General features: G+C 33.3%; 1 protein-coding gene across 2 annotated transcripts; it reads left to right on the top strand.

Annotated features, from left to right (window-relative positions):
- Positions 1-25,553: 25,553 nt before the first annotated feature.
- LOC120178968 (phospholipase A(1) LCAT3-like) lies at positions 25,554-70,107 on the top strand. Of its 2 annotated transcripts, XM_039184714.1 has the most exons (8): positions 25,554-25,844; positions 27,167-27,247; positions 32,014-32,024; positions 32,192-32,319; positions 32,495-32,630; positions 32,779-32,830; positions 63,919-64,098; positions 68,129-68,282. In XM_039184714.1, the coding sequence occupies exons 1-7, from the start codon at positions 25,619-25,621 to the stop codon at positions 63,942-63,944; spliced, it is 660 nt and encodes a 219-aa protein (XP_039040645.1). In that variant the 5' UTR covers positions 25,554-25,618; the 3' UTR covers positions 63,945-64,098; positions 68,129-68,282. The 2 variants fall into 2 exon arrangements, with proteins under 2 accessions (XP_039040645.1, XP_039040648.1); XM_039184717.1 differs by lacking the exons at positions 25,554-25,844; positions 27,167-27,247; positions 32,014-32,024; ... (1 more) ...; positions 32,495-32,630; positions 32,779-32,830 and adding exons at positions 69,360-69,414; positions 69,526-69,579; positions 69,843-70,107 and having other exon boundaries at positions 63,960-64,098; positions 68,129-68,286.
- The last annotated feature ends 1,982 nt before the right edge of the window (positions 70,108-72,089 follow it).

Below are 72,089 nucleotides of genomic sequence, written 5' to 3'. Positions count from 1 at the left end.
TAAAGAAGAATATAGGACTTACCTAGAAATTTTCTAACTTTGTTAAGCATAAAATGGATACAATCAGGCACTCATACATACAAATGATCTTATTCTAATAAAATTTTCTTGATATCTTGACTCATCTAGCATGTTAAAGCCAAACAATATTTTATGTTGATTATTATCCATTTCTTGAGGATTAGCAACAACTTAAGTTTGGGGGTATGATAACCCCGTAAAAAGGTTTTATTTTATGCCCTTTTCCTTAGGTTATTGGTTGTCTAAAAGCACATGTCATAGCATTTAATGGCATTTAGGTCATATAATTGAATGTGGTGAAAATGTTTTGCTGCAACATATGTTTAATGTCAAAATTGATGCTTCTAAAGGGAAAGATCTTGTTTTGATGGTATTGTGTAGGCGAAAAAAGCTTAGGAAGAAGTTATGGTTGTTGTAGCACTCTGGACAAGGAGATCTGAAGGACAATTGAGCTTATAAAGATAAAAAAAATGTCACGGCAATTTTGGATAGTAAGTATGGGAAGAGAAAAAAGGCAAAATAGCAAAAATATCAAGCTTTCATGTTGTTCACCCTCATGTGACACACTGCCATGGTGTCACTTTTGGGACTACTTGCCAGCCTACCCATTCTATTCACGTTAAAATTATGAACCCTAGTGTACAAAGGGAGTTTTTGGGCCCAAAACCCTAAAAAATCCCTACTATAAATACCTAAATGTACCCTACATTTATGAGAGCTTTAGGACAGGTAACCTAAGAGAGAATAGTGAAAGGCAACTGCACTAAGCTTCCTTTTTTCTTCCTTTTTCATCTTTTTCGTGGTGTCCCCCATAGTCGAGCTTCAAAGGGGTAGTAGCTAGGACCTTAAGAGGTTCTCCTTGTGTTTTAATTTCTTTATTTTATATGGGTTTTTACTTAATATTGATGATGGATGAACTTAGCCCCGCCGTGAACTAATTTATTTGGTGTTAGGTTTGCTTAGAATTTTTATTTTGTGTTAATGAATGGTTGAATATTTTTATGTTTAAATGTTTTTTGGTCATTTTTTATGCTTTAAATGCTTAGTATTGTAAGATCCTTCGAGTGTTCATTGTTTACTAAGTATGAATGTTTAATATCGAGAGAGTTAGGCTAGATCAATGTGAGCAAGAGAGCTAAACCAGGATGGTGATGTTCTAATCCACCTTAGAGATGAGGAGAAGGTTTCAAATGACTAAAAGGGGTAAGATGTAATCGATAGGACTATGTTTCAGTTTACATTGAGAGGTATTACTGTAGCATTTTCCTGTCAGGTTCCTTACTAGAGATAGCCTAGGAGCACTATTGGCAAATTTTTAGGCAGCATACTCATAGGAAGCATAGAGCATTCTAAACACAGAATATTAATTGCCATAGCAAATCCATCCATTTACCCTATAGAAGCTTGATTGTGTGAGGTTGTCAAGTCTTATTATTTCACTCTCTAGAGTTCAATGTTATTTTTCCATAACATTATTTACTTGTTTGTCAAAGCATTATTTTTCACTTGAATACTTGCCACAACATTTCCATACTCCTTATACATACCATTTACCACAGTTTTCTTTATCAATTGTCCATACCATCTATACTTATATTAAAATAGTGCCCTAGCTTTGCTAAAAAAATCCTACAAATCCCTATGGAGATGATATACACTCACTACCATATTACTTGTTCGATTGTGTATGCTTGCACATATTTGTGTCATAGCACAGTACATCACACACGCAACAACAATAGATGAAGAAATTACAAGTATAAGACAAGTTAAAAAATATAAGGTGTGTCGGCTAAAGGTTATAAGCATAAGTTTGGGGTGGATTACAAATAAGGCTTTGCTCCTATTACAAGGCATGATACAATCATATTGGTAATTTCACTTGTAACTCATTACTCTTGTCCTATCTTCCAATTAGATGATAAATTTTGGTATTTTTGCATAGTGAGCATTAAGAATAAATATTTGTTAAACAACCTATTGATTATGTCAAACAATGAGAGTGAAAATAAATTTTATAAACTGAAAAAGACTTTATATAGGTTGAAACAAGCCACACATACTTGGTATAGTCGAACTGAAGCTTACTCCTTGAAAGTTGATTTTACCAAGTGTTTTTATTAGTCTACTCTTTTCATCATATCTAGTATAAAGGGAGAACTTTTATTGTGAGTTTATATATTGAAGATCTTATTTTTCACTAAAAAAATAGTTTCATGTTTAAAGAATTCAAAAAGACAACGTGGTTGAGTTTAAAATGATAGATATAGATATGATGCATTATTTTCTAGGCATAGAAGTTTCAATACCCCCAACCCTGAATCAAGGATTGGGAGAATTATTGAGATCAATAATCAAGTACAAGATCATTAAACGTTGAATCATACATACATAACGAATATTACAATTGAAGATCCTTTTGTTACAAGATTAATCAAATCTCAATCAATTTATTTATTAGTTAATTTGATTAAGCCGTGAATCCTAACTTATCACGTGTAATTTCATTTAATTTGTATTCTTAATACATTAAATCGAATACTAGAATTTAAACCACATACATTCAATAAGAGTTTAATGAACTTAACATAATATGACATTTATACATAACCCATATTTATATATATATATATATATATATATACCAAAAAAGAACCCTTAATGGCTTACACAAAAGAACATACTTGTAAGCTATATGCAAACCAAAAGAGCCATTGACATTATATATATTCGGGGTCCATTAACTCCATAGACTATACTATTTCATTAGGTTCTTAGGTACATTTCATAAACAACTTAATTACCCACCATATGCATGAGATTTGAACCAATGTACTCAATGCTAAGCCACCAACTAGGAGTATAAGGATAATGAAACAAGCCATACTTGAAATATTCCTTTGGGTTGATTAGCTATGGAGACTGAGCTTCAAATACTACAGAACTTGTGGTTTGGGAAGGAAAGGAACAAGAGTGGAAAGTACTTAAAGTACTTAGTGAGGTAACACTTAGTTTCATTGATTCATTTCCATTTAACGATTTCCACAATCAACTAATATTTTGATTTCATGCAACTACTATATACTCTAATTAGATAACATTCAATTTAAAAAAAAATCTACCTGATCTAGCTTCAAATTCGAACATGGAAATAGTACACAATCATATACATTAATTTAAAAATTAACTAAATCAACCAATTAAACATTTCAATTCTTCTTCTATTCGATCAAGGCATAAATTACCATATGTGCAACACAGAATCTACATAGCATTTTGAATTAAGCAATTCAATATATGCAGCAATTCGATTTGAATAATTCATGCGTATACAGGGGCTCTTATGATTTAATCTTGTCAATTAATTTAACCCTTGGTTTCTAGTTCAGTCTAGATAAGCATGTCTCCAAGCAACTATCGACATACACTTTAATTGCATCGTAGTGCTGCACTATAGTGCTGGTCAACCCTCCTACTATCGCCAAAGACCACATAACGTACCCTCCATCTGTTACCAATAAGTACCATAGTGCTGACCGTAGTCCCCCATACACAATTGAGCTCTAGACTCTAAGGCAAGCCCATATATCTTGGACCAACTATTAACCAAGGAAATTGAATTTTATTTTCCAAGAAATCATTTTTTCCATAACATAGCCATTAAGGATTCTTCCATGTCAAGATTATACATTCAGTTCCAAATTGATCATGGTAGAAAGTAACAATTTGTTCATTCAAGATTTCAATTCAATTAAATTCGATCATGGCAGCATGCAATAATTCACAATTCGATTCAATTCAATCATGGCATCATGCAATAATTCACCATTCGATTCAATTCATGGCAGCATGCAATAATTCACAATTCAACTTAATTCGATCATGGCAGCATGCAATAATCCCTAATTCAATTCAGTCATGGCAACATGCATTTATTCACAAACCAAATTAATTATATCATGGTAACATGTATTAATTCACAATCCAATTCAATTTAAATAAAGGCAACAAGCAATAACTAATTTACCAATTAATTTCATATGGCGGTCAATAACTTATAGTCTTTAATTAATCTTTCTTTCCCTTAATTTAAGTTCCAATATGACTTAATTTCATTGTTAGCATAATGATTTCATGGTCAATTAAACACATCAATAAAAATAAAGTGTGTTGGGACCTAATTCCAACCCTAGTATAGTTACACTCACAATACTCCAAGTTAGCCTTGAATTACTATTCCTTTTTTCCTATCTTTGGTGGATCCTCCCTTAGTTCCTTCAGTCACTTCCTCAATTCCTTGCTCTATCAATTTATACACAACATAAGGAATTTATTAGAATCAATACAATAGTAATTCAAGCTCAATTAATCTATTTGTCACTAAATAGATTTTGTTCTGGCAAATTGTACACCTTAGAGTAATTTGTCCATAACTTTTAATTTACTCATTGGATTTTTGATTTATTTATAGCCTTAGAAATATAATTCAATTATCAATATAATTCAATTATCTTTCCAACCATGTATGGCTTGTATTTTAATTTCTTATATACAATTACAGTTTTGCATTTGAATTTAGACGATTTTCCAGTGACCAATCTGTCACTCTTGTAATTACATGTATTTTGGTGAACTAATTCACCTAAAATTCTTATCAATTTGTTTTAGATCTTCTTAAAATTGTTTAATTAGTCTCACCTCTATATTTTCATTTCAACTTTAGCCTTTAATATTCCAATTAATTCTTCCAAATAATAAATTTTCCAGAAGAGTCCAGTTTTACCTATTTTACTAACTACCAATTCCTCTCTAAATTAAGCCTTACAATTTATTTACATTCTTTACAGTTTCTACCCTGATTTTTTCTAGCATTACCGATCTTTAATTCTGTACAATTTTATCCCGAATTTCCTTAACTTGTTCAAAACATTCCTTAATCGATCTATTGCAACCATTGTGACTAGTTTCACTCTAAAGTGAAATTCATAAAATTTTACAGCATTTTCTCTTGTTTAAAGCTTAAATCTTCAGTAAATTTCAATTTTCAACAACTTTATCCTACATATATTTTTTCAATTTAGAACACAACCTTTCAAATTTCTTAATTTGGTCACATGCATGAACAATTATTTCGGTTATCACCCTCAAGGTGATAACCCATAGTTTACCCAACTTAACAAGGTTCTTAATCACTTAAAATTTAACTCAACATGATCACCATAATCTCTAGTATCATGCAAGCCAATAATTTGAGCTTATCAATTTCTCAAGAATTAACTCAATTAAAACCTTAGAATTTTGAATGGAAATAGAGGGAAAGACTTACTTGCTATGCTATGTAATTTTAACTAGTTAATTCAAGCTTGAACTAAGCTTGCATGGCCGGTCTCCTTCTTTGCATTCTCTCCATATTTTTTCTTTCCTTTCCAATTTTCTTCTCTTAATTTCGGTCATCAAATGCTAGGAAGAGTATGATGTTATTTCCTCCTTAATGGAGATGAAAATGTCCAATTTAGCCTTTCTTAATGCTTAAGTAATAGATTATTCAAGGGTAAATTTAGGAATTCAAGTATTTGATATTCAGTCTTGTTATTTGTTACTTATTTCAATTGGATCACTCTAATTTGGTTAGCACTTCATCAATCATTTCGATTAGGTCCTTGTTTGATTCAACTAATTTAATTTCATTTTAACTTGGTGGTTATCCTAGGCAATTCGATTGGGTTTTTTTTCAATTCAATTAATTTAAATTTTCAATTCAATTAGATCTTTATTTAATTCCATTAATTTAAATCTCTATTCAATTTGGTTTTTATCCTATGCAATGTAACTTAATTCTCCTAGGCTAGGATTTTAGAGCGTTACAGAAGTAGTGCAATCATATATTTATTTCTCATAAGAAATATATTCAAGATATTGTAAGTATATTTGATATGAAGGATGGCAATTCAGAAAACACTCATTGAGTTTGGTTTGAAGCTGAATATAGAAGAAAAGGAAGTGGACAACACTCTTTACAAGCATATAGTTGGCTTGGCGCACATTTGCTTGAGAATATAGTACAAGATCATGCGAAAAAAAATAAGTGGGATACATGTAACCCATATCTTCGAAAACGGAAGGGCTCCCAATAATCCTCATCAATCGTCTTAGAAATCCGATGATCTAGTCCCTCCATTGCTAGGACGAAGAGATACGGGGAAAGTAGATATCCTTGGCGAACACCACGTTGAGGGTAAAAGATTTCTGAAAAGGATCTATTTCATTGAATTTGAAGCGACGAAGAAGTAATACAATGCATATTAGTTGTGTGAAGTTTGTAGGAAACCCAACATCAACAATAATGTTTCTAATAAAGTCCCAATAGAATATGTCGAATGATTTTTCAAGATCGACTTTCGCTGCCATCCAAACATTTTTGTTTTTATTCAGACGCATAGAGTGAATGACTTCTTAGTTGATGTTGATATTTTCGGTAATCAAACGCCAAGGGATAAAACTTGTTTGGTTAGGCGCAATGAGAAGAGGCATGACGTGCTTCAGTTTGCGAACAATAATTTTGGTGATCAACTTGTAGAAAATGGTAGAGTCTAATTGGTCTGAAGTCGGCAAAAGATTATGGAGCTTCTTTTTTGGGATAATAACAAGCATTGTTTTATTGATGTCTAACCCAGTCTTACCCCCGACAAACACTGATTTGGACCATGTTATAGAATGTAGCGCCCACAATCAGCCATTGCGATTGAAAAAATTCTGCATGAAGTCCATAGTGCCTAGGCACTTTCAAAGGCGCCATGTCAAGGAGGGCGGCATCAATTTCGTTAGGATGAGTCTTACCCTTAATTTTCTTAAAATCACTTTTAATTGAGGTTCTTGATTTTTTTATTTTAATTTTTTACTTTTATAATTGAAATTTTTAGTTTTTGTAATTTTACTTTTTATCTTTGTAATTGATGTCTTAAATTTTTTTAATCTCACTTTTTATCTTTATAATTGAGACTCTTAATTTTTTCAATCTCACTTTTTACCTTTATAATTGATACTCTTAATTTTTTCAATCTCACTTTTTACCTTTATAATTGAGGCTCTTAATTTTTTCAATCTCACTTTTTACATTTATAATTGAGTCTCCTAATTTTTAATACTACTTTTTGCATTTATATTGAGATCTAAAAATTTTCAATCCCGCTTTTTACCTTTATAATTGAGGCCCCTAATTTTTTTTCATTGTCACTTTTTACCTTTATAATTTAGACCCCTATTTTTTTCAATTTTATAAATTCTCAATTTCTCATCCCTTTCTTCATCCCTCTCATTAATTCATTTAATTTCAAATTAAACATAATCATATTTTCTCTCATTTTTTCAAATTGCATTCTTCAATTTATCAAATATTCTTTAACCCTTAGTGTCCATTTTCTTCCATGTAATTGATTTTCCAAGAAATATTTTCCTCATTTTCCAGTGTTTTGTTGGCAGAAAATAAATGATCAATGTAATTCATTTTTCTAGTCAACTGAATTTCCTTTTTATTTTCTAAAAAATAACTTAGAATCTGATTTTCAATAAGTCATTTTATGAACTTTTGACTTCAAAGCTTAAACACTCAAAATATTATTATTTTATATATCTAATATTTATAAATTATTTTAGTAGTATTTTCATAAAATATTAATTATTGAATTACATTTATTTATAATTTGAATAATATAATATAATATTTTTATTGTTATAATTATATTATTATATTATATAATTTTAAATATACTTTTATTTCAATAATATATAATAAATTATTAATAAAATTAATAATATTTATTAATTTCATAAAAATAATATTATTGAATTTTCTAATATTTAAAATATATTCTAAAAATATAATATAATATTTTTATTTTAATATTTATAATTTTTAATATTTTAATAATCTTATTATTTTAATAAGTATTTAGTATAATTAATAATATATTATTCTTATTTTAATAAATAATTTATAATAATTTTATTTTAATAAAATATAATAATTTAATTTTTTTTATTTATAAAAGTGTAGATATAATATTTTAATAATAATATTGACATAAATAATATTAAATAAGTTATTCTAATGTTTAAAAAATATTATTATTATTTTGTTAGTAAATAATATTATTTATTGTATTTGATGTTTATAATAAAGAATTTTTTTAAAAATCAAATTACAAACTAGTGGAAAATGAATTACACAACATCATCCAAATACCGTAAAATGATTTTTAGAAAATATTTTCTAAGAAATGTAATTCATTTTCTGAAATCCATTTTCTATGAAAGAAACAGACCCTTAGTGTTCTTCAATCTCAATGTAACAATAAAGCAATACACTATCTTTATTTTTTATTTATTGTTCAAAATAAAGATCCATATCATACCCAAATTCAATTTTTTATTTATTATCTAGTTGTATTTTAAGGTATTTTTCAACAAAACAACAAAAATAATGTTTAATAAAATTTAATATTTTTATGATTTTCTAATCTAATGTCACCCTGATTTAGGGGCTAATTTTTAATAATTTTAAGTATCGAATTGAAGTCGAAAAAACAAAAAATTGAGGACCAAATCATAAATTTTTAAAAGTTACAACTTGGTTTTGGAACTTGTGAGTAGTTTGAGGACTTAACCCTGAATTAGACCATTTTTCTGGTCAGAGAGAAATAAACTCCCCGTGATACTCAAAAATTCCCGAGAACCCAAGCCCCAAATCAAGCCTGTTGCCCCTCCCAATCGAAGCATTGGTGTTATCTAACCAAAACCCCTCGGTTAATTTGTCGAAAACCACCGTCATTTAGCTAAATCGAGAGGAGAAGTCGACGCCAAAAACCCCCGCCCGATCGCCTCGATTATCTGCAAAATCCGATCGATCCAGAAACCGTCTTGTCGTACTGCCGTCACCAATGGGTTCAATGGCCTGTTCTGAGTAAAATTCGACCAGATTTGTCATCCACCGTCATCGTTCTCATTGTCCGCCATTGAGGGTAAGTCTCGAATGATTTTTGATTAATTTAACGCAGTTTTGTTTGATTATTTGGCTTGTTGTGAGTTATAATTAGTGTTTGGAAGTAGCTAGAGAAATCGTCCGATCGATCCTCTCCTTGTTGTCATCTCATGTACCGCCACGCACTGTCGCGTACGCGTGGGGCTTCCTTCCCAGCCGAGAATTCTAAAAAGTTAAGTAAACTCGGTCAATTTAACTGAGTCAACCAAGTCAACCCATTGAGTCAACTTGGACAGAGTCAACCCGACCTGTTGATTTGACTCGGCCTGTTAACTTTGGCCAGAGTTGACCTTTGACTGGTCAGACCATTGACTTTGATCGAAAAAGTTAAATTTTTTTTGAAATGTCATATTTTATAATTTTCGACATCCTAAGTCTGAATTCAAAGTCTGTTTTTTTCCAAATTCGCACTCGATAAGCCGTTTTTCAGTGTTTTATATTCGGATTCAAGTTGGTTTCTCATTTAAGTTTAATTTCTGACGTAAATTCAGTTGCTATGTATCCGAGGAATTATGGGGCATTGAAGTCAAGTTCGAGAGTGGTCGAATGGAGTTTAAATGTTTGATCGGTGGAGCACGGAAATTGAGGTAATACTCTACTACCTTTTGTATGCTTTCCGGAACACAATGATAATTGGTAAAGGCATAAATGGAAATAATTGGTCCATCAAGTATATTTAATTATCATTGACCTCAAACTGAATTTGGATTAAAGACGAAACATTGTATAAGATTCAGACGGCTCGTAAAAGAAATTGGCAGACCGGTCGGAAACAAATCTAGCTCAGTGGTTTAATAAGTAAATCAATCAATCTCAGAACACGTAAATTCTTATTAATCGTGTTAAATGTTAATTGTTGGGAATATTTGGATAATAAATTACAATAAATAGCACCATGAGGTAAAATTACGAAAATGACCTTGTATTGAAAAAGAACCAAGACTTCCCCTAGTGGTGAAATCAACCTCGAATACCAACATGATTATATTATATGACCAAGTTAAACTGAATCAAAGTGTTGTATGTATTTAAATTTCAGAAATGATAGAATTACTCTGGAAACTCCAAAGTGTCCGGATATACTTGACTGCTAAATGACCTTAGTACCCTCAATGACTTAGGATTAAATGAGTGACTTGGATAGGTCTGGAAACGTTGATGAACTTACATGATGTATCGTCTTTAAGAATTATGAACCACAAATCAAGTACATCGACATCTGATATCGTTGCAATGTGGAAATTAAATAAATATCATTGGAATAACTGATGGATTTTTCAACTATCAAACCCTTTTATGGGGATCTAGTTTTTGAATTTAATCAGATTACAAAATTTCATGACTCTCTATCTGATAAATACCAATCACCTACGAATAATATCTGGAACCTCTAGTGTGTTCCCTGATCACACAGATGTTTTCTTTGATTTTAAAAGTATATCTTTGTTATCTGAAATACAGTCTGATCTCTGATTTATGTTCTGGTCTCTTATCTCTACTCTAATTTCTGATATCTCTATTTACTGATTGAAATTATTTTTTTTATGAGGTACTCTGGGACTCTGGTATGACTGAAGACTCTGGCAAGTTCAGTCGCATTCCATGTATAGGTTCAGCATCGACTGGTAATTCCTTATGGACCTAAGGCGACCCTTGTGTAGGCTCTGAGGCCCCGAGAACTTTCTTCGGCAAGCTCTCAGGCCCCAAGGTGTTCCCTTAGGTTATTCAGTTCTGGGGAACTGCATATGGAATTCGGTTGGAGGGTTTTTCTATGGTTTTTGAAAAATACCTTTTAAGCTGCTACTGTTTTAAAAAGATCTGGACATTTTCACTGGTTTTGTGGGAATACACTAGATAATTATTCTGATCTCCTAAGCCCAGTCCTCCGAAATATTTCCTCTAAAATGAAAGCTTCAAGTCTTTTACTACCTAAAATATCAGTGGGACCTCCACTCCTAATAAAATATGTAGATGTCTGAATCGTTAAGGAAACTAATGCTTGTCTATTATTTGCATGTCCTTTAGCATCACTTAGTAGTTCTGTATTACTGAGCTTTCCAAAGCTCACTCTATTACTCACTATTTCTGGTTAAAATGTTTGAACCAGTGGAACTATCAACATCAATAAAGGAGTTCCACCGGCGTTACTTGTAGAGTACGGTGTATATATTTAGGGGGAATATAGGCGGTATTCTATTTTATATCCAAGTTTGAAACGTGTATGATTTTAGTCATGTTTGTAATATATGAATGGTTTTTCGAACTTGTATTTTAAATTATAAATTGTTTTATGATTTTACACGTTTTAAAAGAAATTTTAAAAATTTCTGGGATTTTTATCGTGGGTCACTCCGGTGACCCTAATGTGACACCCTAGATCGGATCAGGTCACCTGCATTGGTCTGTGGGTGTTACATTTAGTGGTATCAAAGGTTTAGTCAAGTTTTCTGGGTAGACCAGCTGGTCGAATGTCATAGGATGTCTAGTTAGTACATGCACCTAAATACAAGCGTATTTCTCTAAGCCGGACACCAAGTCGAGCTCTTCTCTATAATAAACTAACATAAGTTTTCTATTTGTTAAGACTCGACCTATGAATAAAATAATACCAGTAACGTTTGTCCAAATTTGTAAAATGTCTCACGAGTAATGTGAGAGTTACTCATCCAAGAAATTCTAACCTGACTCCATAAATGAAATTGGGCTATGTTACCGCCCTATGAACCTAACCTCGTAACCAAGGTCGAATTGATTCGACAAGGATAATTTCATTCATATTATTTTATTGGGAATAGGGGAGAGTTTTGACAAGATTGTACATTTAGTTGGTTAAAGATTTGTAGAGGACCCGTACTTCTGTAAAAGCTACCTGAAGATATTGAAGAACTGATATAAGCTTCATTTATGCATTTCTATGACTAAGTTAATTTCGAGGACGAAATTCTTTTAAGGGGTGGAAAATTTTCCGTCCCTAATTTAGGGCTAAATTTTAATAATTTTAAGTACCGAATTGAAATCGTAAAAAAGGAAAATTGAGGACCAAATCCTAAATTTTTAAAAGTTATAGTTGGTTTTAGAACTTGTGGGAAGTTCAGTGACTTAACCCTAAATTATACCTTTTTCTGGTCAAAGAGAAATAAACCCCCTTGGTGATGCCCAAAAATTCCTGAAAACCCAAGCCTCCTGTCTCCCTTCCGATCTACCCTGCTCTGGCTGGCTTTGGACGTCACCGCTCGTCCCAATCAAAGCGTCGGTGCTGTCTGACCAAAACTCCTTAGTTAATTTGTCAAAAACCACCGTAGTTTAGCCGAATCGAGAGGAAAAGCTGACGCCAAAACCGTCTCCCGATCGGCTCGATTAGCTGTAAAATTCTATCGATCCGACGACCGTCTCAGTGCACTGCCATCACCAACGGATTCACCGGCCTGTTAAGCGTAAAACCCGATTGGATTTGTCATCCACCGTCGCCATTCTCTTTGTTCATAATTGAGGGTAAGTCTTAAATGATTTTCGCTTCATTTAATGTGGTTTTGGTTGATTATTTGGCTTGATGTGAGTTGTAATTGGTGTTTGGAAGAAAATGGAGAAATCGGTTGATCGATCAGCCCCTTGTCGCCGTCTCACGCACCGCCGCGTGCGCGTGGGGCTTCCTTCCAACCGAGAATTCTGAAAAGTTGAGTAAACTCGGTCGAGTTAACCGAGTCACCCATTGAGTCAACTTGGACAGAGTCAACCCAACCGTTAACTTTGACCCGACCTGTTGACTTTGGCCAAAGTTTACCGTTGACTGGTCAGACCGTTGACTTTGACCGGTCTAATCGATGACTGTTGACTTTGACCGAAAAAGTTAAATTTTTTGAAATGTCATATTTTATGTTTTTCGATGTCCTGAGTCTAAATTTGAGGTCTGTTTTTTCCAAATTTGTACTCAGTAAGCCGTTTTTCAATGTTTTATCTTCGGATTCAAGTTGGTTTCTTATAAGTTTAGTTTCTGATGTAAATTTGGTTTCTATGGATTCGAGGGATTATTAGGCATTGCAGTCAAGTTTGAGAGTGGTCGAATGGAGTTTAATTGTTCGATCGATGGAGTACGGAAATTGAGGTAAAACTCTACTACCTTTTCTATACTTTCCGGAACACGTTGATAATTGGTAAATGCATAAGTGGAAATAATTGGTTCATGAACTATATTTAATTATCATTGGACTCAAATTGAATTTGTATTGAAGGCGGAACACTATATAAGATTCAAACGGCTCGTAAAACAAATTGGTAGACCGATGGGAAACAAATCTAAGATCATTGGTTTAATCAGTAAATCAATCAATCTCAGAATGTGTAAATTTTGATAATCCAGTTAAAGGTTTATTGTTGGGAATATTTGGATAATAAATTACAAAAAATAGCACCATGGGGTAAAATTACAAAAATACTCTTAAACTGAAAAAGGTCCAAGGCTTCCCCTAGTGGTGAAATCAACCTCGAATACCAATATGAGTATATTATATGACAAAGTTAAACTAAATGGAAGTATTGTATTTATTCGAATTTCAGAAACGATAGAATTACTTTGGAAATTCCGAAGTGATCAGGATAAACTTAACTACTAAATTACCTTAGTACCCTCAATGACTTAGGATTAAATGAGTGACTTGGATAAGTATGGAAACGCCAATAACCATACATGATGTACTGTCCCTAAGGATTATGAACAACGAATCAAGTACATCGACATTTCCTGATATCGTTACAATGTGGAAATGAAATAGTGACCATTGGAATAACTGATAAATCTATCAACTATCAAACCCTTTTATGGGGATCTAGTTTTTGAATTTAATCAGTTTACAGAAGTTCATGACTCTCTATCTGATAAATACCAATCACCTCCGAATAATATATGGAACCTCTTGTGTGTTCCCTGATCACACATATTTTTTTTTTGATTTTAAAAGTATGTCTATGTTATCTGAAATAAAGTCTGATCTCTTATTTCTGTTCTGGTCTTTGATCTCTAATCTGATTTTTGATATCTCCATTTACTGACTAAAATTGTTTTATACGGGGTACTCTGAGACTCTGGCATGACTAAAGACTTTGGCAGGTTTAGTCGGTGCTGGTAATTCCTTGTAAAGGTTCAGCACGACTAGTAATTCCTTATGGACCTAAGGCGACCCTTGGGCAGGCTCTGAGGCCCTGAGAACTTTCTTGGGTAGACTCTCAGGCCTCAAGGTGCTCACTTAGGTTATGCAGTTTTGGGGAACTCCATATGGCGTTCGGATGGAGGGTTTTTTTTATGGTTTTTAAAAAATACATTTTTAGTTTCTATTTTAAAAAGATATGAACAATTTCACTGGTTTTGTGGGATTACAATAGACAACCTATTCTGATCTCCTGAACCTGGTCCTCCAAAACATTTCCTTTGAACTGAAAGCTCCCTTCTTTTACTACCTAAAATATCAGTGGGACCTCCGTTCCTAATAAAAAACTGTAGATGTCTGAATCGTTAAGGAAACTTATGCTTGCCTATTATTTGCATGTCCTTTAGCATCATTTGGTAGTTCTGTATTACTGAGCTTTCCAAAACTGACTGTTACTCACTATTTCAAGTTAAAAGGTTTGAATCAGTGCAACTATCAACATCAGTAAAGGAGTTCCACTAGTGTTACTTACAAAGTACGGTGTATGTGTTTAGGGGGCATGTAGGCGGTATTCTAATTTATATCCAAGTTTGAAACGTGTATGATTTTAGTCATGTCTGTAATATATGAATGGTTTTCCGAACTTGTATTTTAAATTATAAATTGTTTTATGATTTTACACGTTTTAAAAGAAATTTAAAAAAAATCAGGGATTTTTTTTGTGGGTCACTCCGATGGCCCAAATGTGACACCCCGAATCGAATCGGGTCACCCGCATCGGTCTGTGGGTGTTACATATAATATTAAATTAGTTAGTCAAAGTAATAAAATATGCTTTCGTTTTATAAGGATCTATTTTTTAGTTTCACTCAGGAACCAAAAAAATATTTGAGATGATTGTTATCAATATTCATTCAATCAACGTTAAGTCTAAAGTGGAAACATGATATTATACATATTTTTTAACTATTATTATTTAATTTCTTGATTGATTAATATGAATCGAATATTATATAAACTTAGCATATACAACTCTTTCAATATAATTTATTTCATATTATGTGCACTTTAATGAAACAAGTAATAGATTAAATATTTTTAAAATATAAATATTACAGCTCATAAATTTGATAAACATCAAGAACTATATGTGATACGCGAGTCAGTAAATGAGTGTGCGCGCTACATGCATTTTATAGCCAGTAACAGATAGCACTTTTAGTGCCAAACAGAAGTATAGGTAATGTAAAACACATCATCACTATACAAAATCAGAATTAGATATGATAATTCACGATGTCAAAACATCATGAAATTTATAATACACATATAGTGCTAGACAGATATGCACAAATGTACCAGATTAGTAATCAATAAACGCTTTACCTTATGACATGCCATATGTACCACTAACTATTAATCTTATACGATGGGCTTTATTCCAAATCATATACTAATTTACTTATAAATCATTCATAAAATTGAATATAAAATAAATCTCATAAAACCAGTATTGGGTAGTTCATACCCAAAAGCATTTAAATGCTATGAAATAAAATAATAATAAAATGTATATTTTTAAAATATGATTTGAAAACATTTTCTTTTCAGATCAATTGAGATTGATGCATCACAAGTCTTCCTTAAATTATCTTTGGGGAACTTGTAGAAACCGTAAACAATATTCCTTTAAAACGAGTTGAAACCTTAGTTTATGGTTGTCTACTAAGTAACATGTTCATCAAAGAAGGTCTTAAGGTAGACCTAGACATATTCATCCCTTTGACAACAGAAATTAATCTCAAATCCTTACGAAAATCGAGATGGACTGGAGACAATGAAAATTGGGTTCGCTTAACAAAGAAAACCCCCAGTGCTAGCTCTTCACGAGCTGCTCCAGCTCCAGCTCCGGCTCAAGAGCTTGAAGACCTCTTACGGATATCGACGATAACATAAACCAGACCGATGACGAGCTAGCCAGGCAAGAGAGTCCGATGCCTTCATACTTTCGATCTTTCATGGAGACATTTGACTTGAGGTTTACATTCTTAGAGTCCTAACTCATAGCTCAACATTTAGAGCAACAAAGGGAAACTCGAGCTTGCTTTGACAAACTCAATGCTAGGGTCGATGAGCTTACATGAGATGTGGCTTATATGCAAGCACATTTCTCTCCTCCTAATCCTCTGATGGATGACTGACCTTTTCTTGCTAGTTTCTTTGGTTAAATTATGTCTTTTGAACCTAAACATTGTCTTAACATTTTGATGTATTTATGTGTTTTGGATTTTGGTTGTTTGGATATTTTGTGTTTTGAATGTTTGATTTTGAATGATTAGTAATTTGAACTCACTTGAATGTTTATTAGTTTATGCATCTTTCACTTCTTAGTTCAATTATGACCAATTCCCAATTACATATTGTTTATAAATATTGATTATATGGACTAATGGCTAATATTTCTCTTAGCAACTATATATATACATATAATCAATTGGATATCTTGTTTAAAACATATAGAGTCTTTTTTATTTAACGAAAAGGGGGAGAATATAGTAAGGGGGAGTAATAAATTTTTCAAAGTGATTTTTCAAAAGAAAATATTAAAATTTCTAAAATGTTTTGTTATATCAAAAAGGGGAGATTGTTGAAAACATTTTGATATTTCGATATAACAAATAAATATGTTAATGAATACAGTTTTTCAACTCCAAATCCTGCTAGTATTATTAAAATTGTGCAATCAATAACACATCCCACTCAATCTCGATTTTTTCAAGGTAATTTTTCTAAACCACTGTTTTATTGATTTTTGAACATAGGACTAGTTCTAGTTAGTTCTAGTTCAAATTAGTGATGGGGCATTACATATATTATAGTTTTACACTAGAATTTACAAGTAATTTTGTCAAAAACACTATTTTTCAGAATTTTTTAAATTTAAAAATAAAAAAATTGATTTAATTGTTGTTTTTTATTTAATTATATTGTTTTAATGAAAACTATACATATTATAATTTTTAAACTTAGTTTTCAAATTTTCCCAATAGATACTAGTGTTAGAGAACCTTGAATATTGAGGACTCATATTGAGTTTTGGGATTAATTATATTGCATACATATGTTGTTTAATTGCAGGTTTACCATTCCGATTTCCTAAATCACGTCAAAACATCCTAGATCCTCAACTAGTCGATCAAGCCAACAACAAAACCCACCTCCAATTCCACCTCCAAATCCAAACGAACCCGAAATAACTATCCTCAACTCATGTTTTAACGAACCTAACCGTAGGGGTCTCTACACTAGGTACGTTAACCATTTCGAGTCATATAATATTAGGGAAGAACGTATCCTATCTATTCAAGCCATGGTTGACATGAACTTCAAATACCTTTCGATCCTCAAATCTTGGAGATTTGATAACCTTTTTAAGGTAAAACCAGTTGTTTATTAGCAACTTGTTCGTTTTTTCTATTCCAATGTCGTGAGTGTACAAAATGAGTCCCAAACCGTGACCGAAAGTATTCACTCATATCTCTTGGGGCAATACATTAATATACTCGGACTATATAGCTAATGTATTTGGACTAGATAACCAAGGTTTAGATAATGAGAGAGATTTAGTGCCTTCACAATATGAAGTCAATTCGAGCGCAAGCGTTCTAGACTATCAAGAACGTTTCCCACACTTCATGATCTCTTGGTGGTTTAGACCATCCGGAGGTAAATACTCTAGGATTAGAGCTCTTGACTTATGTTAGATGCATTGTATCCAACATAAAAAGAAAATAAATCTCCCTCAAATTATCTTTGGGGAACTTGTAGAAACCATAAACAATATTCCTTTAAAATGAGTTGAAACCTTAGTTTATGGTTGTCTACTAAGTAACATGTTCATCAAAGAAGGTCTTAAGGTATACCTAGACATATCCATCCCTTTGACCACCGAAATTAATCTCAAATCCTTACGAAAATCGGGATGGACTGGAGACAAGGAAAATTGGGTTCGCTCAACAAAGAAAACCCCCGGTGCTAGCTCTTCACAAGCTGCTCCAGCTCCGTCTCCAGCTCAAGAGCTTGAAGACCTCTTACGGGATGTCGACGATCCCGTAAACCAGACCGATGATGAGCCAGCCAGGCAAGAGAGTCTGATGCCTTCATACTTTCGATCTTTAATGGAGACATTTGACTTGAGGTTTGCATCCTTAGAGTCCCAACTCACAGCTCAACATTTAGAGCAACAAAGGGAAACTCGAGCTCGCTTTGACTAATTCAATGCTAGGGTCGATGCACTTACACGAGATGTGGTTTCTATGCGAGTACATTTCTCTCCTCCCAATCCTCCGATGGATGACTGACCTTTTCTTGCTAGTTTTCTTTGGTTAAATTATGTCTTTTGAACCTAAACATTGTCTTAACATTTTGATGTATTTATGTGTTTTAGATATTTGGTTGTTTGGATATTTTTTGTTTTAAATGTTTGATTTTGAATGATTAGTAATTTGAACTCACTTGAATGTTTATTACTTTATGCATCTTTCACATCTTAGTTCAATTATGGCCAATTCCCAATTACATATTGTTTATGAATATTGATTATATGGACTAATGGCTAATATTTCGCTTAGCAACTATATATATACATATAATCAATTGGTTATCTTGTTTAAAACATTTAGAGTCTTTTTGATTTAACAAAAAGGGGGAGAATATAGTAAGGGGGAGTAATAAATTTTTCAAAGTGATTTTTCAAAAGAAAATCTTAAAATTTCTAAAATGTTTTGTTATATCAAAAAGGGGGAGATTGTTGAAAACATTTTGATATTTCGATATAACAAATAAATATGTTAATGAATTTTAAGATTTTATATTCGATTCAAATTTTATATTCGATTCAATTATTCGAATATTAAAAATATTACTCCAAGTTTTCAAATATCAATTTTTACTTCTTACTAAATGAAAATTTGTGATTTATATTTTAAATATATTTGAAATAATTTTTACAAAGTATTTTGAACCACAATCGAGTCAAAATTGAGATTTCACAGGGGTAGTACCGAGATTGCCTTAACAGTATCGATACCCCCAAACATCGAAGCTAATTTGGGTATCGATACCTTACACGGTACCGATACCCTTATATATAGTAGTACCGATACCATAACCAATGGTACCGATACCATAACCAATGGTACCGATACTACCTCTTTGTTTTTTACTCCTAAAAATAACATAATGCAAAATGGGTACCGATATCATGACCGATATCGATACTACTTTACATAGTAGTATCGATACCGTTGGTTTTGTAACGGTCGAAATATTTGAATTTTATACAGGTAGTATCGATACCCCTATGAAGGAGTGTCAATACACATATGCTCCCAGCATACCACTCAAGTGAATTTCACACCACAATGGCTCTATTGACTCCATGATCATCCCCAACGTCTAGAATTGATATGAGGTGTATTTAAACAGGTCTTGAAGCCATTGGTGATTAAGAATTGAGAAAACAAACAAGAGAGAAAGCCTTAAACAAGTCTTTAGTGTGGATAGCTAAGGTAGTTGACGTAGACTTTGGTTGAGAAAGTCAAACCACTCTAAATCGTTGTGCAAATCTTTTCAATTTTCTGTCAAAGCTTCCACCAAAATTTTAATTGTCAATTCACCCCCTCTTGGCTATTTCATCCGATCGATTAACTCAACACCAACATTTTCAAAAATGTCCAAGATAGTCCCTTAGTATTCACTTTGATCAATGTTACTCATCATACTCAACTACTTTCACAATACTTTCAAATTAGTACACTACCATTGCACTTTTGCAATTTCATCACCAACTTTCCAAAGCTTTTGAATGAATCCCAAAAAATTATTCAACTTTCCAAATAAACCCAATTCAACATTCTATCATTCTAACAATAAATTTTAGCATAGTATACTAACTTTCTAACATTTGAATATCAATTCTTCAACTTTTCAAGTAATGCAAGAAGGCCCTCAATAATTCAACCATAATTCAGTTTGATCCAAAACACAATTCCATGCATACAAATATAAAAATTCTATATATTGATTTCCATCTTTTTCTCTTTCAATTTTCCAAAAATTCAATTTAGTCATTAAAATTCCACTATTCCATTTTAAAATGAAAAATCCACTTAATTCCAATGATCTACATCAAATTCTATTGATTAAAAATATCAGAATAATATTTCTAACCTCAAACTACCTTTCTTCATTTTTTTGTAAACTTTTGATTCGATCTATTTATTCGAATGATTTATAGAATTTTTCGTTTAATAGGCTTTTATACAAATCTCATTTCAAAAAATATATAACTTTTGAAAATTACACTTTGATTCCTAAACTTTCACAAACTTTATACTTTTTTCACAAAACTTTCAAATTTTATATTTGGATCACTAGCCAAAATTTTGGGATATTACTCTATTAGGATACAGTGTGATGGGTATTTTAGAATATGCCTCTACTATTCGCATCCGTCGAAGAGAAAAAATAACAAAATGTGCAAGTGCAAGTATTTATGTCGTTTTCCCGTTTTCTATAAGAATAAAAAATCAAAATCTTAAGTAAATCTTGCTTGCTTGGACGCCGTGCCGTCTATGACAATCCAATTTACTCACTTAAAGGTAAATTACACATGTAGTATTTAAAGTATTACTTTTATTCTTTTTAAATATTTAAGTTTTATTCTATTTTTATAGTATTTTATTTTATTTTATTTTACTATTTTATTTTTTTAAATTATACTTATCTTTTAGTTTAAGTTATTATTAAAAATGTAATTTTAATATTAACATGTCACTATAAAGAAATACCACATCAATTGAAAATATTGAAATATTTTCAATGAAATCAACTTTTCATTAGAATAACTTTTATAAAAAAAAAGAATAACAATAAAACGCAAATTCATTTTCGATTTGCACATATGAGAAATCAAAATTTGAGATCTAAAAAACGGTATGAATATCATTTTGGTGTAAATTGTATCTCATCCTTCTTTAAATTGAATCAGCCTTAAAACTCATTGTTACTCTAATGCAAGGTTGGTTCTACTTTTTTATAAAAATATTTAGATTTTTAATAATTTTAATAATTTTTTATTTACCAAGGGACAAGCTTTATTTTGCTACAATCCTAGAAAAAAATTATACTTGTGGAATAAAATAAAACTTAAACAACTGATATATAATATTTTAAACCCGAATAATTTCCGATAACTCTTGCCGCATGGAACCATTTGGCTAATAGTAGACGGGAGATACACATTTTGTCGGTAGGATTGATCCATTTTGTTTTTGTTTTTAGAAAAGAAAATTACAAAAAGTAAAAAAAAAAAGATGGGTGAGAAATAAAGAAAAAAGTTGTTCCATTCAATTAATTATTTTAACTTTTTTCTTGTAAAAGATTGGATTGGATATGCCTAGCTAATATTATTTATTATAAAAAAATCAAATTATATTTTTTATTATAATTATATAAAATATTTTTATAAATTTATATCTAAAATTAATTGATATGTATAAACAAAATTATGATACTACTAATATATCTATTTAACTGTAAGTATAATCAATCATTTCAATACATAAATAAATATCAACTATTATAATACATGAATAGAAACTTTTCTAAATTCAAATTATTTTTTTCGAATTGTAAATTCAAATTATTAATTCATTTAATTATTTTAAATAATAATATATAAGAAATCTAAACTTCGAATCGTAAAATTTATGATAGTTTGTATATTTTTTTTGTTATAAAATTCGTCTTTATATGCAAGGGGGTTGTTGGAGGTGAGATCTACTATTTTTATGGTAAACAAATGCGAGCCAATAGGATCGGGGCACTGCACTGTGCCTCATGTTAATAATTACTAGATGTTTTTTGTTTATAAATGGTATTTATTCAATTTTAGATTTTGATTATATAGTAAAATTATATCATCTGAATAAAATTATATTTTTATTAAAATATTTTATTATATTTCTTTAACGTTTTAAAAAATAAAATAATTAATTCAATAATTTTTTAGAATATATTATTTTTCCAAAAACTAATTTAGAATATATTTCAATGTTTGGTGCAACGAGAAACATCTACATTTCTAGGCAAACATTTGATAGTCAAATTTTATCTAAGGTAGATATTTTAATTATGAAATAATTAGGCATTTTGTCTCAAAATTATAATATTGTTTTTCTTTTTTTTAAATTTAGATATAGATTTCACATATACAAAAGGATGAACCGGTTGCGAGTGGGAGTAGTGGCCCCTGAAAATTTAAAATTATCATATATTTTAAATTTTTTTCTATGTATTTCCTATTAAAATTTTGTTTCACCTCCTAGAATTTTAGTTGAGCCCTGGAATTTTAGTTCATCCCATTAAGTTTAAGTTTGTCCACTAATATAAAATTATGTGTTTGTCTCTGTGCATATAGTATATATGCGGATTATGTTATTAAATTATTACGAAAAATTAAATTCTCTTAATAACTCTAAAATTTTTAATAATATTATTATTAAGATATCATAATTGAATATTTTAATAACAGTCTAAATTTTAACATGTGGTATAAATGTCAGGTTACATCTGATTAGTTAAAATAAATTTAAAAAAATATTTCAGATATACAAAAAATATTTACATATTCTACAAATATTTAAAACGTTATTTTAAAAATATAAAAATATTTACGTAAAATTTTAAAAAAAAAAGCATAAAGAATTTTTAAAATTTCATATAAATTATAAAAAAAATACAAAAATTAAATCTATATAGCAAATTGAAAAAAAGTATAAAATTAAAATATAAATAATAAAAATTTTATAAAATTTAAAAAATCTAGTCAACAGATATCATTGCCAATAATAGTCGATTCTTTTGGGATTTTCAATTATATTTTTCGAAAATATGTACTTTTGAGATATTTTTGTATATTTCTTAAAATTTTAACTGAAGTTTTTTCAGTTTCTTATAATATGTTTTTTGAACTATATATATATATATATATATATATATATAATATAGATTTTTAGGATTTATATATATCTGAAATACTATTTTATTAATTTATTTTCATTATTCTGTGAACTATTCCTTTCTAACTTCAAAATCATGGGGAATAAGTTTAATTTTAAATGTATATGAAGTAATTCAAAATTAATTTTTAACTTATATTTTAATTCAATCATGAAATAAATATTTAAAATTTATTTTAATTTAACCATTCATCTTAACAAAAAAACCATTCATCAATTTTAAGAAAATAAATTAATATATTTTAACGTAAAGTAAATAAATTAGTATTCTTAAGAAAAATAGATTAAGTTATATGGTTATTAGAAATAAATTAAGTTTTATTAATAACATCATTAAAAAAGAAAAAAGAAAAATTATATTTTACTCAATGATGAGAATTTTATAAATAAATTAAATTGAAAGGATCATTCTTATAATGATAATTTATAATATTGATGTAAATTATTATAAATATATACCAATGATTAAGAAAAAAATTATTTTCATCAAACATCTTAAAAAAAATACGTTTATAATTCAGAATCTTTCAAAAAAAAATTAACTTTTCTTATATAAAAAAATAACCTTCATTCGTCTAAGGTTGAAACTTGAATTTATGACTGTCATATTATTGTAAACATCACTTATCAATCCAAATGCCTCAATATACACGTGGAATGATCTTTCAATATATGTATAAGAGAAAAAAAAATCCAAAATTCAATACTAAAGGGATAAATTAAATAACAAAATTAGAAAATATGTATGGAATTGATAGATCATTAAAATAATATTGCACTCTTACTAGACAAAACATTTATTAGAGGTGGCAATTGGGTGGAGAAAAATTGAAAATAGTTGGATCCGAACCAATAAGATGGGGAATAACTGAATTCTTCACCCACGGAGATGGGGATGAGGGAAGTTTTATCCCGAAAGCTCAAATAAGGACGGGGACGGGGAATGCTATATCCGAACCGTGAAGATAATCGAACAGTACTTGTGTAAATAACAGTGGGGCTTCCTAAAAAAATCTATAGGGATCCTCGATATTTTACAAAATTTTAAAACTATATTTATAATCATTTACCTATATACCTTTAATATATATTTTAATAAAAATTATATATAATAAGATTGTGAGATTACGTGTTGCCACTGTTACATCTCAAATGAACTAAAATTTAAGATTAGATTTTTTTCTCATTTAATATACATTGATTTGTTGATATTGAAAATGGTTAAGATTGTACTTATACATTGGGTGTTAGATGAATATTGATGTTTGAAAATTTTATATTATAGACAGAGACCAATTTAAGACAATCTGATATATTTTACAAGTTTTAGGTGTTACATTGATTTAAAAATGTTTGTTTATTTTTTGGGATGATGATTAATCAAAACCCGTAGGGATCTGTAAGGGATGGGTATGGGGAGAAAAAAATCATTGAAACATATAATGGGGATTCCCCAAAACCTAACCGCCTCGTGTTGGGGACAGAATGGATAATGCAAAACCGTCCCCGCTCCACCCCGTGGCCACCCCTAGCATTGATAAGATGACAACTTTAAATAAATATAGATATGGCTGTAAATGGAGCTGGACTCGACTCGAATACTAACGAGCCTAAAATTTTCAAGCTCGACTCGAACTCGAAATCATAAACTGAAGCTCGAAATGAAAAAAAAAATCTTAAAATTAACTCGATTGAAGCCTCAAACTCAAACCTAAACCTTAAATACATGAAAACCTTATATTGTTTTTATAAAATAACACATACATGCTAATATTATTAATAATTTATTTTTTTTAAATAAAATCTTAATATATATTATATTTTTGAGTTCCTCATGAGCTTTTTGAGTCAAGTATCAAGTAGCTCGTTTCATATCGTTAAGAACTCGAGTTAAGCTCGAGCTCGAGCTCGAGTTCATTCGATTCGAGTATTTATCGAGTTTTAACCAAATCGATCTCGAGTAGCTCACAATCTGTCTCGTTTTATTTACAGCCCTAAATATAGCATAGTAAAATCATCAGTTTTAAAATATATGTTTAATTATTAATGAATTATTAAATCTTTAACTTTTAAAAGTAAAACTATTTTGAAATAAGTACAAAATGGCATCAAATGCAGAAAGAAACAAAAAGGTTGGGAAATAATAAGAACAAAGTAAATCTTAAAGGACCAGCACATGCGAAAGTATAAAAAATCTAATCCGCTTTGGACTATATCGTCTTTATGTAATGTTTCCAGAGAAAGCTTTCCACCTCTCAATTCCAAGCAAACATTCTCTCTTTCAAGTCCAACCCAAGACCTGTAATTGGAGTTCAATAAAATATAAAAAAGCGGTGATGCTGAGTGATCTATGTTTGTGCCCATGTTTTGGGTCCCAAAGCTCCGGCGATACCGGGGCGGATCGGGATCCGGTCCTGCTTGTCTCCGGAATGGGAGGATCCATTCTTCATTCTAAAAAGAAGTTGTTTGGAATTAATATCCAGACCCGGGTTTGGGTTCGGATCCTCTTTTCTGATTTGGAGTTTAGGAAGAAGCTCTGGTCTCTTTATAATCCTAAAACAGGTACTCTTTGTTTTATTTTGAGTTTGCATGCATGTCTTTTACGTGGAACAGATCTTTGTTCCTTGTCGGGGTTTGGATATTACATACATATTTTTGGTCATCTATTTCCTGTTTGGTTCTTCGTAAATTTGATGAACAAAAGGCATGGATAGAAAAATGGGGGAGGATAAAAATTGGGTTTTTTTACAAATACTAAGTTTGTTGTTTTTAATGAATAGTGTTTTTGGTGGAAAATACAGGGGGATAAAGTGCAACATATTTATGCTGACTTTGTTTGACTGAACAAGTCGAAAGGAAACAACCTTAGCTGAATCAGATTTTTTTTTCCTGCTCTTGATTCTGTGTGGACAATCTTTCTCCACCTTTTGCTTTTCATTTTTCTTTTTTCTTTCTATTGTGGTTTGTATTTATTGTAGGAAGACTATGATGAGTTTATTAAGTAAGAGATCAAGTGCTTAGACATGAAAACTATGGCAATGCTTTTGTTTAGCCAAAAAAAAAAAAAATCTTTCATTGTTGTCTTTGAAAGGAAAACAACAGACAAATAAGCAGCAGAATGATAAGGAATATCTTTTTGGCGTCTTGTTTCGACCAATTGCTAGTATAATTTTATATTCTGAAAGTTTGCTTTGTATGTTTTTGCATCTAAAGATCTAAACGTTGAACTTGTTTTTGTATGCTTCCTCTTGGAGGCGAAGTTCCAGTCTCAATATCTTGTATATTACCTGAACTTGAAATTTCACCAGCAAAGTCATCCTGAATTTATGTCTGTAGTACAATTTTAAGTTATAAACTCAGAAAATCATTTATGAAATAATTAATAAAAGCAAACTTGATTTGTTTTGTTGATGTATTTTATTGGAGTTTATATCTGTCTAAGCTATAGGACCTTTCATGAGATCAAAGATTTAGAACCACTGTAGCTGAAGCCTCTCAAATGACTCTTTTCATGTAGAAAGCAGACTGGTTCCTGCAAATCGGTAACTAAAAAGACCAACTGGTAAACCTGTTTATATTGTTTTTGTTTCTAGTGATAAATTATTAGTCGGTATCATGGTTATTCAAAATGGAAAGCCTCATTCATGATCTTTACTTGTTCACTCTCTTGAGTCTCTTCCTATAATGTTCTTTGTGATACTTCTTTGTACAATGTTAATGAATAATTTTTTTATTCCAATTGCCATATATTTTAGTTTCAATATTGTGTCAGTTTAACCATTATTATTGCTGTTTTATTGTCTTTAGTTTAGAGTTTGGTTATATGAAGCTTCTCTATGGCATAAAAGCACTTGTGTAAAAGCTGATTCATTCGTTATTCTCAGGTTATACTGAATCATTGGATGATGACGTTGAAATTTTGGTCCCTGATGATGATCATGGACTGTATGCAATTGATAAATTAGATCCTTTGTAACACCCCAATTTAGGGGCTAAATTTAAGAAATTATAAAGTAATGAATTTAATTGGTATTTTTGGATGAAATCAGGGATTAAATTGTAAAATTTCAAAGTGGGAAGACCGTTTTAAGAAGTACAGGAAGTTCAGTGACTAAACTCTTGGTTTACCCATTTTTTATATAGGATGAATTATAAATTTCTTATCCCCTTGCGCAGGTTCTCATTTTTTTCAGTTTTGTCTTCTCCAACTACCTTCCTTTCAATTCCGATCTACTCGTTGTCCGACCTCCGATCAACGAGCCGAAACAATCATTGTGTTCGTTGTCAACCGAGGAATAAAACCTCTCAAACCTTTCGTCGTGAATCATCACTGTTCGTCGTTAATTTCAGTCGGAAGTATCGTCGGTAATAACTCTGTTTTAGTTGGTTTTTCATCGATTCACGACGATCGGGTCATCCGTTTACGACACCTCCCGCACCATCGTGTTCGTTGCATCGTTCCGAGTTCGCCTGTGTCATCCTTGGTCTCCGTCGACAGCGGCACGTGAGGAGGTGAAGCGGTTAAAGTTTCCGATTTGTTGAAATCGAGCTCTCTGCCGTTCAAAATTGTGAACCGAGCTTTGTAAGTATCTTGAAATTGTTCAAAATAATTTTTAAGAATTTTTTCGTGATTTTCCACGCTCCGCCACTGCGCGTGGGGATGGTCCAAATGGCCGGTTTGACCGTTTTGGTGCATAGTTGACCGGTTTGACCGGTCATATCCCTACCCGTTTACCCGACCTGTTGACCCGACCCGTTGACCCGTTGATCGTTGACCGACGTTGACAACTGTTGACCAAAATTTTGACCGGGCATTAAACGACCTTTGACTTCGATCGAGTATACCTATCCTGACATTTTTGACGATCCAAATCCGATTCCGCTGTCCGTTTTTCGAAATTCGAACCCGAAGGCCTCGAAATTACCGATCAAACCTGTTGACTTTGATTTTGACCGAAAATTTCAAATTTTTGAAAAATCATATTTTATGTTTTCGACGTCCTGAATCCGAATCTGAAGTCCGTTTCGCTAAATTCGAACCCGGTAAGCCGTCTTTCACTGATTTATCACCCGATTCGATCCGTTTATCGCAATTAAGCTCCGTTTCTGATATAATTTATGTTGATATGTATCTAAGGAATTATTAGAAGTTGAATTGAAGATCAAAGGCATTCGAATGGAATTTTATGGTCGATCAGTATTGCACGGAAATCGAGGTAATACTTTACTATCTCTTTATGCTTTATGGAACATGTTTATGTTGATAAATGCATGAACAAGATAATGTTGGTCACTTTGGTGGAGTTGAATAATTTATACACTCGATATGATGTGGTAGAAATTCTGTAACTGATTACGGATCGAATTACTAATATAAGAGATTGAGGAATTGTTAGATTAAATTACAAGTTTGTGATTAGAGATAAAGAAATCAGTCATGTATCTGCAATTTATAATTTATTTCATCAAAGGTTAAATGTTAAAGGTACTTGGATGAGAAATTATGAGAATACTCCGGTAGGGTAAAATTATGAAAATACCCTTATGTTATAAAAAGACAAGATTTGAATATAGAAGTTAAATAAGAGGATTTTACAGACATATTGATCTGATAAAAATATTGATGTGCATAAGAAATGTTAGTTTTATTTGGAAATTATGAATAACCGGTTTTAATCCTAGGAGAGTTTGTGAAGGATACTAGAAGTCTATTAAGGTGATCATTTCAAGATCAGATAGTATTCAAGAAAGTAATTAATCATAGGATCTCTAAATTATATTATTTTCGTTAAGAGCTAATATCAAAATCATCTGGTTAAGAAATTACGAAAATGCCCTTGAAAGGTAAAATAGTCCGAGTTGACCCTGAATGAGAAAATACTTTGAGGATTTGTACTTAACTCGATTAAGTATGGATTTGATTGTTAAGATCCTGACTTAGTGCAGGAAAATTCCTGATATTCCATTTGTAAAATCTGAGAAGGCACTTGACCCGAAAATATCCGAGTTATGAATAAATACCTGAAGAACAATTTATCGGGGGTGTTCTGTTGTCAGAATTGTTCGAAATGACTGAAATAAATGATAAGATTGAATTTAATAGTAAGATCAGACGGAAGGAAATAATTAAAGTACACTGAATCTGTACAATGACAAAAAAATACCCCTGTAATGTAAATGACCCAAGAATATCATCAAGCTTAAGAATGATTGGATATCCTCGAGCTCTGAAATGAATGGAATAAAATTGAACACAAAATTATCAAAATACCCTCATGACCTATACCAAGTAAATACGTTGGATTAATTAAGGAATCCAAATAAGCATAGGTATTGGCCTACCTTTAAAAGTAATGGAACATAATTTAAGTGAGTAGATCAACCCTAAAGCTATGTCAATACCTGAATAGCATAGATATTACTGGAATGTGTGTTTGTCTTCTTAAGTTTGACTCGATGATAAATTTTGGAAGTATTCAGTTTAGCTCAACTCTGAATCACATTCAGTACAAAGAATTAGATGTTTGTTCGACAAATCAACCACGAATACCGAACTGAATTGAACTAAAGTACAATATGTATCTAAAAATCAGGAACACTTGAATTACTCTGGAAAATCCCTTAGTATCTGGAATGAACTTGAATGCTAAATAAATTAAGTAACCACAAGGACTGATGATTGAATAAGTGAGTTGGATGAATCTAGAAATGTTAATGAACATACATGATGTAATGTTCTTATGGATCATGAACTACAAATCAAGCACGTCAGCATTTCATGATATAGTGAAAGCGTGAACATGAAATAAAGACATTGGAAGATTTATTTAGCGATGATTCCGAAGATGATATATGGACTAGAAATTATGGTATTAAAGAGTAAATATCCTGGAAGAACGATGAATTGACCAATCGATAAGCATTAGTTCTAGGAACTATTCATCTAAGAGTTGTTCGATAATCAGATCAAACGACATATTTTGTATAAAGATTTCTGAACACTTTCCTGATGCACATGAATCATATCGGAATTCTAAAGTATCAACCTTAAATGTCGGATTAGATTGTTTAGCAATCGATTCCCTTCAATAGGACCTCAATTTTAGAATCTGATCAAATTACATCAGTTTCATGTTATTCATTATGATAACTACTAAGTGTCTCTGAGAAATACTTGGATATCCTAGTGCGTTCCACATGTACCACATGACGATTTTATATGTTTTTAAATGAGTTTCACCGAAACTATTGATTTACTGGTTTATGAACCATGACAACATGTTATATGTTTTCCGATTTCGGGTTTTACCGAAAAGTATGAATTATTACTGATTTATGACATCATGGAATCTACTGGTTTTATGAACTATGTTTACTTGAAATATGTTATCGGGTTTCCTATTTTTATTGGAAAATATGATCTTGATAAATCACGTACTGAATATTTTTATGAGACAATACCCGATGTTCTGAATACAGTTTATTTTGATATCTGATTTACCACATATTTTGATATGGTTTCTGGTTATGGTATTTTTGTACATGATTTCTAAATATGAATTAATTACCGTTACAGTTCCCCTAGGTCCCTTTGTTGTGTGCAAGGGTAAGCCTTACAGTTTCCCCAGGTTCCTTTGCTGTGTGTAAGGGTAAGCCTTACAGTTTCCCAGGTTCTTTTGTTGTGTCCAAAGGTAAGCCTTACAGTTCCCCCAGGTCCCATTGTTGTGTGTGAGGGTAAGCCTTACAGTTCCCCCAGGTCCCTTTGCTGTGTGCGAGGGTAAGCCTTACAGTTCCCCCAGGTCCCTTTGCTGTGTGCGAGGGTAAGCCTTACAGTTTCCCCAGGTTCTTTTGCTGTGTGCAAGGGTAAGCTTTACAGTTTCCCAGGTTCTTTTGCTGTATGCAAGGGTAAGCCTTACAGTTCCCCCAGGTCTCTTTGCTGTGTGCAAGGGTAAGCCTTACAGTTTCCCCAGGTTCCTTTGTTGTGTGCAAAGGTAAGCCTTACAGTTTCCCAAGTTCTTTTGTTGTGTGCAAGGGTAAGCCTTACAATTTCCCCAGGCTCTTTTGCTATGTGCAAGTATAAGACCTTATCGTTTTTGCATGCTCCTCTGCTTTGTGCACAGGGTAAATATGTTTTAAACTGCTACTGTTTTAAAAGATATGTATCTTTTTACTGGTTTTACGGGAACACACTAGATAACCTGTTCTGATCTCCTGAACTCAGTCATCCAAAATATTTCTCTGAACTGAAAGCTCATTGTCCGTTACCACCTGAAATATCAGTATGATTCTGCTCAACATAAAAATCTGTAAATGTTCGGAAACAATAAGGAAATAGATATTTATCTGTATTTGCATGTTCATCAGCATCATCTGGTAGTTCTGTATTACTGAGCTTTTCGAAGCTCACTCTATTACTCACATTTCAGGTTAAAAGAATTGTACCAGTGCAGCTATCGACATCAGTAAGGGAGTTCTTCCGGCGTTGTTGCAGATTATGGTACATGTGATTAGGGGCATGTAATTGTATTTTGATTTATATACGAGTATGGAAATTTGTTTTATTTTTAAATAGTGATAACTTTTATTTTGTAGTGGCAAATGATTTTATGAATTTACATGTTCTGATTAAAGGTTTTAAATTTTCCGCTATTTTTACAGTGGGTCGCTCCGGTGGCCCTAATGTGACTTCCCGAATCGGATCGGATTACCCGCATCGGTCTGTAGAGGTTACATCCTTCTTTGGTAAAATGAGTTTTTATTCTCTTTTTTTACAACAGTTTCTTGCTCAAAAATTTGATTAAATAGTTTATTCTTTTTTAAGTGCAATTGTTTCGTTTTTATTTTATTTATTTATTTTTAAATCAGAAGTACCAGACTAAGGTGATAAACTTACATCTATGATCCTCCAGGTGATAAAAATTTTACATATCACTGATGTGTATCATTTTCATGATATGATTGATATGCTAGTTGGATGTGGGTATAAAAAAGGAACCACATTATTTGGATATGGTTATGATTTCCGGCAAAGCAATAGTTAACTCATTTTCAACTGCTATATATTTGGTGGTTGAGGTTGAGACTTTCAATTATATATTTCACTCTGTATCTGATCTGTTTAAGTATTGACCATCCCTTAAAATTATGTGAAATTCCTTTATTTTAGTCCGCACAAATATCATTTTCATAGATGTATGTTAAATGGTTGTCAGGATTGACAAGTTAATGGATGGTCTTAAAGTTAAGTTGGAAACTGCATACAAGGCTTCTGGAGGCAGAAAAGTTAATATAATCTCACATTCGATGGGAGGACTACTGGTGATGTGTTTCATATCACTTCATAATGAAGTATGCAGTTTTCTTTTCTTGTCAGTAATTGAAAATTTGACAATCATTTATAAATTAAATATTACCCGTTGAAGTTGATATTATTCAGTGAAGGACTTCTTGCATTCCGTTTGTTTGATAGAAGTGATAAACTATTTTTTATTGGCAGGTATTTTCCAAGTATGTAAATAAATGGATTACCATTGCATGCCCGTTTCAAGGTAAGTTTGTGAGTTATGGGATAAGTATTATCTTATAGTTTGTTTAATTTAATTTCTAATCGTGAATGTAGATAAGGTAGATTGGTTTAAGTAAAGCACCACTTCCTAGTTTAAGTAAAATACTATTTCTCACCTCTTTATATAGTTTGACGCTACTGTGTAAAATCTGCTGTGAAAAATCAGTTTGTAATTTTTGTGAATAAAATTACTTCTACAGAAACCTATTTTTTTACTTTCTATATGCTATCAGTCTAAGTTATCGATCTTAATTCAAAAACCTTTCTGTCAATGGCGTTCTCGGCTTCTTCCAAGGCGATTCGGGGGCCTTTCGTCCATACTTCCAGTCCAACCCTAATCGATGCATCACCAGCATTGATCACTTGTCACCGTCTGAATAACAATAATTATACTGCCTGGTCCCAGTCTGTCTGACTGTATCTCACCGGCCGACGTAAACAGCAGCATCTTTTAGAGATGATGCCTATTCCGGATGTCACTGATCCTGACTACACCAATTGGCTCAGCAACAACACCATGATCATGCCCTATCTAATAAACTCGATGATCCCTGAGGTGGAGGAAAATTTTCTGCTATACTGGTGAAATTTCAAGTGCTGCGAAGGAAACATTCGAATTTGGAAAATTCTGCTGAGTTGTTTGTAATTGAATGTCAGATTAATAATCTCAAACAGGAAGGTATGAGTGTTACCCAATATTTAAGTCTGTTATTTCGTTTTTGGCAGCAACTTGATTTGTTTGAGTCGCATAATTGGCGGTGTGGAGATGATTCTACGCTGTTCAAACAGCTTGTTGAAAAGCGACGTATTTTTCAATTCTTTTCCACATCAATAGAGAACTTGATGAAGCTAAGGGGTGAATATTAAGTGTGAACCCCCTTCCTTTGTTACGGGAGGTTTTCTCTGAGGTTTCGAGGGAGGAGGGTAGGCTTACTCTAATGCTTCCCGATATGATGGCTACGGATGGATCGGCACTGCTTACCCAATTTAAGTGTAGTTCCTTACCAAAGAAAGATAAACCATGGTGCGAACACTATAAGAAGATGGGCATGTAAATGACAATTGTTGGCAGTTACATGGAAAACCGACATATTGGAAAACCGACAAGTGGAGGAATTACGGTCGTTGTTTGGCCAATTGAATTTGGGTTTTGATTCCAGGAGTTTCTCTCCTGCAGGTTGAGCTCTTCTTGCTAATTTGGCTAACAAAAACGACTCTACTACATGGATTGTGGATTTCAGAGCAAGTGATCATAAGACAAGTGATCTTCGGCTTTTTCAAACTTTTCAGACAATACAATATGTTTCTCACATCCGAACGGTGTATCATTCTCTTTCAAATATTGCAGGCAGTGGTTCGGTTCGGATAAATTCGAGCATCATTTTAAAATCTGTTCTTTATGTCCCTAATCTTGTTTGCAACCAAACTGGAACAAACTGTTTAATGTGTGAATTTCAATATTCGAGCTCGAGGAAGGTGATTGTCAGTGCTAAACTTTGTGGGAGACTTTACCTTCTTGACAAAAGTTTTTCCGTTCCACATCAAGTTTGTTCCAATTTGGTTAAACCTTCTACCGTTATTATGTTATTACACTTTAGATTAGGGTATACTAGTTTCTTTTACCTTGCCAAGTTTTCTTCCAAATTGTTTGTTAATAAAAGGCTGAAACATTTCTTTTGTGATATTTGTCATCTTGTCAAACAAACAAAGAGTATATCATCCTTCTCATACAAATCGTCTAAACCATTTGCTCTTATTTATAGTGACATTTGGGGTTTATCCAGGGTAGCAAGTTTTAATGGGTATCGATGGCTTCTCTCCTTTGTTGATCACTCTCGTATGACATGGACTTTCCTTTTGAAAACAAAATCCAAAACTAGTGATATTTTCAAACTATTCCACAACATGGTTGTAACCCAATTTGAGACTTCTATTCAAGTTCTTCATTCTGATAATGGTAGGGAATATTTCACCAACATTTTGGGTTCTTTCTTTCAAGGAAAAGGCATATTACTTCGTGTGTTAATACCCCACAACAAAATGAGATTGTCGATCGAAAAAATCGACACCTTCTTGAATTTACCATGTCTCTTCGTTTTTCTACACATGTTCCTTCATATTTTTTTGGGGTGAGGCTCTTTTAACTACAAGCTACTTGATTAATCGAATGCCGAGTAAACCTTTACGGTTCCAATGTCCTAGAGATGTTTTTCTTCAGAGTTTTCCTCTCTTTCATCCCTTGACTTCTTTATCTCTCCGAGTCTTTGGTTGTTATGTGTTTGTCCACAATGATAACAAGTTCATATCTAAGTTAAGACCCTCAAGCATTTAAGTGTGTTTTCCTTGGGTATTCTTCTACTCAAAAGGGCTACAAATGTTATTGTCCTCGCACCAAGAAATATTTTGTCTCCATGGATGTCTCTTTCTTAAAAAAAACCATATTTTCCCAAATCTAAAATTAGTGGTAGTCATCATCAAGTGAAGAATTTCAGAATTTTGATTTTGTCCCTATGTCAAAGCCATCACAACATTTTTTATTTAATCAACCAACCGAACCAGCTGAACCAACCTTGCCCTGAACCAACCTTGTCAGCTGAACCAACCTTGTCAGTTGAATCATTAGTTGTGCCGCACCATCTATCCAGCATAACTAATCTTCCCCCAAACCATTCAAACACAGGTTCTCCTTGCATTTTTCCTTGTTGCAAGACACTTGTTTATAAAGAAGACAAAGACAAACCACCAAAGTTCCCATACAAAGTGAGCACTGCCAAGAGCTGGAACCAAGCCTGAATGCCTCAGAATCTAAAGAGGGTAATCAATGTTTTTCGAATGAATTGAATGTCTCAGTTGATACTAGTAATTTGTAAATTTCTCAAAGGAAAGGAGTAAGAAGATGCACAAATTATCCAATTAATTAAATTTTGCATATGGGAAACTAATGCATTGTTATGGAAATTTTATAGCCAACGTGGATAGTATTGTTCCGAATATAGTGGAAGAAGCTTTGAAAGACCCTAAGTGGAGAAAAGCGATTTAAGAAAAACTTCTGACACTGAAAAATAATAACACTTGGGTTATAGTTGATCTTCCTAAAGACAAAAGACCTGTCAGTTGTAAATGGGTATTCACTGTGAAGTACAAGGCAGATTGTAGTATTGAAATGTATAAGGCGACTCCGCCTCACCACTGAACTCAACACCTTATCGCGACCAAAACCCGAGGTTCTAGTGTCGAGCATCGGTGAACAATTTAGATCTCACCATGGAATCCTAACCCCCATCTCAGCCCAGCCAACTTCGAGGGTTCGCTTCAACAGACGCGGTGGTTGCTTCCTCCGTGAGGCCTTCTACTGCTCCTCATTTGTCGTCTAGGTTTTCACAACTCTCTCTTGATCAATATATCTGTGGTACAGCTGGTGATTTTCCTCTGGATTCTGCCAAGGATTTAGAAGGAGAGTGAAGGATCTTAAAGCAATAGTGGCATATTTGAATAAGCGGGTAAAGGAATTAAAAATGAAGGAGAAGCAGTACCACGAGGCAGGTCCTTCAAGACCTCTAGATCTGCGGTGCAACCACTTTAACTTACTCCTGTAAGGACAAATGTGAAATTGAGAAAGATAAGGAGAGGACAAAGGTTCGGAAATGGCACATACGAGTTTTCACTAGACGCATGCTGGCCGGATTGAGGCAGTATGATAACTTCCCTTTTCCCTCGCATGCTGCCATGAACGATGTACTGGCAACCTTGGCATGTGAGGCTGGTTGGACAGTTGAGGCTGACGACACTACTTATAGACACTCTCCTACGCCCCAAAATCAGCAAAATTTGGGAACATATTTAGCGAGGTCAGGTGAAAGTCCACTTTCAACCAATCCTTTGAATAAGTGCTCACAAGGAGAGAAACATGGGAACAAAAAGCTTTCTTTAGTACAGGCAACACCAGCTCTTTCTGTCGCTGATGTTGATCATGATGGAACCAAGGAGATCAATTCGAAAGGGTATTCTAATGAAAACTTTTCTGAAGTTGTGGGAAGGAGAAGAAATGGGTTTCATAATTGGCGGAAGGAAGGCCAACCAAATATCGGTAATGGGTTCAGAAGTGGTTGTTACACATTTTTTATCGAAAACCTTCCAGAGAAGATCCATTGGAAGAGACTTGGATCTATATTTAAAACACATGGTCAAGTTATTGATGCCTTTATTTCAATAAAAAAAAACTCGAATGGGGTTCGCTTTGGGTTTATTCGCTATGCTACAATTGAAGAAGCAAGGACAACGATTTTTAAGATGAATGATAATCATATTTACGGCAGCAAAATTAGAGTCTCTTTGGCTAATTATAAACCCCGACAGTCTAACTGGCCAAAGTCCTCGACAGTTGTTCAACGTAAGTCTGGGATGGAAGATTTCCCGAGGATTAAACACTGTGAAGTTGAGGGTGTTGTGGACGAAGATAAACTTCAAGTGTTAACCAACTGTCTTGTGGGGTGGTACTTTATCAAAATTGGTAATCTTGTTAACCAAATACAAGCCAAATGACTATCTGGTTTCACGCTAATGAGAGCTACTGGAAATGTAGTTCTAATGGTTTTTGAAGACTCTGATTCGTTGAGAAGCGTGACAGATGATAAGTTAGAGACTCTTGCAGAATGGTTTTCCAGAGTGGAAATTTGGTCAGAGAGCCTTGTGGTGGAGTGCAAGCATGTGTGGTTAGTTTGCGAAGGTATTCATTTTCACGCTTGGAATTGGGATACCTTTAAAAACATTGCAACTAAGTGGGGCAAGTTAATAGCAATTGACAACAGATGTGAGTTCCCTTCGTCTTTGTTCGGGCTAAAATTCAATTACTCACAAATGCTAAAGGGAGAATTGATGAGTTGTTGGAGTTGAAGGTCGGGGATAATTTATTAAAAATCTTATTGCATGAAGTTGATCCTTCCTTGAAACCCAACTCTTGGGTCCCTGAAGATTGCGATACTTCTTTAGAACTTGTTCCTCCAATTGGATCGTGACTGTTCGGCAGTTGTTTTCAGAGGCTTTTTTAGTTTATGGTTGTAATTGCTGGTTTTTATTTTGCTATGTTATCTTACATCTTGAGGTGTATTTTAGCAATAGGGTTATTGTCTTAGGGGCTTTTTGTTTGAAGATGTAAGATTTTTAGGTGATACGGTTTGTAATGGTGTATATTCCTGTATAAGGGTTCGGTGTTACCACATATACTTAGTCTTCTATTTAATAAAATATGAGGCACTCTTTTATTCCTTCCAATGTTCGACATACTTCTAAGTATGTGGAAGAATACGAATGGGGTTTTTAATGAGACCTCAAACTTCTATAAAAAAAAAGGTATAAGGCAAGGCTGGTTACAAAAGGGTCCACTCAATCATATGAAGTGGACTATCAAGAAACATTTGCTCCTATAGCAAAGTTAAACATTGTAAGAGTGCAACTATTATTAGCGGTTAATGAGGAGTGGATGCTTCATCAATTAGACATAAAAAATGCCTTCTTAAACGGGAACTTGGAAGAGGAAGTGTATATGCAAGTGCCACTGGGAGTAAATGCAAAGAGCCAACATGTGTGCAAGTTACTAAAGTCGTTGTACGGTCTTAAACAATCTCCTCGGTCCTGGTTCGATAGATTGACAAAGGTAATTATTCAAGATTGGTACAAACAATACCAATCGATCACACCCTTTTGTGAGAATTGCATCCAACAAGAAAAATACAATTTTAATTGTCTACGTGGATGATATCATAATAACCAGTTAGTGGAAATAGAAAGATTGAAGAAGCTAATAGCTAGGGAATTTGAGACTAAAGACTTGGTATGTTGCTATACTTCTTGAGTATGGAGGTTGCAAGATCGAAAGAAGGGATAGTCATTAATTAGAGAAAATACATTCTTGATCTTCTTTCGGAAACAAGAATGGAAGGATGAAAACCGACGAAAACTCCCTTGGAAGCAAATTTGAAACTAAGAAGGGAAAAATGGGTTGTCCAGTGAACAAAGAGCAATATCAACAACTAGTAGGGAAGTTAATTTATCTTTCAATTACTAGGCCGGATTTAGCTTTCCTGTAAGGATAGTAAGTCAATATATGAATGACCCAAGAGAAGAACATTTAGAGGCAGTCAATCGAATTCTGAGATATTTGAAAATGACACGGGACATGGATAAATTTTTCGCAAAAATTAGGGGGAGTATAAGTTATGGGATAAGGGTTACTTTTGATGAAATTACTAATAGTCATTTTTTGGTGTATATTACCGGGAATGTCATTACCTCCCTTTCCTTAAGTATTGTTGGATTACCAGTGTTTTGGACTAAAATGCCCTTAATTTTTTTTTCAAAAATATTCTTCTCTCATTAAATAATAAAAATTCTACGAAAGTTAAATTACAAATTTATCCTTAAACTATTTTAGATTTATAAAAAAATTCTACAATTAAAATTTTATATGAAGTTCAGGGGTTAAAATAAAATTTTACCCTTTCATTACACCTTTTTATATTTTCAATTTTGTAAAAAAAATATATAAATTTTATGAATTTAAATTTTTTAAAGAAAATATATAAATATTTTTCAACTTATTAAAAAAAACAAATATATAATAAGGACAATTTGGTCAAATATACATTCCAATAAGCTTTTATTCCTTTAACCAAACACGGTAATCTTACATTCCTGCTAAGCCAACCAAACACAAAATACAACATTCTCAGTAATCTTATTCCCTGGTAATCTTACATTCCCACTGGTAATCTTACATTCCGTGAACCAAACGCACCCTAAATGTATTAGAGGTGGATGCCAATCCTTAGTTCTCGCTCATCTTTGTAGTTGGTCAGATCTATAATCAAGTTAAGTTGCTTATTATTCTGTTTGTGTGGTAGAAGCTGTTGTGCATGCTTAGGGATTTCTTTGCATTAATAAATTAAGTTGAGGATGTGCATATTTGTGAAGGTAATAATAGAGTGATCTATTGATAAACCATCAATCTTTTAGTTCTCGTCACGAGGGTTCAATTGTTGACAAACTTATGTACCAAAGTTATGGTCATATTTCCTAAGAGTTCAGTGTCTGTCTTAAAGAATAACAAATATATAGGCTAAATCTTATGATTGATAAATATTGTAGTTAATGTAGGATATTACTTTACATATTATAAGACCTTTAAACTTGTGTATATACTTATAATGTTGATAAATAAAATACAAGAAAGCATTCTTTTCCTAGTACTTTACATGGCATCATATGTCCTAAGTACTTTTAGGGTTTTTTTCGTTGTTCATGACAATAGTTTTTTTGAATTGTTTTGGGTGAGAATTTACAGTCGAATTTCAAAAGGCAAGTTTCTCTTTTGACATTGCTAACCCAAGGAGGTCTGTGGTTCACTTATTGATCAAATTTTAGATTCTGGTGGTCAAAATCCCATTGTGTGAGCCACACGCACTGCTAAAGGATCTTGTAACCACGCACTGACACATGAGAGGATTTGGGAGAGTTTCCCAACGTCGTTTTATTCCTTCGATGTCGGCAACTTATACCAACGTGGTTCTTGCTTGGTGTTGATTTCTCATTTTGGTATTGTTTGGTTACATATTTCATGGAGATGCTGCCCCTTTTTGGATACATGTTTGGTCTTAGTAAGGTTAGTGGTTTTGTACCGTTTAACTGCTAGATTTGAGTTGTTCTAGTCTAGTTTCGTGATTGTTTGGTTATAGCATCTTTTGTTGGTGCTTTGCTCTTTTTGCTTCTGTTGTGTTAACATTAAAGGCCGTTAGAACTGGACTCCATCTCTTTTCCTTGAATGACTGGAGCGATAAGGGAAGGTTGATTCTAGAAAGTGACTGTAGGAATATAGAATGGGTTAAGGATCCTTCGGAGTTTCCTTTATCCTATGAATCCTTTGGTAAGGAAATTGTTTCTGTGGTTAGAAGAGATGAGATTATTATTCGGCTTGTTAAAAGAAGTGCAAATTGGGAGGCGGATGAGTTAGCTAGAAAGGGGATTGGTTAATTCTAGGAAAGTTTGTGGTTGTAATTAGTTTTGTCTGGATGTGTTTGTGTTGTGTTATGTTTTCTAGCTTGTAATCTGGGGTTCTTTACAACCACTCCATTAATAATACTTGAGGTACTTTTTTCCCCCTTTCTCTTTTTTCCGCGAAACCTATTCAGTTCTGGCAATTATGATGGAGGTTTTTAACGAGATCTCCAATTATTATAAAAAAATATGTTCTCTTATAATTTTTCTAAGTATTTCTGGCATCTCTATAGAGTTTGTTATGCCATCTGCGGATTATAAGTTGTTACAATTGTAAATATTAGAGTTTATTTGTAATTAGTGATAGAGATATGATCTTATCTTTTATGAACAGAAGATAAGGTTTGTATTTTAAATAACTCCTAGTTGTAGTGAAACTCTTGTATTCTAAGTCTGTAAATAGACTATGTAATTTATCATTTGAGATATATAAAAATACTCACTATTCTCGTGAGTTTCCACATGGTATCAGTCTAGGGATCGATCTTTTTATCATGATCGATGGTGCTTCCTCTTGAAACTTATGGCGATAACTTATCGGCAGATTCCCTTCAAACTGTCGATGATTTCTCATAACTCTCTGGTGTCGTAGTAATTTTCCATCGTTTCGTCAGCCACAATTATCTTTCGTGGTCTCAATCAGTCAAGATTTTCCTTACTAGTTGGGGGAAAATTGGCTATATCACTGGCGAAATTCCGAAACCTTCCTCATTTGTTTATTAATAAAAAACCGCATTTGTTTAATTGTCATGTTTGTCCTCTTGCTAAGTAAACGAAATCCTCTTATCTCCCATCTACTTATAAACCGTTGCACCTGTTTGCTTTAATCCATAGTGACATTTAGAGACCCTCTAGAGTGAAAAATATTAATGGGTGTCAATGGTTTGTATCCTTCATTCATTATCATAGTCGAACAACATGAACTTACCTAATGAGAGATAAATCTGAAACTCTGTCTATTTTTGGAAGGTTCTATTCTATGGTTGAAATTAAAATATTTCAGTCTGATAATGGGGGAAAGTTCTTTTCTAATGCTTTGGGTGCATTCTTTGCGAAAAAAGGCATTGTTCAGATTAGTTTTTGTGTGGATACACCACAACAGAATGGAATTGCATAACGCAAAAATCGACATTTATTGGAGGTGACTAGATCCTTGTTAATTTTTGGGAATATGCCAAAATATTTGTGGGTAGAGGCCTTATTAACTGTTGCTTATTTATGAATTGTCTACCTAGTAAGGTTATTCATTTTCGAACACCGAGAGATGTTTTCTTAGAGTGTTTTCCTTCTTTTAAACCACTTTCTTCTATTTTACCTCTTCAGACCTTTGGTTCCACTATTTTTGTTAAGAATATAGATCCTTTTAAGACTAAATTGGATCCTCGGGATCTCAAGTGTGTTTTTGTGGGTTATTCTTCACTTAAAAAGGGTACAAGTGTTACTACCCTCCTACTAATTTTTTTTTGTTTCCTTGGATGTTACCTTCTTTGAACAAGATCCTTATTATTCCAAGGTTGCAATTTAGGGGAGACTTGGACGGAATTTCAACCTCGGCAGGTACATCTATTCCATTTTTTCTTGTATACCTTCAGATGTTTTGCCAACTGCGTCCCCTAAACATACCCTTGTTCATTCTCCTACTCCCATTACTACTCATTTACCAACACCGTCCCTTTTTCATCTCTTAAACAATAAAGACTCCTAAACAGCTTAGAGTTTATACTAGACGAAAACATATCATTCCTGGGGCCATCCTGGAGCCATTTTGCAATCTACTACTTCTCGAGAGTTAGATTTCAGTCCAGATGCCTTAGAAGATATAGTGGCAAGGAAACTTCTCTTGGTTTGTTGAATATAGACGATATACCTATTGCAAAAAGAAAGGAAGTTAGACAATGTACTAAATATCCTATTTAGAAGTATGTTGCTTATGCTAACTTAATGCCTTCATTTAGAGCTTTTACAGCCTGTATTAATAAGGAGGAAATTCCGAAAACCTTTGAAGTTGCCTTGAAAGATCCTAAGTGGAAGAGAGTTGTTGAGGAGGAAATTCAAGCACTTGAGAAGAATGACACTTGGACTGTTACTGATTTACCCCATGGCAAGAAATCGGTTGGCAGTAAGTGAGTTTTTCGTGATTAAGTATAATTTTGATGGTAGTATACAGAGGTACAAAGCCAGACTTGTAGCTAAGGGTTTTACACAAACCTATGGCATTGACTACAAGGAGACTTTTGCACCAGTAGCAAAATTGAATATTGTTAGAGTGCTCTTGAGTCTTGCGGTTAACAGAGATTGGAGTCTTCACCAACTTGACATAAAGAACGCTCTTTTGAATGGCAAATTAGAAGAAGTCTACATGAAGATGCCACCTGGAATGCAGTCAAAACTAGGAGGTAATAAGGTTTGTAAACTTGAAAAATCATTGATGGTTTAAAGCAGTCTCCAAGGGCCTAGTTTGACAGGTTCACCAAGGTCCTTATAGAGAATGGGTGCAAGCAGTGTCAAGCAGATCACGCTTTGTTCGTTAAGATTAATTCTAACAAGAAAAAGGTTATTCTCATTGTCTATGTTGATGACATTGTAGTGGCAGGAGATGATGAAGATGGAATTAATCAGTTGAAGAGGTTATTGAACAAAGTTTTTGAAACAAAGGACATAGAGAAACTGAGGTATTTCCTAGGCATGGAGGTTGCTCGATCAAGTAAAGGTTTGGTTATAAACCAAAGGAAGTATGTGCTCGACCTACTCTCAGAAGCTGGTATGGTAGGATGTAAGCCTACTGACACTCCTATGGAAGCTGGCTTAAAGCTTCAAGGCGAAGAAATAGGGGCCAGAGTTGATAATAAGAAGTTTCAGAGGTTGGTTGGAAAACTCTTTTACTTATCCCTAATCAAACCTGACATCTCTTTTCCTGTAAATGTGATCAGTCAGATAATGGCTGATCCGAGAGGACATATAGAAGTTGCTAATCGAATTCTAAACTACCTTAAAGGTACACCAGGACACGGGTTGTTCTTCAAGAAAACTGGTGATAGAACTGTAAAAATATTTACAGATTCCAGTTGGGCCAGTGAGGTTACGGAAATAAGGTCACGAGTGGATATTGCTCATTCGTATGGGGCAACTTAGTTCCTAGATAAGTAAGAAACGAATGTAGTTTCTAGAAGCAGTAATGAGGCAGAGTATAGAGCCTTAGCATTGGGAATATGTGAAGGCATGTGGTTGCTACGACTACTAAAGAAGTTAAACATAAAGTATGAAGGAAACTTAGAACTCTTCAGTGATAATCAATTAACTATTTAAATTGAAAAAAGCCCCGTCCATCATGATCATACTAAGCATGTGAAAATCGACACACTTATTGCAGAAAATGTGAATTGTGGGATAGTAAACTTGACTTATGTCCCTACAGAGGAACAACTAGTAGATGTTCTCACTAAAGCTCTATCCAAACAAGTTTTCCAGAAGTTTCTATCCAAGCTGGGTTTATACAATGTATATACTCCAGCTTGAGGGGGAGTGTAAGTTATTACAATTGTAAATATTAGAGTTTATTTGTAATTAGTGATAGATATAGGTTCTTATCTTTTAATAACAGAAGATAAGGTTTATATTTTAAATAACTCCTAGTTGTAGTGAAACTCTTGTAACCTAAGTCTTTAAATAGACTATGTAATTCATCATTTGAGATATATAAAACTCACTATTCTCGTGAGTTTCCACACGGATTAGTATGTCAAATTAATTCAACTTCAAAAAATAATGAAACATCCATCTGATCCTACAATTGTTCTTATTGAGTCGTGTAAACCTAATACATGTATTGTTTCCATCTCTTCAAAATGGATCATTGATTTTGGTGCTACAGATCATAGGACAAGTAATCCTAGTTTACTTTTCAATTTTCATCTATATCAGTTTATTACCTCTGTTACTGTAGCAATGGGTTAACATCCAGTGTTATTGGGTCTGAAAACGCTCCATTTAATTCATCCCTTCATTTATTATTTGTTTCGAGTCTATCATAACTATTGTTTTTTATAGAAGTAGGAGGCCTCATTAAAAACCTCTCTCTTAGTTGGCTCTTGAAAAGAGACAACTAGCGGAAGGAGGAAAAGACTACCTCAGTTTATTGATAAGTCAATAATTACATAAGATTACACCATTACACTTGTAGCAACCATAAACAACCAAACCCAATTAATACATGTAATGAAAAACTAAAACAGTCATCCAATCCCCTCCTTAGCTAATTTATCTGTCTCCCAATTACATCTCCTAGGAATCAGTCTAACAATAATCTCCCTAGCAGAAAGTAAGAACCCAATTTCCACGACCAAAGAACTGAAAAACGAAGGAGCAGAACACGACAACAAAATCCAGTCAACTGCAGATTTGCAATCACTCTCTATGATTGTTGCAAAGCATCTTTTTCCATTGTGTCTTTTTCATTAGCAAATTTCCACACCCATTTACCAAGCAACACTCGATTTGTCAAATTCAGATCTAAGACTCCCAATCCCCTATCTTCATAGGGTTGACACACCACTCTCCAATTCACCCAGTGAATACGTTTCTTTGTTGGTCCTTCCCCCAAAGAAATTTAGCCATCATAGAATTCAACTTCTGATTTACCTTGAACGGAATTCTGAAAATAGAAAGGAAAAAATCGGCAAGGAGGACAACACCAATTTCAACAACACCAATCTTCCCGCCATTGACAATGAATATGTTTTCCAACCAGCTAATCTCTTGTTAAACTTCTGGATGACCGGCTCCCAAAGAACCTCTGAATTTTTCTTTGCCCCTAACGGTAGACCAAGATAAACTATAGGAAAAGATCCCACCTCACAGCCAGCCTGAGTTGCCCATTCGTTTAAGATGCCATCTTCAATATTAATGCCATACAAATTACTCTCTGTTATTTAGAATGTGAGTAGGAGAATCTCGACAGAATAATATAAGATCATCTGCAAATTGTAAATGAGTAAGCTGGAAAGGATTATCAGGCCTACTAACAACAAACCTTTCAAATGGTCCAGGATCAAAAGCTTTAAGCAACATTAAATTAAGAAGTTCGCCAACTATATTAAAGAGAAGAAGGAAAAGACTACAACCTTGTCTCAACCCTTTACCCATCGGAAATTCGTCTGTTGGACTTCCATTCACTAGAACTGAGATTGAAGCAGAAGATAGACAATACTCGATCCATGAAATCCATCTCTCACCAAAACCCATGACATTCAATAATCTCAAAAGAATCGGCCATTCCACCGAATCATATGCTCTGCAAAAATCAACTTTGAATACGACCCCATTCCTCCCTTGTTTCCTCCAATTATCTATGCCTTCATTTGCAAGGAATGCATAGTCTAACAGTTGTCTACCAGGAATAAAGGCAAACTGTGAAGGGCTTACTATGTCTTTAGTAACTGAAACAAGTCTTTTCGATAAAACTTTGAAATAATTTTATATAAACTCCCAACAAGGCTTATTGGTCTGAAATATTCAATGTATTCCGAATTTAGTTTTTTTGGGCTTAAAGTTATGAAAGAATGATTGACCCCATGTTGCCATTTCCTTCCACAAACTTCATTATTAGTACATTAAGTGAAGGCCAAAATTTCTTGAAAAATCCCATAGTATAACCATCAGGACTGGAGCTTCAGTATTGTTCGAATAAAAAATTGCTTCCCACACTTCCTGTTATGAAAATTTAACCTCAAAAGAAGCCTTTTGCTCAGCTGACAATTTCGTAAAGTTAAGATTAATGTCATCAACCTCCAGCGTTGCTTTTGAATTATAATTTTTCCTGAAAAAATCCAAGACATATGCCCTAATTTGTTCTTGATATAAAATTTCCTCACCAGCCACCTTCAAAGCCGAAATTGCATTAATTCTTTTCCTGTTAAGGGAACATGAGTGAAAGAACCTTGCATTTCTATCACCATCTTTTATCCATTTCTCTCTTGACTTCTGGAACCAAATACTTTCATCCAACCTGTGCAATTTCCATAACTCAGTCCTCGATTACAACAACTGGTCCCATTCTTGTGAAGAAATCCCACAACCTTGTAACTTCACTTCCAAATTATTTATTTTGCCTTCCAATTCTGAAATAGATTCTGATATCACCACTGGATTTCTACTGGGCCACCTCCTGATTACATTTTTAGTTCCTTGTAGTATGCTAAACAATCCTCTTCGATCGTTTTCCTTCTTCAATTCATACATTGACTATGGAATCTATACAAAAAAGAAGAGGCAGTGTGATTACAGAAATCACATGTTAAGTGGTGCTTGGAGGGCGATTGCAACATTAGATTTTTCCATATGTGTGCAGCAAACAGAGAAAGGGTTAATGCTATTAAAACGCTGAAAGTGGGGGGACAGTTAACGTCGGATCCTGATGAGATTAAATCAAATGTGGTTAATTATTTCAAAGAAGCTTTCAATAAGAAGCCTACAGTGGAGGTGGAGGCGATGGCGTTTAATTTCTCCAATATTTCAATGGATCAGAATTCATTTTTGGAGAGACCCTTCTCAGTGGAAGAAGTTTGGGATGCAATATCGTCGTCAGATAGTAACAAGGCTTCGGGACCAGACGGATTAATAATGGGGTTCTTCAAAAAGTTTTGGCCGGAATTAAAATAGGACAACATGAAGTTTTTTTTTGTAATTTCTTTGATGGGAAAAGTTGGGATAAATGGGTAAATTATTCATTCATTACCTTAATCCCGAAAAAATCGAGTTCGGAAAATGTCGAGGATTTTAGACCAATAAGCCTTGTGGGTGGATTTTATAAGATTTTTTCAAAGGTGTTATCCAGAAGATTAAGACAATGTATGGATGTAGTCGTTGGCCCTTCCCAATTTGCTTTCATTATGGGTTGGCAAATCATTAATTGTTCCTTTATTGCGAATGAGGGGATCGACTATTGCATGAGGAAAGGTCTTCAAGGAGTAGCGTTTAAGGTTGACTTTAGAAGAGCGTATGATTCAATCGATTGGAATTTGCTATTGAAATTAGTGGATTGCATGGGGTTTGGTTAGAGATGGAGATCTTGTATGAAACTGTGTTTCTACGGCTTCCATTTAGGTGTTGGTGAATGGTTCTCCTTCAGATGAATTTCGGATTGTGAGGGGCCTTCGTTAGGGTTGCTCTCTTTCCCCGCTCCTTTTCAATTTGGTTGCCGAACTTTTGAGCTTAATGTTGTCGAAAGTTGTGAGGTTAGGCTTTTTTAGAGGTTTCGAGATTAAGAGTCCGGAAGATTCTTTTGAGCTTTCCCATCTTCAATTCGCAGATGATTTGTTATTTTTTTGCAATGCGTCTATTGGGGAATTGAAGAATGTGAGAAAGGTGCTTCTGTTTTTTGAGTTGATATCAGGGTTGAAGATTAATCTTTCAAAGAGCAAGTTATTCGGTATCAACGTGAATGACGGGATTATTTTTGAGTGGGCTGTTGTAATAGGGTGCACAGTGAGTTCTTTCCCAACGGACTACTTGGGGCTTCCTCTTGGGCCGAAGAAAAACTCGTTTTCTCTATGGGATCTAATTATTCAAAAGTTCTACAAAAAATTGATCGGGTAGAAGTTTGTCTCCCTATCTATCGCTGATAGAGTGGTGTTGATAAAGTCGGTCATTTTCTCCTTACCAATATACTTTATGTCCATTTTTAGATTACCAATGTGTGTTTTGAAAAGGCTCAATTCAATTATGGCAAGTTTTCTTTGGGGGGTCGAGTGTGAAAAACAAAATTCATTGGGTTAATTGGGATATGGCTTGCAAGCCTAAGGCGTTGGGAGGGATTGGGGTTCCAAATCTTGAGCTTATGAATATAGCTTTATTGGGAAAGTGGACTTGGAAGTTTGGCAACGAGAAAAACTCCTACTGGAAAAGGATAATTTGTTGCAAAAATAATATTGATCCGAATACTATAGGGGTGGATAGTTCGGCCTCTTACAAAGCTTCTTGGATATGGAAAGGGGTTGTGAAGAATTGTTGTTCGGATGACGGGTTTGGGGAGTGTTTGTAAAGTAACTTTATGCTAAAGGTGGGCAATGGGGACTCAATAAAATTCTGGCATGACGCTTGGCTGGATGAAGTTTCATTGAGGATACATTTCCTTGCTTGTTCACATTATCAATCAACATGGAGATCGCCGATTTCAGGAAAATTAATTCCTCAGGCTGTTTCTGGGATATTGCCATGAGGAGAAATCTTGTCGATTGGGAGTTGACGCAATGGAATGAGCTTATGGAATTGTTGTATAATTTAAATCCTTCGTCATCGATGGATGATAGTCTTGTATGGGCGGAAGAAGGCGATGGGAGGTTTTCAGTGAAATCTATTCTTAAAATTTTTCTTTAAAGCTTGGTCGATAGTTTTCCGTGGGAAAAAAATGTCTGGGCTGGTGCAAGTGATGCACAAGAAGGTTGCGGTCAAGGTTGAGCTAATAAAACGTGGGGCACAAGGTATAGGAGATCCATATTGTCCGTTTTGTGGGTTGGTTCAAGAAACGGTTTCTCACCTATTCTATTCTTGCAAAGTCTCTTGGGGGTTATGGGCTAGCTTTTTGTGCCGGTGGGAGGTTTCCTTTGCAATTCCGGAGTGCCCTGTAGCCTTATTTTCAGTTTGGTTTGATCTTGTGCCTCGCTCATGCGTTTGGGCTTTCATCCTAAGAGCTGTTTTGTGGTCAATTTGGAAAATGAGGAATAATATTATTTTTAATAATGGGAAATTAGATTGCGCTTTGCTATTTTTTCTCTCCAGGTACAGAGTAGCATCATGGTTTTCTTCAAAATTTCCAAAATTGATGGTCTCTTTCGATAGCCTTGTGGGGGATCTGGTGCTAGCTGATCGTGTTATGTTCGATGAAAAAATATCTCAAAAAGTAGTTAGTTGGTCTCCACCTCCTACTGGCGTTGTTAAAGTGAATGTAGATGGTGCTATGGACAGGTGGTGGTTGAAGGGCATCATTGGTGGGCTTATTAGAGATGAGAAAGGAGTGATGTTGGGTTCATTCTCAGAAAAAATGGGATATGGTCCTATTATGGCAAAATTGATGGCAGTAAGGAGAGGTTTGAATCTATTCTTGGGTTCGGGTTTGTCGGTGAATCAAAAGTTTATTTTGGAGTCTGATAGTGCGATGTCAGTGGAGTGGATGAAAAATCCAGCTAGCTCCACTCCAATGTTTCTATCCACTGTTAAAGATATTGCAGACATTGTGGCAATAAAGGGGTCATTGTTCATCATGTGGTGAGAGTAGCTAATTGTGAAGCGGATGAATTTGTCAAAATAGGGATTGGTTAAATGATGGGGAATTAATTGGGTTGTTGTTTCTATTATTGGTATATCGGGAAGATTTGGGAATGGTATATGTTTGTAACTGGTTGATTAACTTAAGAGGTAGTTTTTGTGTAGGGTATTAACATATACATCTAGGTATTGATGTTTTGTAATGTGTTGAGTGGGCTGCCATCGTTTTTGGGTGGTAGTGTATTCTTATTGTACTTGATTCTTATGCAATAAAATTTCTAAGGCACTCTTTTCCTCCTTCCAATGTCTATTGAGTCTTTGTTGCTTGACGATTATGAAGGGGGTTTTTAATGAGGCCTTCATTTTTATCAAAAAAAATTAATACATTGACTTTTCATCCAAAACATCAAATCCATCTTCCTCTAACATGTAGTTAAATAATCAAAAAGGTTTAGGGCCCTAGTTTTTGCATTCTGCATCTAACAACCGGTTATGGTCCGAGAGGGATTTAGGTAGAATTCTTTGAATAACTTTTGGAAAGCAATTTAAGAATCTACCATTGATTAAGAACTGATCAAGTCTTACCCAAGTAAGAGACTCTATTGTTACACCAAGTAAATCTACCTCCTACTAAAGGAAGATTCATAAGATTTAGTTGTTGAACCAAAGACCTAAACAGATCCATGGAATGCCAATTCTGAGTAACTCCATTTTTCTCATGTGGATCAAGATAAGCATTGAAATCACCCCGATGCAAACTTTCAGGTTTAAACTTTCTACAAAACACAATAGCTCTTTGAAAAACTCCGCTTTTCAGCCTTTACTAACGGACCATAAACATTTATTATAACACACTTAAAGTTTGCCGTCATGAACTTCCCTGATAATGCAATGAATCTACTCCGAATATGTTCACTCCTAACTTCAAATAAATTCTCATTCCACAAGCACAACAAGCCACCTGTAGACCCATCAGTTGGCTGAAAACTGCCACCTTTCAACAAATTACTCCCTAATTTCCTCCATAGCCCATTTTGACACTTATTAAGTTTTTTCTCCTGTAAGAGTAGTAAGATTGGTTTATTTCTATTGACAAGTCTCGCTACAGCTCGAACTTTTCCTCTTCTCCCCTGTAACACCCCAACCCGTATCCGACCCGGATACGAGTCTGAAGTGTCACATTGACTTTTCAAACATTTATTCGTATAAAATAATGAGTAATTTAAAAACTTTTCTAACATTTAACTTATTCAAAACGTTTACAAAATATATCAGAGTTCATACAATTTAAATCTTTAAACTACATGACAACTACACTCTATATACAATACATATATTTTCTGATCTGACATTTGGTAAGGAGAACTGACTTGTCTTGCTCCGTATTACTCTTTACTCTTCTCGAAACCTACGTGTGAAACAATCACACGCTAAGTCGTTGACTTAGTGAGGCAATAAATAAACATATAACAATAAATTCATGAATGTGCATTCATACCATTGAATCATGACATTTCAATATGCATGTATCTATTGCATGATAACAATATATAATCATGTCATACACACATGCAACATAACTTCTTGTATTACTTTCACTTTCATTTGTCTTTCAATTGCATTGCCCATGTATATTATTATCTTTATCAACATCATTATAATTCAGGGAACACATGTTATATCACCAAAAGTATATACATCACATATATTGTATTTGTTATTGTCTCTTTATTCGACCATGATACCTACGTGTAAATCACTTACTTTTGATAACCATTTATAAACTCATCGTATACATATCACATTCAGTATGTTTGTTTAATCTCTTTATTAGTCCATGTACACTAGTGAGAACTTAAGGTATGTGAGTACATTGAGGTTGTGCACACATAAGATGTCACCACAGCTCGATCAATGTCCCGAAGGACCTATCCAGATGTCATAAAGATCCTCGGTAACTATCCAGAGGTCATAAAGATCCTCGGCAACTAACCATAGGTTTCGAAGAACCTAGGTAAACTGTCCATATGTTCCTTAGAACATAGGTATACTGTCCATATGTCTCGAAAGACATAGGTAATTCTGTCCATATGTTCCGTAGAACATAGGTATACTGTCCATATGTCTCGAAAGACATAGGTAATTCTGTCCATATGTTCCGTAGAACATAGGTATACACTCGACTCCTGGCATGCCAACTATACCCCTAGCTCTCATATCACATAACATGGCCATTATCATTTAAAACATTTCATATCACTTGTTATTTCTCTTCTGTCACATACCACATGTATGTGTAACCATATATCTCATATCATATCACATGTATCACAAGTGCATGTATTCACGTAGATCGTTTCATATGACTTATATCATTTCTCATTTGTTCATGTAGCTCGCATGTCATATCATGTAACATATAACACATAACCATATAGGCTCACGGTTTTATCACCTATCATGTTATTTCACATATACACTTTTATATCGCATAAACTCATATATATCATTTCACCTATAATAACATATGACACATATACCCATAACTTCATATCACATACTTATATCAATTCACACTTAGTCACATGGGTCATTTCTCATAACATATATCACATCACATATGTTCATGGGTATATCCCATAGCATAGAAAATAACATATAAACTTATATATGTATTCATGTGTATACTTTCATTTAGCCTATATATCAATGTCATATAACTTATCTCATAACTTATTTGATATTCATATATATTCTCATCTTATAACTTATATTACCTATGCATATAACCTTATGACTTATTATCAAGTACTCAATTAATGTTCCTATATGGTTCCATCTTTATCATATAACCTATGAGCTATTCTTATATTACCTTATATCAACCATACTTTGTTTATCTCACTTTTCATATCATTCATTTATCACATATATGTCACTTTGCTTATAACACTTCTCTGGTTTTCATATGACATGTAAATCATTGTCATCTCTTGTTCTCATATAATTTCATATAGTCACTTATCACATAGTTTACATCCTATGATCATAGAATCATATCAATAACACATATACTCATGCACACATATAAATCATAACAAACACATACCTCTATGAATTCATGCATTTTACTATTGGAAATAGACTTATCATAAGTCTTATTTTCCATTTAACATCATATACTAAATAATGTGCACTCACCTTAGCTTTGCTTTGATTCGATTCTAATCCTTCAATTGATTCAGAATGGGATCACGTTCTATATCTACATAATCATATATAGATCTATATTAGTATTATAACTAATATACTCTAATGATTCACTCTTTAGATTAAGATAAATGCCAATTTCTTCTTTCAATAAGGGTATGCATCGATGCACTACTGATGCATCGGTGCATAAAATACATTCGATGTTGTATTATTATTGGGATGCATCGATGCATACCTTATGCATCGATGCACTAATTCCATTCGATGTTTCTATTTTAAAAGAGTGCATCGATGCACTACTTGTGCATCGATACACCTTCAAACAAATTTCTGGGTTTTAACCTTGATGCATCGATGCACAATGAATATGCATCGATGCACTCTGCCCAGAATCCTCTTTTTGAACCCGAAAATCATTCATTTTGGATTAAATCCTTCATGTTTCATCCCCTTTTTCATTCTTAACTCTAGTACACATACTAAAACAATCTATACTCATTTATTTCATCTTAAACCTCAAAATCCTATCTTCCATATGTAATTCAATAATTACATCAATTTTGCAACATGTTTCAAATCCAATTATATTACTTCATATCTCTTACTTAGATTGATGACAAGTCAAATCCAACTTTCAATTCTTATTATAAACTCTATTTCAAGATTTCATTCAAGAACCACTAATCTTTAATCTTCTCTATCTCCTTTATCTTTTGATTTTAGGACAACCTAAGCTTTCCATAATCTTAAGTATTACCTAAGGATCAAAACCCACTCTTAAAATCAACAAATCATCAACTAACAAGGAATCTTACCTTTGCCTTGGAGCTTTCACGGGAGGAAAAAGAAAATGAAGAAGAAAAGAGAAAGAGATTTCTGGAAAATCTCTCATCCTTATCCATATATATATCATTATTTAATTCATCTCTTAGTCAAATGACCCTTTTGCCCTTTAATACCTTTTATAATTACTAACATCTTTTAGGATTTATTTCCAGATAAATCATTGAACTAATACATTCTTCTACTTTAATCACCAAATTCTGAAACTTTATAATTAAGTCACTAACCCATAGTTTGGGATGTTACAACTCTCTCCTCCTTATAAGAAAATTCGTCCTCGAATTTTCACTGCACATCTTGATAAGAACATATCTTCTAATGTTCTTATGTTGCTTCCCTGACTTATTCTTTCTTGTCATCATCAGACACTTACTTTTCAATCCTTTAGTTTTCCAAGTATCTTTTTCGTTTACATTCATCTTTTGTTGCTTATCATATAAACAATAACCAATAATACCAATCCATTATTGTCTTTTCTCTCATTCGATTATGCATTTTTCCTTTGACCTTTCTAAAATCCACATAATGTTACTCATCCTGTAAACATTAACATCAATTCCTATCACTCAAATCAAAAAAATCAATCAATTGATTCCTTTCCTCATTTTCTAATTAATTCGCCACAATCCAAACTTTTACTCATTCTTTCATCATTGTCTATATTACGATACACATAATCTCTTCATATAACCTTACATACTTTTCTTACTTCTAATCAAACTTATAATCTGCACATCCTTATAATCCTTTATCATTTTTAATCCTTTCATTATTAAAATCTTCTTATAACATAACTAAACTATATCTTTTCATAACTTTGATAATCAACTTTACTTGTACAGAACCTCATTCTTATCATCTATTGTACTTGTATTTCCTTCAAACATACAAATCTTTATCTTCTTCACCACAATACCTTACTATGATCAAACTATACAACTGTATCCAAATCCTCTTCATATTTGGTTATCATAACCTGTCAATATATTATAATTCCATTACATTTTCATCACATACTCTTGTTAGCCAATGCTAACTCTTTCCATATAGAATACAAACTCTTATCATATCCACACTCTTGCTTATACACAATACTATCCCTTGGTTTCGAATTCATAATTCTGATTTCATTCATCTTATAAATGTATCACTGATGCACTTATTCTTAAACTCTTTTACAAACAATAACCGCATCACTTGATCTTTTAACATCCTTATGGTGACACTCGTTCACCATATTCCATCTTATCCACATAATAACAAACTTCTCAATTTAATTTCTCCACTATGGAGAAATGAACATCTTCTAGCATTATCTTCATATCATTTATCCAAAGGTCTGTAACAACAGAGCCTTCCTCAAATTCACCCTTGAGATCGGGTGCTCATAACTCTTTTAACTATTTCGATACATTCATTCTATGAGTTAACGAATTATACAATTAAAAACACATCAGAATATCATTCAACATCATGAATCATTCTCTAATCTTATACAGACATTCCCTGAGGTTTTCGCTCTTCTCCCTGCCTAGCCAGGGCAGGTGAATGCTATTATCTTCAGGTCTATCGTCTTGTATTTCACTTTAAAAACTCTCGTATCATTTCTTCTATCACATATCACGTGTGCATATGATCATCCAATTCATATCATATAACATGTCATTTGCATATGTTCACATATCATCTATCATATCATATAAACATATATATATCTCATAAATCATTCTGAGTATTCACTTATCTTATATAATATAACAATTTAACTCTATTAACAAGACAGCATACTCCTTACCCTATCATATCAGAATTTTTTTTTTCACTTTGTGTTGGCATATACACTTTTTAAAACACTTTTGATTTCGTTTTTAGCCTAGAATCGGCTAAATCGTAGCTCTGATACCATTAAATGTAACACCCCAACACGTATCCGACCTGGATACGAGTCCGAAGTGTCACATTGACTTTTCAAACATTTATTTATATAAAATAATGAGTAATTTAAAAACTTTTATAACATTTAACTTATTCAAAACGTTTACAAAATATATCAGAGTTCATACAATTTATATCTTTAGACTACATGCCAACTGCACTCTATATACAGTACATATATTTTCTGATCTGACATTTGGTAAGGAGAACTGACCTGTCTTGCTCCGTATTACTCTTTACTCTTCTCGAAACCTACGTGTGAAACAATCACACGCAAAGTCGTTGACTTAGTGAGGCAATAAAAAAACATATAACAATAAATTCATGAATGTGCATTCATACCATTGAATCATGACATTTCAATATGCACGTATCTATTGCATGATAACAATATATAATCAGGTCATACACACATGCAACATACCTTCTTGTATTACTTTCACTTTCATTTGTCTTTCAATTGCATTGCCCATGTATATTATTATCTTTATCAACATCATTATAATTCAGGGAACACATGTTATATCACCAAAAGTATATACATCACATATATTGTATTTGTTATTGTCTCTTTATTCGCCCATGATACCTACATGTAAATCTTTTTGATAACCATTTATAAACCCATCGTATACATATCACATTCAGTATGTTTGTTTAATCTCTTTATTAGCCCATGTACACTAGTGAGAACTTAAGTTATGTGAATACATTGAGGTTGTGCACACATATGCTGTCACCACAGCTCGATCAATGTCCCGAAGGACCTATCCAGAGGTCATAAAGATCCTCGTAACTATCAGAGGTCATAAAGATCCTCGGCAACTGTCCATAGGTTTCGAAGAACCTAGGTAAACTGTCCATATGTTCCTTAACATAGGTATATTGTCCATATGTCTCGAAAGACATAGGTAATTCTGTCCATATGTTCCGTAGAACATAGGTATACTGTCCATATGTCTCGAAAGACATAGGTAATTCTGTCCATATGTTCCGTAGAACATAGGTATACCCTCGACTCCTGGCATGCCAACTATACCCCTAGCTCTCATATCACATAACATGGGCATTATCATTTATAACATTTCATATCACTTGTTATTTCTCTTCTGTCACATACCATGTATGTGCAACCATATATCTCATATCATATCACATGTATCACAAGTGCATGTATTCACGTAGATCATTTCATATGACTTATATCATTTCTCATTTGTTCATGTAGCTCGCATGTCATATCATGTAACATATAACACATAACCATATAGCTCACGTTTTATCACCTATCATGTTATTTCACATATACACTTTTATATCGCATAAACTCATATATATCATTTCACCTATAATAACATATGACACATATACCCATAACTTCATATCACATACTTATATCAATTCACACTTAGTCACATGGGTCATTTCTCATAACATATATCACATCACATATGTTCATGGGTATATCCCATAGCATAGAAAATAACATATAAACTTATATATGTATTCATGTGTATACTTTCATTTAGCCTATATATCAATGTCATATAACTTATCTCATAACTTATTTGATATTCATATATATTCTCATCTTATAACTTATATTACCTATGCATATAACCTTATGACTTATTATCAAGTACTCAATTAATGTCCTATATGGTTCCATCTTTATCTTATAACCTATGAGTTATTCTTATATTACCCTATATCAACCATACTTTGTTTATCTCACTTTTCATATCATTCATTTATCACATATATGTCACTTTGCTTATAACACTTCTCTGGTTTTCATATGACATGTAAATCATTGTCATCTCTTTTTCTCATATAATTTCATATAGTCACTTATCACATAGTTTACATCCTATGATCATAGAATCATATCAATAAAACATATACTCATGCACACATATAAATCATAACAAACACATACCTCTATGAATTCATGCATTTTACTATTGGAAATAGACTTATCATAAGTCTTATTTTCCATTTAACATCATATACTAAATAATGTGCACTCACCTTAGCTTTGCTTTGATTCGATTCTAATCCTTCAATTGATTCAGAACGGGATCACGTTCTATATCTACATAATCATACATAGATCTATATTAGTATTATAACTAATATACTCTAATGGTTCTCTCTTTAGATTAAGATAAATGCCAATTTCTTCTTTCAATAAGGGTATGCATCGATGCACTACTGATGCATCGGTGCATAAAATACATTCGATGTTGTATTATTATTGAGATGCATCGATGCATGCCTTATGCATCGATGCACTCATTCCATTCGATGTTTCTATTTTAAAAGAGTGCAGTGATGCACTACCTGTGCATCGATACACCTTCAAACAAATTTCTGGGTTTTAACCTTGATGCATCGATGCACAATGAATATGCATCGATGCACTCTGCCCAAAATCCTCTTTTTGAACCCGAAAATCATTCATTTTGGATTAAATCCTTCATGTTTCATCCTTTTTTTCATTCTTAACTCTAGTACACATACTTAAAACAATCTATACTCATTTATTTCATCTTAAACCTCAAAATCCTATCTTCCATATGTAATTCAATAATTACATCAATTTTGCAACATGTTTCAAATCCAATTATATTACTTCATATCTCTTACTTAGATTGATGACAAGTCAAATCCAACTTTCAATTCTTATTATAAGCTCTATTTCAAGATTTCATTCAAGAACCACTAATCTTTAATCTTCTCTATCTCTTTTATCTTTTGATTTTAGGACAACCTAAGCTTTCCATAATCTTAAGTATTACCTAAGGATCAAAACCCACTCTTAAAATCAACAAATCATCAGCTAACAAGGAATCTTACCTTTGCCTTGGAGTTTTCACGGGAGGAAAAAGAAAATGAAGAAGAAAAGAGAGAAGAATTTCTGGAAAATCTCTCATCCTTATCCATATATATCATTATTTAATTCATCTCTTGGTCAAATGACCCTTTTGCCCTTTAATACCTTTTATAATTACTAATATCTTTTAGGATTTATTTCCAGATAAATCATTGAACTAATCCATTCTTCTACTTTAATCACCAAATTCTGAAACTTTATAATTAAGTCACTAACCCATAGTTTGGGATGTTACATCCCCAGACCCTTTATGTTCCATGAAATAATTTTTAGCTTTGACATTGAATATTGAAAATCATAAAAAACCAGAATCTAGAATAGGAATACTTTTCATAATTCCTTTGCAGACCCCCTCAGCTTCATCTTCAAGATTTCCTCTTTTAATAATTGTTGACCCCCTTTAAAAGTGATGCCCAACATATTACAAACCTCCCGAGTAGCTGTAGCTTCATCTCTTGTTTTAACAAAGGAATGGGAAGACATTTGAGAAGCCATGTCGTGTTCCAAAAACTCCTTGACCATACTTCTAAAATCCCTTCTATAAACTCTATCAAAGAAGCTTATTGACTTATCACTCTCTGAGCACACTTCCTGAACGACGTGGAGAAATTAATAACTTCCTCCGGTTGCTGAAACGTTTTGACTGAGAAAGAAGCTGAACAAGTTTTATGAATGGGGCTTTTTGATTTTCCTTTGCTTTGATTTGTCCTTCCATAATGGTCACTGGAATTATTTCATATTGTTTCACAAAATTTATTGCTCTTGAAGTCGAAGTTGAGTTGCTTCCCGCATTTAGGCTCAAATGAATATTTGGAAAAACATCCTTAATCCCTTCTTGAATCCTTAGACAGATTGAAAGCTTCCTACCAATAGCAACTACATCTTCATTTGATGACACTGCTTTTTCCTCCCTTGAATTTTCCTTCTGCAGCTCCTCTTCAATCTCCTCAGTACCTTCCGCAGTATTGAATGAATTCTTATTAGGTTGGGGCAGAAATTTACCAATTGAATTATTTTCCCTTCTCCAACCCATTTTAAATTATAAGTCGACCCTACAGGAATGATTTTCTTCAAAGGCTGTGAAGAAAACCAATTATCATCCGATTGGCTAGAGCATCCGTATCAAATAATTCCCTCAACCCCAGACCCACGTGTTTCCCACTTTGGCCTGTATTCTCTTCCACGAAACCTGACAGCCCACAATTAGTAATTTCTTTGTTTGACTTACTTGATGAGACATGTCTCCCACTAACTTCATTCCAACCACTATTTTGTTCTTTGTTCAGCCAAGAGATGACTTTAAGCCTAGACTCCTCTGATAACTCCCGATTTTCAAATGTTGCCAGAATAGGACGCCGGCCATCATCTTCCCTAGACAAGACATCATCACTGTCCCACTCTTCTGAATTTTTTGTACCTTCTTCCCCACTAATTCTTCTGGTTTTTTAAAAACTGACCCAAAGTTATTTTGACTTTGAATGATCTGCCATAAGAACCTATGGTAACCGTTTCCGGGACGTCGTAAGGACTTTCCACCCTGATAATAACTTTCGCCATTAATAGATCCACTCTGCTCTTTGATTCATCATTAAAACATATAAAATTTCCCCACCTCGCTGTAAGTTTTTCCAGGAATGCCTCATTCAAGAATAATAAAGGAAGTCCATGAAGCACCACCTAGCAAAAAGCCAATGGAAGTCCATTATCACTCAATAATGGAGCCAACCAATCAAAGCAGAAGAACAACTTCTCTTTCTTATTCATCCACACATTTGAAAAATCTTCAATCGTCTTAAATGTAATGATACAAGCATTCCATGCATAATCCCATCTGGTTATCTCGACTTTGATTCCCTCGAACTCCAACACTTTCTTTATCAAATTCTGATCAAAAGAAGATTTGATTATCCCTGTTAATGATCTCTTCACCCAATCTGAATTTTCCGTCGGAATATGCATCTCCTAGACATTCCTAGCTCCTTTTGCAGTCTGCTTTAGACCCTCCATGTTCCTCCCTGAAACTGGATCATTTCTCATATTACTAATTGTATTCAAGACATCCTTATACGATCTGCCATCCCTCATACTTCTCCAGGACTCGGCATTCCCTCCGATCTTTGTTTTTTCCTGTTTTCTTGACCTGTTCTCCAACATCATCTTGCCTTCAGCAGCTATCCTTCTCTTTGTATTTTGATACTTTGCAATCCCTATTGTTATTCTTCTCCCATCAATCCATGTTCCATTAGCATACTGGATTGCCTTTTTTTTTGCCTTCTTCACCAGCATATTGGACAAAAGCAAAGTTGAAGATTTGTATTTTGGTTTCTCTAAAAAGCGTGGGATGAAAATTCTCACAACCTGACCATAATGACTAAAATATTCCCTTAACACACTTTTTGGAACCCTCTTGCTAAGATTATCAACGAAAACAGTCCATTCCTCATCGGAGATGTTGGACTCTTTCAAATTTTCTCTCTCTCTCTACCTTTCACACTCATTCTCTCTAACCTGCAGTTCTATCCGAGTCTATCATAACTATCATTTAATTTAATCTCTGTTTGCAAACTTACAATTGACGTCAATTGTTGTGTCTCATCTTTTTTTGTTTGATTCATGATCTCACGATGAGGAAGATTATTGGTAAAGGACATTCGTTTAATGGTCTCTACATTCTTGATACCCAAACACTTAAATCAATTGACCGTGATGTTACTGTTGCTCTTTTAAACGAATATTGTTGTTTGGGTCACCATTCACTTTCTATGTTTAAAAACTGTCCTAATTTCCCCGCATTTCTTGAGATTGTGTCTTGTCGGTTTTCTAAATATCATCTTAGTTCTAATCGTCAAATCAATAAGCAAGCTATCACTCTTTTTGAGTTAGTAAATTTATTTTAGGAGGACTTGACTTTATTTAATAAAAATTTGCTCAAAATTATTTCTTCATTTTTCTTCCTTTCGTGTTGAAATTTGAACCCAATTTGGTAGAGCTGTCTAAATTTTGAGGAGTGTTAGTGTTAAAGAATATCTTTCATAACCTTTTTAGAAATTCATGCTTGAGCCCATCAAACTTTTTGTGTCGACACTCCTTCTCAAAGCATAGTTGTTGAGATAAAGGGTAGACATGAATTTCCAGAGCCTTGTTATTTCAAATGCTGATTCTTAAATGCTTCTGGGCCGATGCCATCTCTATTGCTAGATTTCTAATTATTATATGTTTTTCTTGATTTTATCGGGTTTTATTCAATAATATCCCTTTCCATACTCTTTTTCCAAATAAGAACTTGCTTCTTATCGTACCTAATATATCTGGTTGTACTTGTGTTTTTTGAGATTTTCGTCAAGTTATAAAGCTTAAACCGTACTTTCTTGAAGTGTGTTTTTGGGGTATTCTCATGTTCAAAAAGGATATCGTTGTTATTGTTAAATCCTTGATAAGTTTCTTGTGTCTGAAGATGTTATCTTTTTGGAGCAAACACTCTTCACTTCCAATTCAGGTTGAGTCAAGGGAGGATGATGATGTCTTAAAATTGGGTGTGCTGTATTCCGCTTCGGTTAAGCCTCTCGTCAAATTCACCTTCTGGCATCGCCTGTGTCCACCTAGTTCTACGACTTTAGAACCATGTCCTGATGAGCACCCATGTTCGCCTAGTTCTGACCCTGTTCTCGAGACCCAGAATCATGTCCTAATAAGCTAGTATCTACATCATCTGATTCGATTTCCAGAGATAACCTTGATCTTCCTATTGCTATGGAAAAAGGTAAACGTGCTTGTATATACCAATTTTTTTCCGTTGTTTCTTTTAATTGTTTGTCTTCTTTTTCTCGTGCTTTCCTTTCATTCTTAGATAAAGTTTTTCTCCCTAAAACTGTCCACGAGACATTAGCTAATCCTAGATTGCGTAAGGCTATGCTTGAGGAAAATAATGCTCTTCGTCATCTGATCCGACTGCCATAGAACTTGGTCTTTGGTTACTTCTCCACTGTCGATATTTTTTGTGTTCTTGAATGGACATTGCTGCTTATAGATATATCATTTTTGCCTCTTCTTGATGTGTGTAACATCTGATTGTGACTAGAGAAGGTAATTGTGGCCATTTAGTTTGTGGCATGTGATAGGGACAAGTGGGGTATCAACAATGGTGTTCTGGGAGGGATTTTGTACAAATCCCGAATGAATTCCGATGAGGAGGTTTATTGATTTATCGTTGAATAGGTTTTGAATGAAACTAGCCTGATACCATATAGAAACTTGGAAATAAATGAAAGAATTTCTGAAACAGAGAAGTTTGTTCTTTGATTTTTCTTACTTTTGAATACAAATGGTAAGGCCTATTAACATTGACAGATTACTACAGAAATACAATTATACTCTAAGATACTTAGAGTCTTATTAGGAGTCAACTTATCTAGTCAACATTCTATCTAATCTTCTACTTAGATAAGATATCGAGTACAAGTTAAATACTAAACAAAATTTAATTACAGACTCATTAGGACACTAAATCCAGACTCCTCAGACTTTATATGGTTATGATCTACAATCTTCACAAAAATCAAGGGAACTAATAAAACCAAATATGTCCTTTGAATTGAGATCAAAATCTTCTATTACATAATTCTTGAGTACCTTTTTATAAAGATTAGTGCATGTTCTCCCCTTGCATCTTGGTATGCAATGTTTGGGTGTCCTTTTACATATTAGTTCATACGGGCTTTTATTAATTCTAACTTTTGATTGTCTAAAGTTATTTAATATATCGTTAAGCTTCATATGTCAACATTTTTTGGACTTTTGGTTGACAAATTTACATGCTTTGTAGACACTGGATGAAACACAACTTTATATATTTATGTTCATGATTTCATGTGTAGTTGGTCGAGTGTCCATCGGTGTATGAGATGTTGCCAAATCCATATTTTAGTTGGAAAATGCAACCACAAATTAACGTCTGGCGAGGGAGTTATGAAGATGGGGAACCTTCTGTGAAACTGGAGTCGTACAGCCCAACTGAAAGCATCAGTTTATTCAAAGAAGCATTAAGGCATAATGAGGTGATAACTTTTCTTTCAATATAGCTTGAGGACACTTAAAATTCTTGAAACAAAGGTGACGAACCTTCTTTCATCGCGTGATTCTTGTTTCTCGATCTGTGCTTGTTTATTTTTGTTTTTGGAAGTTTGAAACTTGGTATAGCAAGTTATTTCATTTTTGTGCCAAAACATAGTAAATGATTGGTCCTTAACAGTAAGAGTTGTTTCCAATCCAATTCTGCTCTCAGTGGGAATTCTTGATTACCGAGTATGAATAATGTAGAAAGTAGGTGGTTTGGGAAAGAATTTTGATTTATTCGCTTAATTTTATGATCATAAATTGTAATAAAAGCAGCCTATTTATAGGCCGAGTATATATATATTTACTAGGACTTAGGGATGGCAAACGGGTACAGTTTCGTGGATTTCGCACCGCATCCGCTCCAATTGGAACGGGGATGTAACAACCCGAATATTTATAAAATAATATTTAATTGAAATTGGAGGTTAATTGTGAAAATTGGTGAAAATAGGGGACTAAATTGAAAGATTTTAAAATTTGGAGCTTGTTTTAGAGTTAAAGGAAATTCATGGACTAAGTCATGAATTTACCCAATAAAATTAGATAAGTTTAGTTTTAGATGATATATACGTGGGGTGGTTTTGTGTTTCAAAACAGAAAACCACTCCCCAAATCCCCTCCCCCTACGCCGGTTTCCGACTTAGATCCCGACATCGTCCGAATTTCGATCGTCGTTTTGAAATCACCATCGTGTTCGTTATTGAGTCAGGAACAATCCCCTTAAATTAATTGAAATGAAACGCTGCCAAACATCGGGAATTTCAAGTAAAGTATCGACTTTTTTTTAGCTCTATCGCCGGGAAAATCTCAAATTCACCGCCGATCGTTGCTCCGTTTATGACACCTCCTGCACCATCGTGTTCCTTGTGCCGTTTCGAGTCCGCCGGTGTCAACCTTGTTCGCCGTCGACGGTGGCGGGTGAGGAGGTGGAGCAGTCATAGATTCGGCCGAGTTAAAATCGAGCTCTCCGCCGTTCAAAAATTTGAACCAATTGTTGTACGTATCTCGAAATCCCTCAAAATAATTTTTAGAAAATTTTCCGTAATTTTTAGGGCCCCGGAGGACGTCCCACGCGCCACACGCGTCGTCGCAGGGAGAGTGGAGGGCTAGAAAACCGGTCTGACCGGTTTTCAACCGGTTTTGACCGATTTGATCGGTCTGAACCAGTCTGACCCAACCCGACCCGACCGCTGACCCGACCCGACCGTTGACCGTTGACCGTTGACTGTTGACTTTCTTTGACCAAAACTTAAAATGGCATTGACCGACCCTTAAACGACCGTAAATATTTTCCGAGTATACCTATCATGATATTTTTTGACGTGCCGAATCCATTTCCGCAGTCCGTTTCGCCAAATTCGAACCCGAAGGCCTCCAAATCGATGGTCAAAGTGGTTGACTTTGACTTTGACCAAGAATCTGAATTTTCAAAAAGTCATACTTTATGTTTTTCGACGTCCTGATTCCGATTCCACAATCCGTTTGGCTAAATTCAGACTCGAAATACCTCAAAATGATAGTCAAACCCGAAAAATGCTTATATACTTAAGAATTCTAGCTTTGAACAATTAAGTAAGATTTGGGGCTGATTAATTATTATTGTTTGAAGGTACAAGAGACTCTCCGGATCGTTCGACAGCTCGACCCAGCTCTTCTAGATCAGTTAAACCACGTATACCAGTATTCACCCGTTCGAAAACTGTAACAGAGCGTGGTGAAACCAGCAATCAGTAGATCTACTATTTGAACCCGTTATCGAGGTGTGTTCCTGTTTACTACATAATGGTTTTATATGTTTTGAAATGTGGTACATTGAAATATATGGTTTATTATTGTTGGTACACCGATTTATTGTTGATGATTTATGGACTTTGATGACTGGTATATGGATATTGATTTTGGGATGGATTGAACTACAATTGTATAGCTCTGATCAAGCTAATAAACGGGCCTAATGTGACTCTTGAGGGCCCCAAGATGTTTCATTAGGTCAGCTTTCCTTTGTTGTGTGCTTAGGGTAAGCTATATGGACTTATTGACTTGGGCTTAAGGATACAAGCTTCATAGCCTATCCTTAAGTCGTCTTTCTTTTTGCTATGTGCATAAAGTAAGCTATATGGAAAAATAATTTTGGGAACTACTGATGGTGTACCAGAAAAGGGTTTAAACTATGATTTTCAAAAGTTAAACTCTTTTACGAATTTGTGAGATTTACTGGACTATGATTTGTTTAATGTACCTATTGTGATTTTATGGTAATGTTGGGACACACTGAGCCTAGCTCACCTTTCGAAAATATTTTTCCTCTTTCAGATACTGTTGGTTAGATACCTCGGTTCGAGCACTTGGAGGATCAACATATCTCTTGAAGTATATCTGATTGTAATGTTTTATCTTGCAAATTGACTTTATTTTGGTGACATGAACCTTATTTTAAAATATCGGATTTTTATAATGATGACACTTTTGCTATTACTGTTCGGTTTATCGTGATTTTGAATTTGAAGTCATGTTTTAAATTAATTTATTACTTATTGGTGCTATATTTACGAGTTGGATTTTGATAGTATAATTTGTTTATAATTTCATGTTATTTATAATGTGATTTTATATTGATTGAATAACGGTTTCGGAAAAATGTCTTTAATAATTATAATGTGATCCACTAGACTTAGTCGAAACGCATAGGCCGGGTCTAGGGGGTTACAAGGGATGGGTATAATTTTAGCGGGTAGTGGGCGGGTGTGGATTTATAAAGTGGTACCCATCGTGGGTGGTGGGCGGGTAATGGGTTTAAGACATTACCCGCCCCGCATCCGCCCGCCCCACATCCGCCACCCAGCTAAATATCTATTAAATTTTGGACCATTATGAATTTAGGTGTAATTTTAGAGACTAATTTATAAATTTTAATATTGCATAGTATATAACATATAATTTATCCAAATATTAAGGATATTTAGTCTTTAATTTGGTCTTTAATTAGGGAAATATTTGGCTCTTTGATTAAACTCATAATCCCACTAACCACGTCACTTTCCATGTTCTTTAGCCCATGCTACCCATCCAAACACAAATTAGTCGTACTATAAGCATTAACATCAAAAGCAGCAGTTTCCATATTCTTTAGCCCCTCAAAACCCATATTAGGCGCACTATGAGCATTAACATCGAAAGCAACACAACAATCCAGCTCTGCGACTACATGCTCCCTACAATCTGTCTCCATAACATTCGTAGAGCTACTCCTCTGACAAATTGAAGCATGCGCTGCTACCTTATCACGAACTGTCTGGGAACCAACTCCAACATCCCATTAGTTTGCTGTCAGGCGGGTCTAGATGGGTATGTCGCTAGTGGGTAGTGGGTGTGGGGATGGATTTGAAAATGTACTTGTGTGGGCGGGTGTGGATTTGAAAATTTGTACTCATCATGGGTGGTGGGCGGGTGGTAGATTGAAAAATATTAGGTAGGTATGGGGATGGGGGAGGAGGTATCCGCACCCAACCCGCCCGTTTGCCATCCCTACTAGGACTAAAACACTACCTTATCTTTACTTTAGATAAGATAAGCCTACCTATTCATTTGGCTTGCAACAGTGATATTGCGATTATCCCTATATTTTGTAATCTTGGCTATATTAGGAATGTAAAATTACTGGTTAATCTTCAAAATCCAAAAGGGGAATATCATTTTAGACAGTTGCGGATCTAGAATTTTTTTGAGGGTAGGCACACATGCAATAATGACATAAAATTTTCGTATGAGGTGGAAACAAATAAAATAGATAACTAACTGAATAAAATTTGAATTTCATGGTGGTCACGTACTCACCCTGAACTAAGAGTGGATCCGTCACTGATTCTGGAGTACTAACCTTAGGAATGTAAGATACCTTGAACCAAACGCCACTCCAATTGTACTTCTGTTTTACTTATTTCTGACATGTTTTCTTTGGTGCTGTTGCAGTTAGATTATAATGGGAATACAATAGCTCTACCTTTCAACTTCTCTGTTCTCAATTGGGCTGTTGGAACTCGCAAGCTTATCAACAATGCTAAACTACCAAGTGGGATCTGCTTCTACAACATTTACGGGACGTCGTTCGACACGCCGTTTGATGTTTGGTATGTGATTGTATCACTATGACATTTATTAGGGATGATTTCATTTTGGGTTCGCCTCTCTCTAAAAATGACTTCTAAAACTAAATTTGTTTTATATCAATTCTAAAGACAAGAATGTTAGAACTAAAATATAATCAAACATGACAGCAAATCAGGATCTAATCATATTAAATAATCAAGAATAAAATATTAGATTTACGAAATCGTACCTGAATCTATTGTTAGAGATTATCTAAAAGGTTGAGTTCTTGAAGATTACATTGGTGTTGAGATCTTCCGAGAAGATATTTTTCTTTAGAGTATAAACTCTCGATGGGATAAAGAAAATAGGAGATGATATATCTTTTGGGGCCACAACTTCTTTATATAGTTGATTTAAGGGTGAGCATTCGATCGAGTCGAGTAAAAAAATTTCGAATTATTCGAGTTGACGAGTCATATTTTTACAACTTGAAGTTGACTTGAAATTTTTCGAGTTAAGTCGAGTTTATAAAATTCGAGTCGAGTCGAATTTTCAAGTTTTTGTTTAATATTTATAATATTATGATATTATTTGATTCTAATTTAAATGATTTGTTTATAACCATATACAATACATGTGTATTTTTTATATTTTTTTAATATGTACATTTATAATACAGAGTCGAGGGACTAACTCAAACTTGAGTTATTTTTTTATATTTTTTTCGAGTTATTTGAGTTGTATTTTACAATTCAGTTTGAACTTGAATATTTTTCGAGTCGAGTTAAGTTTATGAAATTACAACGCTAAGTTAATTCGAGTCAAGTTTTCTCGAGTCGAAAAAATCGATTTTTCGGAGTCGAGTTTTGCTCACCCTTAAGCTGATTTAAGAATTAGTTGTATGTATTAATAATTTTGTCTCTCGTCAAATTATAAATGTAACTTTAATGATATTTGTACTTTCATTTTTATGATACTTCTAATATCTTATGACTTGTATAAATTATTGGTCACTTAATTTTATGTCATATTTTATATATGAAAATATGTGTCCATAATTATTGATCTTAATCAACACAAAATTTATCATAAATTGCATTTGTATGCACAATTATGGTACAGAAACTTCACCAATAGCGGACCTCTCAGAAATATGTCATACGATGGTGAGTTGTGTGCTATGTTTATGGTGATAAATTCAATTTTAGAGGATATCCTCTTGGGTCAAATAATCTGGACCCTTTTATCCTTACTGTTGCTGTACTTGTTTGTTCCAGCCTCAATATACTTGTGTGGATGGAGATGGAACTGTTCCTGCAGAATCCGCAATGGTACTATCTTTAACTACTCTTTAGATTCTTATATTTACCTGAACTTATTTATATAAAGTTTTTTATTGTCCTTGAAATCATTTGGGAAAAATATTTGAGTGATGTTTTTTATATCAAGGGATAACAATAAATCCCTTAACCGCTGAGGTTGTTTGATTTGTACATTTCAAGTGGTTTTCGACGCCACTTCGCGAGCCAATGATATTTTATAGTTGATGAAAGTCATTTCTCCTGTATTAACCAACAACGTTTCCTTCCCTCAGGCGGATGGATTTGCAGCAGTTGAGAGAGTAGGAGTACCTAGCAGTCATCGCGGACTTTTACACGACCAAACTGTATTTAAACTTATTCAAAAATGGTTAGGGGTTGAGCAGAAGGTGAAGAAGCACCCAAAGACGTCGAAAGTGGTCGATGCTTCTTCAAACTAAAAAATTGTAAGTATCAAATATCTGGAATTGATAGAACTTTTTCATTTAAAGTGTATGAATTCGTATCTTTCATGATCCTGCAAATAAAACCAACGTACAAATCCAGGGTGCCAATGTGAATTTTTTAGTTTATACATTTATACAGATTCTTTTCTTGCTTCCTATAAATATGGCATTTGTTCTCATTACTCAACTTGTTGCAGAGATTATATAATCAATGTGTATGTTTCTGATCCGACTTTGAAGAAGGTTGTAATTATATAAGGAAAAATGAAACCTTAATTATCATTTTATAACACCAAATTCGGCTTTCGCATTGCTAACGAGCGGTGGGTACTGAATGGAAAAGCCATCCTAATATCAAAATTTTACGTGTAAAGTACACAAATTTTGAGTTTTAAATTATTAAAAGTTATAAAATAATTTTATAATTATAAGATGTTTTGTTAAGTTTCTCAACTATTAAATATATTTCGTACTTATTTTTTTCTTGTTAAAAAAATGATGGTCATCTAAGATTAGGGTTGTAAAATTAGGTAATCGGTCAGGTTTTAATTGGATCTTGGCAGATCGGGTAAAATCGAGTACATGTTAAGTTAGGTAAATTTGATGGTTTGACTTGGATAGATCGGGTGCAGGTCAAATCAGTTCTTGTCATTTTTAGGTTGATTTGACACCAGATCTAAATTGGGTTAAGGTCGGGTCATTTTCAGTTTGGATCGATGTCAGTTCTGGTCAAAACATTTCAGGTCTGAAGCAGATAAAGACCAGGCTAATTCAGGTTTGAGTGAACTTCAGTCGGATCTCATTCAGATCGGGTCACATCATTAACAAATAAAATTCAGGTCGAATGTTTACCAAATACGGATTGAGTTTAAGTCGGGTCGTTTTTATTTTTGGATTAATTATTTTATATATATATATATATAGTTTATATGTAGTTTACATGTAGTTTATTAATAAACTATGTAATTTTTATATATAAATATATAATATATAAGATTTATGTATATAGTTTATATATTTAGTAAATTAAGTACTTATATATTACTATATAAATAATTTACATTAAAAATTATATAGTTTATATATAAATTGCAAAATTTATTAATGAATTATGTGTAAACAATATATAAACTATATAAAATATTAAAGTATATAATTTATATTAATATAATATAAGTTTATATATAAATTATATATAAACTATATAATTATTATAAGCTATATATATAAACTATGTTTATATAAACTATGTGTATAAACTATAAAATGTATATAATTTATAAACTATAATTTATATTAATATAGTATATATATGTATGTATATAAACTATATAAAGTATATAGTTTATAAATTATAATTTATATTAATATAGTATATATATATGTATGTATAACTAATATATGTAATCTATAGATTATATATATATAAAGTAATAAAGTATATAGTTTATAGAAATACTATGCATAAACTATATATATAATATAAATTATATAGTTATTATAAACTATATATATAAACTATATGGATATTATAAACTATATATATAAACTATATAGTTTATATAAACTACATATGTATAAAATATGTATATAAATTATATAAATCAACTATATAGATATAAACTACATATGTATAAAATATGTATATAAATTATATAAATCAACTATATAGATATAAATTATATATATAATCTATATATAAGCTACATATGTATAAACTATGTATGTAATCTATATAGTTTATATAAAATATATATATATAAACTATATAAAGTATATAGTTTATAAAATATAATTTATATTGATATAATATAGTTATTATAAATTATATATATATATGTAACCTATAGTTTATAAAGAATAGTTTATATATAATTTATATAACCTATATATATAACCTATAGTCTATAAACAATAGTTGATATATAATTTATATAAACCATATATGTGTAGACACAGTTGATAGTTGATATATAATTTTTATAAACAATAGTTTATATAAATTATATATGTAACATTAACCTATAGTCCATAAACAATAGTTAATATATATAACATATAGTATATGTATACATG

This window comes from Hibiscus syriacus, unplaced genomic scaffold, assembly GCF_006381635.1.
Source record: "Hibiscus syriacus cultivar Baekdansim isolate YM2019G1 unplaced genomic scaffold, ASM638163v2 tig00003518_pilon, whole genome shotgun sequence".
NCBI lineage: Eukaryota > Viridiplantae > Streptophyta > Magnoliopsida > Malvales > Malvaceae > Hibiscus > Hibiscus syriacus.
Note: the sequence above shows the minus strand (reverse complement) of the source record. Positions and strands in the feature narration are given on the sequence as shown.

Excerpts from the sequence above, each read along its gene's own strand:
- LOC120178968 (XM_039184714.1), top strand. The coding sequence starts at position 25,619 with ATGCTGAGTGATCTATGTTTGTGCCCATGTTTTGGGTCCCAAAGCTCC. Across the intron at positions 25,845-27,166 it reads TCTTTATAATCCTAAAACAG|GTTATACTGAATCATTGGAT; the intron begins GTACTCTTTGTT and ends CGTTATTCTCAG. Across the intron at positions 32,631-32,778 it reads TCATATCACTTCATAATGAA|GTATTTTCCAAGTATGTAAA; the intron begins GTATGCAGTTTT and ends TTTTATTGGCAG.